The 51,348-nt window shown below is 34.8% G+C and overlaps 2 protein-coding genes across 5 annotated transcripts; one reads left to right on the forward strand and one right to left on the reverse strand.

Moving 5' to 3' along the window:
* Positions 1–11,209: 11,209 nt before the first annotated feature.
* KLRK1 (killer cell lectin like receptor K1) lies at positions 11,210–22,440 on the forward strand. 4 transcript variants are annotated; one of them, XM_045187248.2, is made up of 8 exons: positions 11,210–11,302; positions 12,230–12,335; positions 13,777–13,884; positions 16,952–17,044; positions 17,271–17,306; positions 18,174–18,325; positions 18,642–18,745; positions 22,030–22,433. In XM_045187248.2, exons 2-8 carry the CDS (start codon positions 12,275–12,277, stop codon positions 22,145–22,147), a joined length of 672 nt encoding a protein of 223 aa, XP_045043183.2. In that variant the 5' UTR covers positions 11,210–11,302; positions 12,230–12,274; the 3' UTR covers positions 22,148–22,433. The 4 variants fall into 4 exon arrangements, with proteins under 4 accessions (XP_045043183.2, XP_024435455.2, XP_045043185.2 ...); XM_024579687.3 differs by lacking the exon at positions 12,230–12,335 and having other exon boundaries at positions 11,231–11,302; positions 22,030–22,434; XM_045187250.3 differs by lacking the exons at positions 11,210–11,302; positions 12,230–12,335 and adding an exon at positions 13,143–13,313 and having other exon boundaries at positions 22,030–22,440.
* Positions 22,168–27,156, reverse strand: LOC123478604 (uncharacterized). The gene is made up of 5 exons (XM_071221116.1): positions 26,858–27,156; positions 26,528–26,564; positions 25,640–25,788; positions 24,706–24,922; positions 22,168–23,449 (listed from the first exon to the last, which is right to left on the reverse strand). Exons 1-5 carry the CDS (start codon positions 26,991–26,993, stop codon positions 23,242–23,244), a joined length of 747 nt encoding a protein of 248 aa, XP_071077217.1. The 5' UTR covers positions 26,994–27,156; the 3' UTR covers positions 22,168–23,241.
* Positions 27,157–51,348: the final 24,192 nt, after the last annotated feature.

Raw genomic sequence — 51,348 nt, forward strand, 5'->3', positions numbered from 1 at the left:
GAACTATATATAATTAAAAGAGGCTAGAAAGATAGAAAGGGGGTCAAGAGGGAAAAATATTGTTATTGAGTATTTTACCCTTTGAGAATATTGAAAAAAACAGAATATATGTACAGATTTTGAAAGGTGTTTTCAGATGGTTTGCATTGCTTGACTGCGTCACCTTCTGACTACAAATGTGAGTCACTGCTGTGGAAAGTACAAACATATGTCCTTAATAATCTAAAACTACATCTAGTTACAAGGAAATATTTTGACTTCTGCTGTTTAAATCACATTTGGGGACCACCACTTAAACACTAGTTAATGTTAACTTTAGGAACACTTTTAAAGTTTCTTTTTAACTCATCTTCTGGACATTTCTTACTAAGAAAAAATTTTGCAAACAGAGTGTTCTTTAAATAATATATCTAAAATTAAAGATATTTAGAAACTGAACTTTCATTTTTTAAATCACAAAACTAAAGTCCATAGAGTCCATTTGAATTTTAAAATAAAAATCTATTAAAAATACCCACTGGACTTTCACCTTTTTACATACACATAATGTCTTTAAGCTGGTTACACTAACAGCCTCTGTGTTAGTGGTGCCACCAGCACTTCATTCAGCAAAACTGGAAACACATATTCACTCTTATCCTTTCCCACACCCATTCTTTCCTTCACCTAATATCAGATTTGATTCTACCAACTATGTCAGTTTACTTTCCTAATTAATGTCAACTTCACTATTCCTAACATCACAGTTCTGAGTAAAAACACCACTTCTACTATCCGTAAGTATTGCTCTTGTTTGTTCTTTTTTGGTTTTTTAATTGTATTTTTTCAATTACCATGTAGTCCCCTTACACTCTCCTCACCCCAGCAATCACACTGTCATCCATGTCCATGAGCCCTTTTTCCTTTTTGCTCAGTCCCTCCTTCCCCTAACCTCACCCCCACCCCGAGCTGTCATCTGCTCTCCATCTATGAGTCTGTCTCTGTTTCACTCGTTAGTTCAATTTGTTCACTAGATTCCACATGTGAGTGAAATCTTATGGCATTTGTCTTTCTCTGACTGGCTTATTTCACTTAGCATAATATTCTCCAGGTCCATCCATACTGCTGCAAGAGATAAAACTTTCTTCTTTTTTTCTTTTTTACAGCCGAGTAGTATTCCATTGTGTAAATATCCTGTAGTTGTTTTATCCACCCGTCTACTGATGGAAACTTGGGCTGCTTCCATTTCTTGGTAATTGTAAATAATGCTATAATGAACAGACAGGTGCTTGTATTATTTCAAATGAGCGTTTTGGGTTCCTTCACATATATTCCCAGAAGTGGGATCACAGCAACAAAAAGAGGATCCATCTTTAATTTTTTGAGGTATCTCCCTACTACTTTCCACAGTGGCTGCCCCAATCTGCATTCCCACCAACAGGACAAATGGGTCCCCTTCCTTCACATCCTCACCAACACTTGCTGTTTGTTGATTTGTTTCTGGTGGCCATTCTGACAGGTGTGAGGTGATATGTCATTGTGGTTTTAATTTGCATCTCTCTGATGGCGAGTGATGTTGAGCATCTATGTTTATTGGCCATTTGTATGCCCTCCTTGGATAAACATCTATTCAGGTCCTTTGCCCATTTTTTAATTGGGTTATTTGTTTTTTGGTGTTGAGTTTTGTAAGTTCTTTATAAATTTTGGAAATTAACCCATTATCGGATAAATCTGTTGTCCTTTGAGCAGGTCAAAATGCCTACCCAAAACACAGAAATCTGACATTGTTGACCCTTACTTAACACTTCTCAAAGGGTTTCTCCTGAACATATGCACTATTCAAGCAACATAGCTTAGTTTGTTAATCTTTCTTCTCACTCACACCCATTTCTTGTCATCCTAGACTGTTCTAGGTTCCATCCTCATTACCCCACTTAACAAACTGACACTACTAGACTGCATATAACTGTCTTTATTCACGTTCTTGTCTCTTTCTTCTATGTCTTTGGTGTTTCTTAGTTCTTGTTCTGTTTTAACTCCACTCACCTTGACATCTAACATACTTTCTAAAACACTCCTTCAATCACCTAATCAAGGATACCTTCCCCAACCCCATTTTCTAATCATTGACATTGGCAATCCATTGTGAAATTGTCATCTATGACCTTATCTTCCATGATAACCAGTAATTGTGTCTACCACTGCAAATTACATATTTATTTACAATCATAAGCTCATATCTATCCCTTAAATTGACTGTGAACAATTAGATGATAGACATTGTGTTTTATCCTTTATCCAGCTGTGTATGTCCATTGCAAAACAATACACTTGCCACAAGACATTCTACATAGCTGCTAACTCAAAGATTAGATAGGAAACAGTCTTCACAAAAATATCAATAATTTTATATTTATTTATTTACATATTTTCTTGTGCTATGGTGTTGTTTTATCTCTGTACAAAAATAGAAAAATATAACACAGTATAGAAAGGATCCAGGAAATTGGCTAAAACCACAGAAGAAACATTGTAAACTTTTAGTGGTTATTCTCTTGCTCTCCAAGAGGGTAATTTAAGAATTGCAGAGTTTAAAGAACAGTAATTTTAGTTCCTGTGTATACAAATGAATGGAATAGGGATAAAGTAAGAAATAATAAGTCACTAGAATTATACCAACTTCTATTAGGTGATTTTTTAAAGGAAGTTGTGACAGGAGATCTGAGTTCTACCCAGATCAGCAACTAATGAGTCCCTTTCCTTTGGGAAAGTGCTATCTGGTATCTCCATAGCCACTCGGGATAAGCAGTGTTCAAACACTGTGACATCTACAGCATTCTGTGATTCTTTGATATTTAAAGTACTGAAATGAGCACAAAATCCAACTGCATGCAAGATGTAGAAATGTAAATGGCAATTTCCTTTCATGAATGTGCACATTAGCCCTATGGTAGGAAAGAGAAGGTTAAGTGCACGAAATTAAGCAAAGAAAAATAACCATGATGCTAATGGAAATTTGAAGTCATCTGATTAGTAATTCATGTATGTGGTTTACTTCAAAGCACTTTTGAAAAAATTTACTATTTATATGACTGATTCTTTACCAGTTTTAATTAAACACCATAGGGAAAAACTTTTCTGTTCCATTATATAATAGATTGGTATTTACAGGCTTCCAGCAAGGGCTATGTTAACATAATGAAAACATTTCTTTGTGAGAGAAATGACTCCTCAGTGGAATTGCTTATTTTTAGAATTACTGAAAGATCATCTGAGATGGGACCAAGAAATTATTTCTCCATTAGCAGTTCATGAAATTGTGCCAGGCAATATCAGTTAGCAGCCAAGATGGTGGCCTGTCCTTCCTCCTGTCCCAACAAGGTACACATTCAAGATTAACGGGATCTCTGTCACGTGTTCACCCTGTTACCTTGTTGGACTTGGCACTGTATGTGCCTCGCCCGGTACATCACACTTAGCTGGATGTTCTGAATCAGTATTTTAGGTTCTGACTAAATAGGTCCTAAATACATATTTCCTATAGTATGTGTGCAGATTTTTTTCCTGTTATATTGCTCAGCATGTCACTGCAGCTTCAGTGTGCCCGTGCCCATCCAGACCCAGCTCTCTTTCTTTCAGAGCCTTTCATTTACTTAATTGCTCATATGACTTTTAGAATTTGTCTTTTGACACGTCTTTTACTAATCCAAACACATTTACAGAGAGGGCTAGGCTACAACAGTTTAATTTTGTCATAACAACACATCTTATGATTTTATTTCCACACAACTCTCTGGTAAACACTTCTAACCACATGATTTCATACCAGAACTTGAAGTGAGCATCCTGCCGAGAAGACTGTTTCTCACCACAAGTTGCAGTGTGGTCTCACCATCTTACCCCGTGTGGTGGGTACACAGGAAGGACTTAACACATGCTCAGCCATGCAAGTTAACCCATATCTTATTTGTTAGAAGGTCAGTTGATTAGGTCTTGGTGGAATTCTCACTTAGGAAATGTAATATCTAAATATTTCTCTGAGGTGTTGGTGGTTGTTCTCAAATGACTTGAACCAGGCAGTTTGCAAAATATCATAACGTTCTTTCTCCAGTGGCATAACAGCTCAGAAAATACATATTAGGCCCATACATACATTTCTGTAGTCACATTATTTTTTCTACATAAATTAATTTTGTTGGTTTTATTGTTTTTATTAGAAAGTATGTTTTCAGAGAGGAATGTCATGCCATTTTTTGCAATTTCAAATATCACCAAAGCATCACTAATGTTCAGCAAATCCTCAATAGGTATTACATTGTGACAGATGCAGAGTGAGTATATGCTCACCAATGAGAATGAAATTAAATTTCTTTATACAAGTATTGATTTGTACAAGGAACATTTATTTTGAATACTACCCCTCCTTTTTAACTTTTTAACTCAACATCCTGGACTCATAACATGCCTCTCTCAAAATCCTTAAAGCTGGGTATTAATTAGAATTATTGTGATGATCATTTCTCAATATATACAAATATAGATTCATTTTTTATAAAGCTAAAACTAATATGATGTTATATGTCAATTATGCCTCAATAAAATAAAAGTAACTTTTGATTTTAATACATTTATTTTAATTATCTGTAACTGAAGAAAGTAAGAAAGAGTACATACACTTCCCAAGTAATAAGCATTCCTTGCTTTCAGATATTCTATTCAACCACTCAAGAAAAATGAAATTTATCTTGTTGTATAATATTTTCAGAAACTTTCTTGAGATTCAAACTTCAAGAATTCCTCATTTCTTGAATAATAGTTGTTAGAAACACAAATACACAATGAGATACACTTCTGATCAGAAAGAGAATATCCTACTTCTTGTAAAAAATTTAGGCATGTCTTGAGTTCCCAATTTAAAACTGGAACAAAAGATGTTCCATCAATTTTGACCCCCAACAGAAATATGAGAAACATAAATCTAATCTCATTTCCTCTGGAAAAAACAGCACAAATCACAGGACTTCCTTCTGCCCTTCAGTATACAGAACTTTTTGCTAATTGATGAAATAAATGTTAGGTCCTACCATCATCTCATGACTTTAAGATGATGAATTCAGGATGAAAATCATCCCAGGGTTTTGAGAAATAAGTGTTAAAATTACATAATCTCTTTCTGAATAAAAAGTTTTATATATTTTTGGTTGGTTGTAAGTACTGTGTAAAGAAATCAAAGAAGAAAATTAAATTTTTAAATCATCCTCTGCACATGCTATTATAAATTTGATGGAATCAGATATGCTGTGTATTATGTAAGTTAAAAGTATAGAGAGATATTTTCCTGTATATGAACATACATATATATGCACACAAACACAAAGACATATATGTGTGTCTACATATGTGTCAATGCATGATCTTTTGTCTGGATTGTTTACTCTGACATTCTCAAGGCCTAGAAAAGTACCTAGCAATTGGTAGTCACTAAAAATATTTGTTGAATAAACTTATTTATTGTCCAAGTTGAAACAAACTACCACACAAAACTGTCTTTATTTCCTTTCTTAGTATGTATTTTAAAATTCTGAGTTTAACTTTATTTTTCTTTAAACTGTATAGCGTTTTATTATCTTTTCTTACTTTATGTTCTACCTCAATGTTTAAGTAAATGAACATCAATAAGATGTCTACTGAACCAGTCTTTTTAAGTGGCACTGACTCTCATTTATTGACTTACTTTTTGTGTACACCAGCAGTGTGTATTGAGGTTTCCAATATTTCTACATATGATGTGTGTATGGTATAGGTCTATTTTTATTTTTTATGTTGGTACAAAAAATTTCCCAGCTTAAGTATTTAATAATGTCTTATTTTCTACTTTATCTGCAGTGCTACCTCCTATATTATTTTCATGCATGCCTGTGACTTTCTCATGTCTGTATATTTTCTCTTTTTCAATTTGTTAATTTGTCTGTGTTCTCATATCACTCTATCTTAATGAACAAAGTTTTAGCAAGTTCTTAATATCTAGCTGGACAAGGCCTCCACCTTTTCTTTTTCTTCAATAGTTACAGGCTACTCTTGGCTCCTTGCAGTTTAATGAACATTTAGGATTATGCTTTGTAAGGTTCATAACAAAGCTTGATATATTATGTGGAATTGATTTGACTCCCTAAAATATTTTAAGGTCATTGAACCATTATTAGCTTCAGTAGTCTTAGCAAAATTTAATTATTTTTAAAAATACTTTTATAAAATTGCACGAGTTCCACATAGATATTAGCAAAGTGAGAAAAATGATCTTTATGTGTGGAAATTAAAAATAGAAATTCAAGTAGAATTTTCACCCTATGAGTTTGTGCTCTTATGCAAGGCACTTCCCTTATGTGATCCACAACTTTACTTTCAAAATAGAACAAATTACATCTGTTGCTCATAATTACTTTACAGTGTTTCTATTGTGGTTGTTAATGATATAAAATTTGTTTGTGTTTATTATTGACCTTCAATATAATAGTGTTTGAAAATTAATGCTATATTAATTATACTATTATTTCTATTAAGTGACCATTAAATTGTTTTTTATTATTTATGTAGAGAAACATATCAACAGCAAAATAATTTAAGTTCCTATACCTTTAATTTTCTGTGGTTGTCTTAAATGTGCTAAAGAATCTCCACAATGATGTTGAAAAGAAGTGCTGTTACTGATCACTTCACCTTCAGGATTTGGTCATCTGTAGTAGTTTTATATGCATTGATTTGGTTTGGCATATTTTGAGACTTTGCAACAATTTTCATAAATGAGATTGACTTTTCTTTTTCCTTTCTGAACACATTCTCATCTAAAATGGATATCAAATCTCTTCCAGTCCCTGCATCACTTCTCTTCTGAGATCTTCTGGTCTGTTCCATGTATCCACGCTGCTGGTTTCTATTTTGTTTGTCAGTTTATTTTGTTCATTAGATTCCACTTACGAGTGAGATCATATGGAATTGTCAAAGCCAAGCAGGTCAGGGCCTGGGTGGATGGTGGGCAAAATGGTGAGGAAATTGGGGATATCAGTAATAGCATCAGTTACACATTATGTTTGGGGAAAACAGTGTTTGAGAGTAGCTAGAGCATGAGAAACAAATAAAAATGTCTGGCGCCAATTCCTTAAAACCTCACCAGAATTGGGAACAATTTTATTATCCTGGGTCTTTTTTTCAAGATAATAAAAGGGATAAGTCAAGGTTGACAAAAAAGCTAATTTGGCTGCCTGCCACCATACAATCTAAACCTATGAGGCATTTCAGCTTGAAACACTAATCCAAGAGAACCTATGCACCCCAATGTTCATAGCAGCACAATTTACAATAGCCAAGTGCTAGAAGCAACCTAAGTGCCCACCAGCAAATGAATGGATCAAAAAACTATGGTACATTTACATACTGGAATACTACGCAGCAGAAAGAAAGAAGAAGCTCCTACCCTTCACGACAGCATGGATGGAACTGGAGAGCATTATGCTAAGCGAAATAAGCCAGGCAGTGAAAGACAAATACCATATGATCTCACCTATAAGTGGAACCTAATCAACAAAACAAACAAGCAAGCAAAGTATAACCAGAGACATTGAAATTAAGAACAAATGGACAGTAACCAGAGGGGAGGCAAGAGGGGATAATGGGGGGAAAATAGGGAAGGGTTTTCAGAAACAACTATAAAGGACACATGGACAAAACCAAGGTGGGGGGTGGAATCAGGGGAGGGGGGGATGGCTGGAGTGTGGGGAATGGTGGGGGGTAAATGGGGACAACTGTAATTGAACAATAATAAAATAAAATAATGAAGAAAAAAACCCTGTGAGGCAGACGCTGTTGAAAAAGGAAAGAGATTTTATTCGGGTGCTATGCAGTCTGGGAGAATGGAGGACTCCCAGTCTCAAAGCTCATCTCCTATGCAAACCCAAGAAAAAGGCGGTATTTAGAGTTCCTGCTCCAATTTAGAGCAGAGTGTTTTGAAAACTAAAGGCAGCTACTCAGCAGTCATAGGGCCCATCCATGCAGCATAGCTTGTTCCCCTCTGCTGTTCATTTCCGGCTCCCTTCTGGAGCTTCCTGTGGTGCCCGCACAGCCGTGGGTGTGGGCCATGCCGCGGCTAGGACTACAACATCGTGTGCTCCCAGGAAAGAGCGTGTGCACGCACGGGTGAACGCATCACAAGGTCAGCCAGAGACAGGGAGAGAGATTCCTTCCTGGGGGCCATGGGCCACATGGAGAGAGCAGCCTGCACCGCATGAGTCCAGGTCATGAGTAGAGAAAAACGGGGCATCTCTTTGTTCCCCTGGGACTATATTACCTTGTATGTGTGATGGCCATGTGCTTTTTCAAGATGACCAGTCAACTTCCCAAACTTTTGCATGCTGCTGGTGGGTCCACCTCCCCTTCAATCCTTTGTCTCCCCAGGCTGGACTGACAAACCTCTTTGGTCCATCACCTCCCCCTGCCACCATTTCACCTCTATGGCACATGTGCCTGCTTCCCCCAGTGCCCACCCACAATCTGGGACCCAACGCCAGATGGGGACTTTCCTCTATCTTGCTGGCCTTGAAGGCTCTCAGTGCAAGAACTTCCCGTCACAATCTCAGCTGATAGGGCAAACTCAGCTGGCTCCCCAACGGACCTTCCACCAGTAACACTAACGCTATTTATTACTCATCTACTTAAATTCTCTGTCGATATATGTACTAAATCTTGATATTTTTTCTCATTAAGTTTGAGAGAACTCTTCAGGTATTACAGTTATTAACCCTTAGATAAACTTGATGCAAGCTTCCCCCCCAGCTATCATATTGTTTTTTCATTATGAATAAAGCTAAAATTTTATATATTCAAAAAATTTAAAATAAAATGGGTATTGAGGTAATTCTAGGTGTAGTGAAAGAAACAGGAACTATTCTGTTTCCCCCCTTACTTTTTAGAAGAGTTTGTATAAGTTATAATGATCTTTTTTTTTGAAAATTCATTATATATCTCCTGTGAATATGATTTGGCTTTCATGTTATTCATACGATAAAATTTTGAATAACCGAATGATCTCATAAAATTTATTCTAGCTTTATCAAACATTGCCAAAGCAACTTGTGCCTGTGTAAATTTCATCTCGCTCATATCATACATAGTAAACATAGTGTCTATTTGTTTTATTGGCTGAAGATTATTGCCTAAAATATCTGATAGATTAAATGAGGTGTGGATTTACTGATTTAAGTTCTGTTTTCATGCACACGTGTTTAGTGAGAGTTAGTGTGAATGACGGCTTTGTCAGCTGCTTCCCTCTAGCAGGGGGTGTTCAACCTTTTGGCATCTCGGGGCCACATGGAGGAAGAGTGGTTGTGGGCAACACATTAAATACACAGACACTTTAGCAAAAACAGATGAGCAAAAAAAGGTTTTAAGTTAAATTTATGATTTTGTTTTGAGCCACATCCATAGCCATCCTGGGCTGCATGCGCGGCCGTGGGCTGGACGCTGCCGCTCTAGAGTTTTCTTTGTTTCCTTCTACCGAGTGACTTACGTGTATTTATTATCATTATTTTTATAGTAACATACAAAAGAAGCTCCAGCCACTTATTTTGTAAATAAGCTATTTCTGAATAGTTTTAAAGTTACAAAAAAGTGTAAAGGTAGCACAGAGAGCTTGCACACACCCTGTATATCCAGTTTCCCTTAGTGCTAACAGTTATGTAACGACAGTTATGTAAGTGGTACATTTGTCAGAGAGCGAACTGATATTGATACACTATTGTTAAAGAAAAATGCATTATATTCAGATCTTCTTAATTTTTACCTAATGCCCTATTTTTATCCATTATCCTAGCCATCACATTTAGTCCTTATACACCTTAAGGCTCCTTTGGCTGTAACAGATACCTTGTCATTTTTTAATATAACAAAAATTGTGAGTAGCTAGAAATCAGAACACTAAGACATTAGTTGATTATGTTGTTATTCTGACAAAATTTGGTGGTATGGTTTTGATAACAAAGGGGGAGTAATATATTAAGTGATGTCCACAAGAAAAAAGGAGAAAAGGACCCTATTTAAGATTAGAGATTGATCTGAGACACCCACATATCTAAAAAAATGGAATAATATTGGCCATAATTTTATCATTTTTTAAGTTAAGCACATCATGGCTTAGCATGCAATTTTTATTTAGTACTTTATTTTTTGTAATTAAAAGATTATATATGACTACATTATAGACATGCATATGTCTTTATGTTTGTGTGCATATATATTCATGTTCATAAATATAAAATATTTCTCTATGTTTCAACCTACGTGATACACCATACTTGATGCCACTTGACATTATAATAGCATGTAAACAGGATGATTTAAAAGTTTGATTTTTCTCCTCTTTTTTCACACAGTACTTACAACCATTCTTTTTTGTTTTGTTTTGTTGCTCATTTATTGCTAATCATGTTGTTCACCTAACACCTCTATAAGAAACAATCCCTTTGAACTGTTATACTGACCTGTATAGTGCCATTCAAAACCATTGGCCTACAGGTTCTTTTCCCAGGATGCTCCTGAAGCACACATAGAAGAACTTTTATATAATAAGAGTATTGAATGTCTCCAGGTCTTAATACTATTAGCATCCACCCTAGTAAATGACAAAGACAACCACCAATCACCAGGCAGGATCTCCATGTCAGTCAATAAGAATATGGGGATGGGGTTATGCTAAACTTTTTTATTTTTGATTCAGAAAGAGATTATGGATTTCACTATTGTTTCTTTTTTTAAATTAATTAATTTATTTTTATTCAGTTACAATTTTCTGCATTTTCTCCCCTGCCCTCCACCCCACCCCAGCCAGTCCCACCTCCCTCCCCCACCTCTACCCTCCCCCTTGATTTTGTCCTTGTGTCCTTTATAGTAGCTCCTATAGAACCCTCTCCCCACTATCCCCTCCCCACTCTCCTGTGGCTATTGTTACAATGTTCTTAATTTCAATGTCACTATTTGTTTCTTGAAACTCTGGTACACATTTTAACACTGAATTCATCATTTTTAAGTCATAAGATGATGTTAGGACCTAACATTTATTTTGCCACTTAGCAAAATGTTCCGTGTAGTGAAAGGGCAGAAGGAAGTACTGTGGCTTATGCTGTTTCTTTCAACAGGTAAATGAGATTAGAATAACATTTCTCATATTTTCCTCAGAGGTCAAAATTGATTGGACGTTTCTTGTCTCAGTTTTAATTGGGAGCTCGAGACATGCCTAAATTTTTCACACGAAGCAGGACAGTCCTTCTCTGATCAGGTGTGTCTCTTTGTGTTTATGTCTTTCTAAAAACTGTTACTCAAGAAATGAGGAATTCTTGAGGTTTGACTTCAAGAGAGTTTCTAAAAATATTTATGTAACAAGTTAATTCTCATTGTTTCTGGAGCGTTTGAATAGAATTGCCTTAAGTAATTCTTAAGTAATTTACCTTAAGTAATTCTATTCACTGCTTATTACTTCTGAAGTGTACTTTTCTCACTTTATTCAATGATAAATAATTAGGATAAACTTATTAAACAATCTGAAGTTATGATGTTGCTGTAAGATTAAGTCTTGTCTCTAAACAAAACTACAAGAATGAATCTTTACATTTGGGAATAAAAAATTGAATTTCAGTTTAAATTCTCACTTTTATGAATTTTGTGCTCTTATTACAAGGCATTTACTTTATGTAATACACAACTTTGTTACCACAATAAAACAAATTATATCTGTTGCTTTCAACCATCATGTTTAAATCTGAAACAGATTTTATTTTAAAACCTAAGCATATGCAGGTTTATTAAATAACTATTTTGCTGAGAGCTCTGCTACACACTGTATGATGTTGCTACACAAATAGAAGATTATTTTTGCTAATGATATGCTGAAACTAATGATCACTAAAGTAAATAAACAAGTATAAATAGAAAACTGTGTGTTACTCAATATCAGTGATGAAAACTTTTTTACATTAAGTATCTTGATGTAGGCAAATTTAAAAACTCATTATACATATCTAGTTTTTTAACTAAGATAAATTTAAGAAATTAATTTACCTGAATTTATATAAATTATTATTTTCATTCATTCCTTTTTAAATATATTCCTGGAGGAAATTTTTCTGTACTTTCATTTTCCAATCAAAGCATATCATTTCACCACAAATAAAGAAAAGAAAAAGATGAGTGATTTTATTTTATTCAGGAACCTCTTTATAAATTGAAGACTTCAGATTCATTTCTGTGGTAGATGAAAAATCATAATTTTATGATGGGCTTGTTCCGAGATCGGTGGGCTCATCACAGCATGGGTAAGTACTTTCCACATGAATGTCTAGTGTGGCCTATGTATAACTTCAATATACTCAGAATTTGATACGAGCATAAAAAAGTGATTTAATTTGATTGACTTCTGTTCACTTTATGTTCATATCATGTCATGTTAATGTTGTATTTAAATCAAGTCTTTAAAAACTTGAAAGCTTGCTCCTCCTTTACTTTCTTAACTACCTAACGTAAACTCTCCCAATCGAGACAGCCTGAAGTCGTGACAGAATCAGAATTGGGAGTTGGAAGAACTGAATTTTAATCAAACTTTTATCAATCTCTAGTTTTGAGATCTGAAGGAATCCACAGCATTTCTGTACCTAACTTTTTATTTTTATGTGAACTAGAGATATAAAACAGGTGACATTTATCTTAGTGGATTTCTATGATATTCATATAAAATCACATATACTTGAAAGTTTTAGTTTCTTAACTAAAAATTATAAATAACTTAGTGGCAGCATTATTTTAAATAAGGAATACTATATTAGCCACTTCTATAATTCAATTTCTTCATTCACAACCTAATATCTACCCTCTTCAAATATTTTATAATTAAATTACATATTGTATATACAATGTTTAATTTTAGGTATAACAGGTAATTGACATTAGCACTTCAATTATAAAAGGCTTTTACATATTTAATATTTTTACCATTTCACAGAGAAAGCAAAATGATTTTTACTTGTTTTGTTCAGAAGATTCTTTGTCTTTTTCTTAAAGCTATAGACTGTGCTATTTTTTTAAAAATTTTTATTGTTATTCAATTACAGTTGTATGCCTGTTCTCCCCATCCCTCCACCCCACCCCAGCTGAACCCACCCGGGTGGAGGTGGGGGAGGGAGGTGGGTTCAGCTAGACTGTGCTATTTTATTCTTTGAATGTCCTTAACTGTGAAGAAAATTAGACACTCCGGCCTCTACTAAGTGTTTACTATGTGACTGATGTTGTTATACTAAGTGCGTATTATTCTACTTCACTTTTAAGAATAGCCATACTGCAGAGTATTGATATCTTTTGTTCATTTTTCTGACTCTTTCTTTCTTTTTTTATTTTTGTGAAATTTCTGAAGTTATTAAGTTAGTAAGTGTGGCTCTGTAACTTAAACACATCTAATTCCCTAATTATCTTTTCATTATACAGTGTCTTTATTTTATTGTTAGTTTTAATTATGTGGTTAGAATTATCTCATGTTAACAGTTCATAAAATTTTGCTAAGATATTTTGCTATAGAATACATATAATTTTATTTACACTACAAAGTGTTAAAATTATAGTAATGAAATAATATAAAACAAAATTAACTTGATGATATACTTTTAAAGGAAAAGGGTAGAAATGGCAAGTTAAAGTGTAAAATGGAATGATTGCAGAAACAGAAAGGTCATATGACTCATATTGGCCTGATTTGTTTTTCTCCAGAGATGAGTGAATCACACAATTACGAATTTGAACTCGGAAATCGTGCTACTTCTACACCAGGGCAAAAGAAAAGACCTCCACTGATAACAAACCCACCTGGGGAAAACCGTAAGTACTGCGTTCCATTCGTCATCTTCAGGTGAAAGTCAGAAACTATGAGATCTTTAGGGATAAATATTCAGTCTAATTTTGCCGTCACAAGAGAAGCAGAAATGAGATTAAGTTTGATGTCAGTTGGAATGTGTGCAAAGTGAGACGAGATTGTTGAATTGATGAACTTTTCAGCTCTAAAAGAGGTACGATTATCATAGCAATGACCAGTGAGACGGCGGTTTCAAGGGCTCACTGAACAGCCAGCAGTCAGGAGGGGCGAGTAAGCAGAAGAGAAACACACAGCACCCGTCAGAGCTCCGTTTGCAAACCGCAGGGAGCGGTGACTTGACTGCTGTTCCCAGAGGCTACTGCGCAGTGAAGAAGACACACTGTCTACTTATCAACAAAAATATGATCGAAGGTGAAGCCCGAAAAAGATTCCACAAACAGGAAAACAACAGCTACTCTCACCTATAAATATTGATTGTATGTTAAAAATAAATGATTATCAAATAGCCTCACTTTCAAAAGTTTATTATAGAAATGCAAATGTATTCAATATAATAATCAAAGATTGTATATCATATGCATAATGTAGAAAAGGTTTTGGATAACAATCAATAAGAATTCTCAATTTAAAAGAACTTAATTTTCAAAGCCTCTGAGATATAAAAACTGACTTTAAAATATATGTTCCAAAGCTGTCATTATGCCTATTGATAAATGCTTGCACTACATTCATTGTAGTTAGAAAAAGGCAAGAAGCTTTATTCTCATTATTATTAATTAATTTGGCTGTTTTGCTGGTACTAGCCAATGTGCACAGCCAAGGAAAGAAAAAAAACAAATGATCGGAAACTAGAATAAAATGGTGAAATTAATATGACTAGCAAAAATATATGACTTAAAATATTTTATACCCTCAAAAGCCTCACCCCATAAACTGACAAACAATATGGAAATCTGAAGTGTGAACCTGATTGAAAATAAGATGTAAAAATCAACTGCTTACAATTGAATTTAAGGACAAAGTGACAGTAACCAGAGGGGAGGTGGGAGGGGATAATGGGGGGAACAGGGAGGAAAGGCTTTCAGGAACATGTATAAAGGACACATGGACAAAACCAAAAGAGGGCAGGATCAAGGGTGGGAAGTAGGGGTGACTGGGGAGGGTGGAGTGGTGGGGGGAAATGGAGACAATCGTACTTGAACAACACTCAAAAGTTAAAAAAAAATCAACTGTCTACAAAACCACAAAATGAGAAAAATGTAATAAAAGGAAAATGACATATTTATAAGACCAAAAACCAGAAATGGACTTTTTACTTAAAAATAATGGAAATTAATTTATTATTTTAAAGTTGTACCAATGAACGTAAGACATACATAATGGCAAACAAAACTAATGAAGGATAAAAGACAACATTTTAAAGATGTAAATTATTGCTATATTGATACATTTAATGGGATTCTGTTGAAAGACCAATGTATTATATTTTAAATATACTAGGTTCTGGAAAAGCTGATTTTAAAGTTTTTTAGGCACCATGAAGTGTAATGAAAGCTGAAATATTTTGGAATAGAAATGTAATAATATAATATTGTAATATTATATTGTAATATTAAACATAATAAATATTGTGGGCACTGTAAGTACTCAAGCATATTATAAAAGTAAGGATATTTTACATATTGTTTGAATAGAAAACAGATTAAAGAATAAATGCAAACACATGCAAGAATGCCCTATATGATAAAGGTAGTATTTTATATAAATGAGAACACTGATTTATTTGGCAAATAATATTAGAAAAATTCAGTGACCATTTGGAAAAAAAATTTATAAATTTGAGTGTCTTCTACCTCACTTATTTCACACACACAAACACATGCACACACACAAACACTATATAGACCAAAATAAAAAGGGAAACCATGTAAGTTATGATGGAACATGGGTAATTTATTTTATAAACTCAGAGTAGTGAAAGCAGTATTATTCATATCAAAGAAAGCACAATGGTTTGAACAAGTCAACCATTATCCATTTTAACACGCCCAAACTATCATAAATAAAGTTAAACAAAAGTAATATCTGAGATGAGTATTTGGAAAACATGTGGCAAGAAAACTAATATTCTCTACCTAAGAAGTGGGAATAAAACCAACTACTTCATAAAAATAAGAAAAGTCTGAAAGAAAGAAATAAAAATGTGATTTACCCACAGCAAAAGATGTTTAATCTTCTGTTTTTTATTTATTTATAACAAGAAAAATAAAGTTAAAATTTTAAAAATAATATTTGTCATCAGATTTGTATGCTTAAAATGTGAATAATATTTAATGAGGAGGAAAGTGTAAGGAAGAAGGCTTTTTTGTATTTGGTAGTACATAAATAGGTATAGCCTTTTTGGACTGAAATTTTCAATCATTACAAAAATTTAAAAAGCAAATGCTCTTTGACTCAGTATTTACCCTTTTGGGAATTTCTCCTAGAAAGATACTCAGAAATATGCACAGGTGTGTGTAAAATGTTATCTATATCATTATATTAATAGCAAAAACAAAAAAACAATTTAAATATGCATTGGGAAAAAAATGAAAAGTCTGGTGATAATGAGATTTTGTCCATATAGTGATGAAGCACAATTCAAGCAGCTATTTATGAAAACTTGACAACTTTACAAGACATGAAGAGAAAATTCACTAGTGTATTCCTTAGGTAAAAATATGATAGAATATTTTATAGTTTCTTAAACATGTTTTCAAGAGGGGATTAATTAAGAGGAACTGTTTATATTTATTATTTTATCTCCATGGACATTTAACAAAATGATAACTATGATTTATTCTATGGGTGAACTGGGGGACTTGTAGAATAGGAGGTAATATTACATTTTTAAAGTCTTATTTAAAATCATTGTTACAAAGGACTTATTTTACCTGTTCTGAGAAAAGTAACTGAGGAAAAAGCATTGTTATCACCCCCACATAAAAATTGCTCTAACGGTTACATTAAACATAAGGATACAAGAACCCTTTAATCTTTCTCTCATTTCCTTCACTCATTTTTCATTGACAGCATCTCCATGTGTTCTTGCCCGGTCCGTTGCCCTAGCTATGGGAGTCCGTTTCGTTGTGATGGTGACGATATGCAGCGCCTTAGTCATAAACTGTAAGTGGTAACAGAGTGGGTCGCATTGTTGATCTAACACCTGTAATGTATTATTTTGATTACTTTGCTTCAGATGCACAGAAGCAGAAACTAGCAATATCAAGGAAAATATAATGTTTTCTTATATTTTAGCTATTAGTGTAGAAACTTGTCAACTATTTTTATTTCTGCTTGGACTAAGTTACAGCTACACAAAACCTTCTAATGACTATGATTATTTTAATAGCATTATTCAATCAAGCAACTCCAGTTTTTTTGAACGGTAAGAGTTTTCTAACATCATCATTATTATTATTATTATTATTATTATTATCATCATCATTATTTCATGTTTTAAATGTTGAAACTATTACAGATATTCTGTATTTCCCCCCCTCCTTGACTCTCCTCCCCCAAGCATCACTGTGTCCATGGGCTATACATATATGCATGTATGTACTTTTTGGTTAATCTCTTCCAGTCTCCTCCACTCCCCTCTTCACGAAGCACAAATTGCATGTATCTGTGTGTATGGAGTTAAGCATGTATCAGTGTTGTTACCAAAAAAGTGTATAAGACAGATCATGTATCATAGAAATGTACAGTTGAAATTTATATAATCTTCTTAACCAATGTCACCCCAATAAATTTAATTAAAAATAAAGCATATAGGAAAATAATTCTTGTCCGCAATTCACTATAGGTTTGTAAATTTTATTTTATTTTTTACAGTGAGGGAGACTTGTAAAAAGTAAAGAACACAGTTTTGGCATATCTGTCTATCTATAAATACATAGAGTTAGGTCATTAGCTATAACCATAATGGCTTAATATTTGGCATTTTAGAGTTAGAACAAGAAAGGTATTTATCACTGGCTGATATGATTCAGTGGATTGAGTGCCAGCTTGCAAACCCAAGGGTCACCATTTTGATTCCCCACGAGGGCACACTGCCTGGGTTGCAGGCCAGTAGGGGGCATGCAAGAGGCAACCACATGTTGATGTTTCTCTCCCTCTATTTCTCTTTCTTTCCCCCCTCTCTAAAAATAAATAAATAAAAGCTTTAAAAAAAGATATTTAGCCTTTCTAGAAAAAATCTACTATAATATTCAGACATGTGGAGAATTAATAATATATTCTTCCTTTCTAGAAAATTACTGTGGCCCATGTCCTAGAAATTGGATATGTTACAGAAACAACTGCTACCAATTTTTTAGTGAGAGAAAAACCTGGCTTCAGAGCCAAGCTTCTTGTATGTCTCAAAATTCCAGTCTCCTGAAGATATACAGCAAAGAAGACCAGGTTAAGTATTGTTTTAATTCATCTTCCTATGTTTAGCCCTAACATATTTGGAAATTCTCTGGAACATGAACCTGAAATATCACATAGAGACACCAGGCTAACATATACCAACCATAAATCCTTCTGCATTAAGAATAACAAAGCAGTAAAAATAAGAAAAGACAAAATTTTCAGGTGTTATATGTGTGATGTTTAAGTTGGTATTATGCCAGAGGACAGAATGCATTTTCCCCAAGAGCTGGGAAAACGAGTAAATGATTATGGTTTTGTCTTCAGTAAAATTATGAGAACTGACTTTATTCGTGATTTCAAACAGGATTTCCTTAAACTGGTGAAGTCCTATCATTGGATGGGACTCGTACAAAATGCAGCCAATGGATCCTGGCAGTGGGAAGATGGCTCCCTTCTCTCTCCCAGTCAGTAAGTCTCGACCAACAGGTGTCTCCTTGTGGATCTGTCTCTAAGCCATTCCTACCACCACGTAACTATCACGTTTTCCTTCACACGCTGCCAGGACATTCCCACGTGCTACTAGAGTCAGCCAAACACCCTGAGGGACTAGATTCAGTACCGTGTGGAGCAGAGCAGCTCATACTCACACTGTTGAGTTCCACTAATCGATTGCTCTGTGCTAAGGACTGTGCAGGACGGGTCTTATACCATGTTCGTGGTACCGGTGCGGAGTCTAAAGCAGAAAGGTTACGTGTCACATACGTTCTTTTATGACGTTATTACCAGAGCTGCTGAGATATAATTGGCATCCAATGAAGTACCCATTTTTAAAGTGTACAATTGTGATAAATTTTGACAAATGTATACATCAAAAAACATTAATAACATCAGGACAATTAACATATTTATCTGTTGCAAAACATTCTCTTTGTACCTTTATAATCTGTCCTCCATGTCCTTCCTACCTAATTCTTTCTATCGCCAGTCAATAGGGTGCTTTCTGTCTCTATAGATTAGTTTGTAATTACAGAATAATGTAAAGGAGTTCTGCAGTATGTACTGTTTTTATGTCTGGCTTTTTTATTCAGGATATTTTGAGATTAGCCACCTCATAGCATGTATAAAGACCTTATTTTTTTTTTCGCCTGAGAGCTTTTCCATTTATAGGTGTTGCTCAGTATGTTTATTCTTTCATATATTGATGGATATTTGGGGAGTTCCCAGTTTCGGATTATTAAAAATAAAGCTACTTCAGAGGTCTCTGGTCAAGATAGTAGCATAAGTAAATGTAGTACTCTTATCCTCCAACGACCAAATCCAAATTACAACTAAACTGTAGGACAACCATTAGTCAGATCCTACCCCCCTTTGGTTTTGTCCCTGTGTCCTTTATACATGTTCCTGAAAAACCTTCCCCCTTCCCACCTCCCATTATCCTCTCCCACTTCCCCTCTGGTTACTGTCAGTTTGTTTAATTTTACTGTTTCTGGTTATATTTGGCTTGTTTATTTGTTTTGTTGATTAATTTCCCACTATAGGTGAGATCATATGGTATTTGTCTTTCAATGCCCGGCTTATTTCACTTAGCATAATGCTCTCCAGTTCCATCCATGCTGTCATGAAGGGTAGGAGCTCCTTCTTTCTTTCTGCTGCAGAGTATTCCATTGTGTAAATGTACCATAGTTTTTTATCCATTCATTTACTGATGGACACTTTGATTGCTTCCAGTACTTGGCTATTGTAAATTGTGCTGCTATGAACATTGGGGTGCATAGGTTCTTTTGGATTGGTGCTTCAGGGTTCTTACAGTATAATACCAGCAGTGGAATTGCTGGGTCAAAAAGAAGTTCTATTTTTAGTTTTCTAAGGGAATTTTCTCTAGTTTCTTATGGTAAAAAGTAATACCCTAATAAGAAACCTTTCTCTTTTTTCTGATTGAAGCACTCATGCTATTAATATGTTAGATGCTTTGGCAACATCCCCACATATTATGAGCTATATATTTTAATTCAGTTCAAAATCATTTCTTTTTTTAAGATTTCATTTATTTATTTTTAGAGAGAGTAGAAGGGAGGGAGAAAGAGAAGAAGAGAAACATCAATATGTGGTTGCTTCTGCCATGCCCCCTATTGGGGACCTGGCCCGAAACCCAAGCATGTGTCCAACTGGGAATCGAACCAGTAACCCTTTGGTTCTCAGGCCAGCACTCAGTCCACTGAGCCACACCAGCCAGGGCTCAAAGTAGTTTCTAAATTCCCTTTTGCACTGTTCTTTGATCCATGAAATTTTCAGAAGTGTTAGTTGCCAGCATTTGGAAATTTCACAGAGATCACTGTGTTATTAATGTATAATTCCATCTTGATCAAAAACATAGATTGTAACTAAAATTTAATTACATTTAATGAGTATGGCTCCATAGATCAGCCTAGAGTCTGTCTTCTGAGATACTATATATGTCCCTGTATACATTAGAATTGATTCAGATGACCCCATTTCTGTATGGCTCAAGATTTAGTTTTTGAAAAAAAAAGTTTATTCTCTAGGAATACAAATAACATTTTGTACCACGTTATCTCATTTTCCCTCTCTGGATGTGCAAAAGTTCATTTTTGAAATCAAATCAATAGCATGCTAAATTTCTATTCATGCTTGTAATAAATAATCGCTGAATGCTACTTAATTTTCAGAAAGTGTGCATAGACAACTACAGGAGTGGATAGAACACAACTCCTTCAGGAGCTTCACACTCCATCTGGAAATACAGTTAAGAACAAATAAGTAAAATTCCATGTGGTCAGTACTCTCAGGAAAACGATGAAAGTAGTATAGGAAAACAAACCTAGAAATTGAAGAAATGCATAAAAGCAATGATGTCAGAAAGAATGCAGTTGTAATGTGCATAGATAGACCAACTAGAGCTGTTTCTAAAAATCTCTTGATTTTTTCTCTTCTACTAGCTAGTTGTTTCTTTACAGACAGAATAGTTCTCAAACACACACACATGTATACATATAGGCCCAGATGATCATGGTCATTTTTGGTGTCAACTTAATATTGAAGGAGCATCATTAATCTTTCCTCAGCCTTAACTTTCCTGCCTGTTCCTGGCAGAAAACAAATCACTATTTATTACATTAATCATATAAATACAAAATACTCCAGATAATAGAGTAAATAGATATACACATATAATGAACTCTACATGAGTTGTCTAAACACACACACATATATGTGTGTATATATACTGGAGGATTTTTAAATTTAAAACATGTTCTTACCAAGTAAAACTGCATGTAATTGAAGAATATTGTATATTTTTCACAAAACAGAACAGAATTCTGAATTTATTTTAACCTAATTATTAGTTTTAAAAACTTTCTAAATTTTTCATTTCACTTGAGTATACATGTAAAAATATTCTCTTTATATGTATACATATAAAGAGACTTTATATGACTTTCTAAATTGACATTTCCAATGTGTAAGAAATATGAATTATTTCTTATGATTTATAATAGAATACATTATAATTTATATTAGGATACACATGATTTATAATAGAATGCATTTTTACTTTTATTATTGAAGTTAGCCATATTTTGCTAATCTATAAATTAAGAAAGTCCAGGCATATTCCTATGTCTTCTGAGATAATATTATTTCATTACCTATATTTCAATCAATATTATTCATTTTTTATCTTTCTGCATTAATGAAGACATAAATGTAATTTGTCCTTCTCTCTATTCTAGACTAACATTGATTGAAATGGAGAATGGAACCTGTGTGGTTTACGGCTCCAATTTTAAAGGTTACACAGAAAACTGTTTGACTCCAAACACATACATCTGCATGCAGAGGACTGTGTGAAGAGTTTATTGTTTATAAAATATAAAGGATTCAAAAGCAAAAACGTCATTCTCTGATTGTTCACCTGAAGAAAACAGCCAGAAGAAAATTCCACCAATATTGATTTATTTTTCATCTGACATGCCACGAACCATAATCAGCAGCAAACAAAGGCTAACAATTAAAGACTTTATCTTCTATAACATGTTTTGTACAATTTTTAAGTTATTGAATGATGAACAAATTTATTCTGAAGTTTAATAAATTGTTGATAATACCTACCGTTGAACTAAGTTTTGAACTATAATGTTATTATTCACAAATGTTAAACTAATAAGGCTTTTAAAACTTTTCAAAACAATGCATTTGAAAATTAAATATGCTTAAAGGTGGGTAAAATATATGAGGATTCATTACATTTGCTATTTTTGAAGTTGTTCTAAAGTTGAAAAATCACCAAAAACACCCTCAACTTTCAAAATGCCACTACTAATTTTCTATAGCACATGAGAAATTTGGCAGAAATTGAGTCATTCCTTATAATAAGAACCTGGCACTGATGGCTACAAAAAAAGGAAATAAGAATTGGGTGTAGGGAGGCCTTACAAGACTTCTGGGGGGGAAATGGCACCTGGGTTAAAACCTGTAGAATGAGTAGAAATTTGGGCAAATCATTGAGGTAACAGCATCCTTGGCGATTGGAATAACACCTGCGTACACGCAGCAGTTGGAGGAGTCTTCCACAACCACTTCAGAGTCAGGAAATTGCTTAAATTCTCTTGGTCTTTACAACCATTTCCAAGCCATTGCTTTCCAGACTTGTGAAGAAGCTCATTCTCTCCAGGTCACACATATTCTCTGCCCCCTGTGGGTCGTGTGTTATTATAATGAAACAGAGAAGAGACTCCAGAAAAATACTAACAACTTGTGTTCCATGTAAAGCCACATATAGTGACTCAACTTTATTTAAAGCTTTGAAGTAATTGGTGGACTTAAAACGTGAATCATTAGACGTTTTCTTGGTTACCGCTCCAGTTTCATTAGTTGGAATCAGTGTGTTCAGATTATCTCTTTCTTCTTGATTCAGTTTTGGGAGATTGTATGTTTACAGGAATTTATCCATTGTCTACATCTATGAGTTTTGTTTTCTTGTTTTTATGTGTTGTTTTCAGTTTTATACCCCACATATGAATTATTCCATCTCCATATACTGTCTTCTTACGTATACAATAGCCACATTCTTGGCAGTCGCCGTCAAGTAACTGCCCATCTCGTACACATTTGTGATGATTAGAGGCAGTGTCAGCTTTTTTTAATGGGAGCCTAGAAGAGAAAAGAATTTCCATTTGAAATTAAATTATTTCACATATCAATTTATTATAAAAAGTTACTATGCACTTATTAAATTATAAAGAAACATACATTTCTTTGGCAGATTTATTAGTACATAAATGAAAATACTGTTCTATCAACTGTTAAAGAAGCAAAATAGAAGAACTCCATAACACTGTTCCACTAGTCAACCATAAAGCTAACAGAAAATGCCTGACTCAAAGTTTTCAGAAATCTGGAATTTAATGAAAAAAACTTACCATAGGGACTTGTTTAATGAAGAAAAAAGCTTCTAAGTTTTGGTAGGAAAGCATTTGTTTTATTCAAAACTAAATGAAAGAAACATGCTAAAAGTGAATTTAGTCTTGATTATTATCTACGTGTGCTTGACAAAATGGAACTTTTTAAATTTATCTTAAGATAACTAGGTTGACCTGAATACCCTCTACATAATAGCATTTTACAACAAAAATCAGTGCTATATTTATTATCAGAGAATTTTTAAAAATTTGTGTCCCTACTCCTTTCAACACTTAAAAATTATTAAGAGACCCAAAGAAATGTTGTTATTTGGGTATATTTATCAAAATATGTTATATTAAAAATCAATTCTGATATGTTTAAGAAGATTCATTGGTTTATATGTAACAATAAGAAAAATACAAATATATTTTATGTTAATATAAGAATAATGTTTTCTAAATCAAAAGTAGGGCCAACATTGACATTGCTTGACAATTTAGCAAATCTTTAATTGTCCAGCATGATAGAAAAAACTTTTAAATCTGCTTCAGTGTTTAATCTGTTTTGATATGTGTCATAAAGCTTTAGGGATACTTTACCATTCACTCATAAGAAAAAGAGACTGAAAAGAGAAAATCACATTTCTATGTTACTTTAAAAATAGTTTTAAAAGTAACTTTACTTTTGATTTCACATCATATCGAAAGTGTCTTTGTACATCATGTGGTAAATGTTTGTGGTTCAGAGAAATAATAATTGAGTTTATACTTAGAAAAATATCTGGTTTATACTACAGTATAAATTGTTAACCTCTACACAAAACATTATGGTTACTCATGTCTAAGGGTCAGACACATGATGAGTCCTGAGTTGGAGTAATCAGGATCAGATTTAACAGAGGACCTAACATCACAGAATTTAATATCTACTCATGTGCACACTGGAGAATTAATTACTATTGCTATTCTGGGGCTGGTGTTTTAAAATAACAAGAAGGTACTTACCTGTGTAAGGTAGAAGCTGAGCCATCTAGCCAAGCCCATTTCAGTTGGCTGCCATTGTAATATAAACTGATCCAGAGCTTTTCAAGATGCTCAGAACATAGCATCTTTGAGAATGTTTTTACAAAATCCTGGGTAGAATGAGAACAGAAAAAATAAAAAATAAATCTGATGCTTTTGGTTAGTTGTCTATGTACATAGAGGTTAAAACTTTTATTTACTTACTCAACATTTTATTTTTATCAGGAGTTATAGCACTATAATAAAAATGTTCTTGTTGTTTTTGACAGCTCATTAATAATCAATAATTTCCTTGTTTATCAAACAACCAATATGGAGTCCTTAAAATACTCTGGGCATTGTACTGCATATTGAGTTTTGAAAGGCAATAAATAGACTTATTACCTAAGAATTTAAGAAAGATGCAAGTCAATTTAGTAAGCAATTGCTGCAGAAAGGGAAGTACAGGATAAAATGACAGTATTTGTCAGGAACTCCTATAGGACCAGGTGATCAAGATAAACTTTTTCATATTACTGCGATTTTAGGAAAAAACAGCCAAGTAAATAGGCACTTATTAGGGTAAGGATACAAAATGTTGGGAAGAAGGCAGTGAGATTGTGAGGAGAAGACTGCATTACACTGTAAGAAGTACATAAGGGGAGTATGTTACAATAAGCGGGTGAAGAAGTGGAAGTAATAAAACGCGAGTGGTAACTAAGGAGGCTGCAGAGATGGGCAAGAGGGCAGACATGAATACAACTCGCACAAGTTATGTCTTAGGGGCTCTCTACTGGGTCCTGAGGAAGAGTTTCAAGGGAGGGAATAGCAAAATATAATTTGTGTTCTATAAATTTCCCTGTGCTGAAACAGTGATTGATCTCAGGAGAGAGAAAGCCTAGAGCCCCAGAAGTAACTCCCAGAGAAACTCCCTAAAATTTAAAAATACTTGTTTTTACCATCTCTGTGTCAGCATTTAATTTAACAACATTTGACCCCCAGCTGGAACAATGAAGTTTACAGTCTGTCCAAGGGCTCTTCTGTGTAGAAACAAAACAGCCTTTTCCCCACGGTGGCCCCAGGTGTCTTCACAAGGCTGACATTTCCAACCTAAATGAAAAATTAGAGTGGGTCTAAGTGTCTCCTATCACTGCAATTATATAGAGAAATGAGTTTTCAGGTTGTGAAAAAGAAATGAAAAGCAATACAGAAATTAGATGACAAATAGGTTCACCCATTTTAAATTGCGGCCCCGTAACTAGTGCCGGCAAGGCTAAGACAGAACTTGTGACACTGAGTTTAACAGGACAATCTCGACACATCAGCATTATCAACAGCTTCCAAGTGTAAAGGGTTTTTGGGAAAAAAATGTCTCTGGGTATCGAACACTGCATATGGGTGTAATATAATTAATTAATTATCGTATATGCCTACAAATAAAGAGGCACAGCATTTTTCTAACTCTTAGAAAGTGGAACTTTGTTCCTAAATTCCCTTGAACATTTAAGATCAACCCCTTCTGGTCTGTTTCCTGCCTGGAAGTGAGATTTCCTGAATGTTGCCCTGTTACTGAAGACCGAATCACAAATATGGGTTTGGTTTGTCACCTTTACACTAAGACAAAGTTGCTATTGCACAAAACACTTCGCTTGTTATGTGACACAGATAGGAAAATTACATTACCAATGACATCTGATTGGCACAATGTACTTGGAGAGGCATACATGGACAAAACTAACAATAATACAAGTCTTACAAAAAAAACCCTAACAAAATATAGGTTAGAGCCTAGATTATAGAGAAATTGGTTCTGATTAGGAAAAACCTGAGGGAGATTTCTCTGAAGGAGTCCTCATGTAAGTCTAAGTAACAGATAAAGGTTAACGGGTAACAAAAGAAACAAGAGCTATTATTTCGGGTGAATGAGTCAGTAGGAAAGAGCCTCGGGGCAAAGTCAAAAAAGTTCAAGATAAACACTGCTTAGTAATCTGATGTGTCTTTTAAAATCATCTCTAGTAGAGAGACAATACGCACTATATAACTAAATGGTGCAGAGGAAATTACGTTAGAAAATAAAAATAAAAGATCTTGAAGAGATTCCTTTCTTTCTACAAGCAATTAACAAGGTGACTTTTTTTCTAGGATAAAGACTTACACTTTTTGGCTACGATTCCAGCAGACACAAGGAGCATCAAGCAAATGATCCACAAAACCACTGACATTAACTTCCATGAGGATGGCAGCGCAGAAGAGCCTATTGGAGAGAGATCAGCAGTAAATTGGTTCAACATCAGTTTCGATATACTTATTCACCATTTTTTAATTTTTTCAACTATAGTTCACATTCAATATTATTTTGTATTAGTTTCAGGTGTACAGCAGAGTGGTTAGACAATCACAGCCTTTACAAAATGTCCTGTTTTTCATAATCAAACTGCAGTACATACCTATAGACCTTACCTGGCTGAGTTATTCTGCACATCTGCCAATTCATTATGTTGTTCTGGAGGTAATGGTCCGGATATTAATTTTAATATTAAATGTAAGATTGAAGTATCTATACTCATTTTTAATTAAAATATTTAAAAGTTCTATACAATAATATTATACAATTTGAAAATTTAAGAAATGATTCACAATAAATTAAAATCCAGTAACTAATTGTTTCACTCAGAAGCACATCACCATCATTCTGCTTTGTCGCCTTAATTAACTGTGTCATTACATTTTTAATAAATGTGTTTAAGTGGACTGCATGGTGTGCCCTCTCATGTATGTGTCACAGTCTTTTCGCTATTCTTCTCCCTTAAACATCGGGTAATTTCCATTTTTCTATGAAAACAAATATTGCAATATAGTGTGTCGTCAAACTGTTACTGTCAAGTTCGACGTTTTATAGGCAAACATTCTTGACAGTAGTTTCTTTTCAATTTATATATTTACATTTTCTTCATCTACCTGAATTTGAACACTTTAATGAACATACTATTTAAGTTTCTTCTGTGAATAATTGGATGACATATTTTTACCCACTGGGGGTTTTACAGTTGTTGATACTTATTTTAAGGAGCCTATCATATATGCAATATATTAACTCTTCAACTGTTCTTCTTGTATTTATTCCACTTCTTGTTTTTCTTTTTAAAATTTTGTTAAAGAAATTTTAAGTATTATTTAGACCTGTCCATGACTTTATTCTTATGAAAACATTATGGAAAAATCAATACCTTAGTTTAAATTCAAACTATCCTATTTTAAAATTTTATTTTTTATTTAAAAAATATAAATGCTTTTGTGGAAAATTAGGAAAATAGGAAAAATTATAAAAATATCAATAGTAACATCACAACCTAGAAGCCACCATTTCTAAAATTTTGGAATTTACTTAAAACACTCAAATCTCCAGTATTTTCTTATTTATCTTATTGGATTACATGTATAAAGTTCTTCCAATATCCACTATGTTACCTAGTCCTCCCACTTAATCTAACCCCTTCGATTTATTTTAAAAGCCATTTTACATCTTTCTAATCTAAAAAGGATTCACACAAGAAAATGAACAAACAAACTGCCCCCCTTTTCCTTATGCAGGGGCATTCTTTTCTAGCTATCCAACTATCTCTTTCCGCCACTTCTCCTTTGAAATTTTGAATGAACAATGTAAATTCACTAATTCCTATTCCTACATATTTTTGTTTCCTTCCTCACCTCCATTTTGGACTGTGCCTCTGTGAATAGTACAGCTGCTCTCAAGAATGTCACTGAGGGTCACGTTAGCGGCATGTCTAGGTATCTTGCTGGCTTACAGATACAATTTTACATCACTGATCTTTCCCTACTTGAAATCTCTCCTTTTGTATGCCTCAAAGTCTCAGCATGAAACTGATTGAAAATCATGACAGGTGATAGGATTTTATATTCTTTATACATGCTTTCCTCTACCTATTCAACCTGGAAAAATATTTGATTATTTTTAAGTACCTCATTTATTAATGTGGAAGTTAACCCTCACCTTCCACCCAAACCCATCCCACATTTTTTCCTTAACAGGTAGAATAATTACCTTGTATTTTAAGATAATACATTTATTTGTTGGTTTATACACCATTTGTCATTTAAATTTTTAATGGAATTAAATGCATTTATCTTACCTATAAGCTGAGCTTGTAAGGGTGAATGAGTTAACTAGATAGGGGAAGCAAATAGGAAAAGCTTAGTAAGCAAAGAAAATAGTATTTGCATATTTCTTAAGCCAGGAATGAACCTTCTGTATTGGTAGAATTATTTTTTGTGTTTATTCCTAAATACTTTAATCTTATTTATCATTACATAAATAAGGTTTTTCATCCCTTTTTCTTCTAATTGCTTTCATTTGTGTAAATAAATGCCATATATTTTCACATATTACTTTCACAAACTGCTGATTTCCTGAATTTCTTATTGAGTTGGGTTTGTCATTGATTCTCTCATATTATTTAGATATGTTATCACATCATGTGGAAATACTGAGTTTTTCTTTTAATTCCACTTTTATCTTTTTATTTATTGTTTTTTTATTTTCTAACCTAGTTACATTGGCTAACACAACCAGACAGGGTCAACAAGGAGTGTAGATAATCGTCATCAATACCATTTTTCTGACTCTAATGGAATACCTCAAAGGTTTTCCTACATAGTAGAACGCTGGTTTCAGAATACACACACATAACTATATGAGAGGTCGGTCCAGAAAGTATCCGGCATGTAATATGAAAAATAGAGACATTTATTGAAGAAGATATAAGAAACAGTGTACATAGGACAATGATGCCTCAATCCCCTTCAAAATAGGCACCTTGGGACCTCACACAGTTCTCCTAATCGCCATCAGCTGCCCCATCATATTATCCTGAATCTCATCAATGGTCTGAAATCTCCTCCCTTTCAAAGGTGATTTTAGTTTTAAGAAAAGCCAGATCATGGGACACAAAATCTGGGCTATCGGGGGCTGAATCACCTGGGTGATTTGATGTTTGGCCAAAAACCTCTGCATGAGACGTGATGTAGGAGCAGGCGTGTTGTTGTGACAAAGCTGCCAATCACCAGTTGCCCATAGCTGCAGGCTTCTGAATCATCTAAATAGTTTGTATAGAAGAATGTTCAAACTTAAGGCAAAATTTGATGCAAGTTTATTGCTCTACTTGCCTGGTCATTTTGAATGCGACGACCACACAGAACACATGCTCACTCCCTGGCGTCTACCACCCCCACTGACTAGTATAGTGAAGTCATCATTGTTCACACGTGTGCATCCAGTCCTTTCTCCTCCACTGCCTGATTACATGAATGTCGCACAACCCATCCTCATTATACTAACGATGGCTGGTCATTTTACAGACTGACCTCGTATATGTACTTTATTCAGTTAAAAGAGTGTCCACAGCAATAAAAATAAATAAATACACAATAAAGAGTATCCATATATTTTCTCATGTTTTTAGTTTTATATGAATATGTACATATACATTATATGTGAATGTTTAAATATATACATGTCTATACATACATTGAGTAATGTTTGTAGATGCTTCACATGCATTTAAAAAGGTATATTGTCTATGATCAATGTGCTAGTCAACACATATCCAAAACATCAAGCATGCTGACTGTATTATTTAGGTTATCTACAACATAACGTATTTTTATCCTATTCTCTGTCTTGTATCGAGAGATGCCTGCTAAAATCACCAAATTAGTTTTGTCCAAGTACAAATCAGTTTTGTATTTGGAATATAAAACTGGAAGTTTAGCTAGTACACTGATTAAAGTACCCCTTTTTAAGATCCTTACTCTAAAATCTATTTGCTTCTCTTAATCAGAAAAATCTTGTATGGAAGACTCATAAGTACTCTGTGAATAAGCATTCCAAAATATTAGCTTGTGGTGACTGGGTTTGCCATGGATACTTTTCCTTATTGTAGCCCTTCTGTGTTATTTATGTAGTGTTTTAACAAACAACTCTAGAGACCATAATGGCTGGAAAAAAATGCAAATCTAGCAGTTTTAATTCTGCACCAAGTTAAAAACATACAAAGGGTATCACACTGTATTTTACAACATAGGTTTTATAGTAGCCAGAAGCATCCCAAAGAATATGGTTCTGAAATCCTTGGCAGATCCTTAGAAAACATTTGGAAGTGATAGTTAGTGCTATGTAGAGATGTTTTATAATATTGTTTAAAATGGCAATTGCTCCATCAGTAATGAGAGGGAAACCAGCCACAATTACTTCTATTTACACATGGTAATATTTTTGCCCAGTTAAAATGTGTTTGATTGCAATCCAAATTCAATTTAGATATAAACTAGAAATAGAGTGACTAAATATCTTTATTTTATATCACTTAAGGATGGAAATATATACATACACATTTACATAAATTACAAAATGTGTATTTATACTTCTATGAAAAATAAGTTAGCAGAATGATGTCAACAAGATGATAGATTACGAAGCTCTTGACCTTTCTTTCAAGAAAAAAACACACCTATTCAATAGTAGTTCATGGTCAAATTTGCTTTGTGAGAAATTCAGAAGCTAGTTGAGAGGCTCCTGCACTCTGTCTGAGTGTAAAACTTCCACTTCGAAGCCAGGAGGGAAAATTGAGACACACATTAGCCGTAGTCTCTACCCCTGCATAGAACCATAGAGTCAGGAAGAAACTCCCAGATCCCAGTGTTCTACTGGGAGGAAAGACATAGACCAAGAGTCCAATGGCCAAACTTTCAAAGGGCAACCCGAAAGGTGGCCTTCTGTCATCTACCCAGAAGGTCTTTAGACTAAAGGAATTGATAACACTATGTGTTGGCAAGGATATGGAGCGCGCTCACCTAACTGGTAAGATCATAAATAAATTTTATAAATATAATTTTATAATATTTTCAAGCATTATCTAGTAGAACTACTTATATGCCAGCATATATCTTAGACATTTACCTCCTGGACATGTATTCATGAGAATTGAGGGCATATTTCCAACAGTGAGATACAGAAATATGTCCATAGTAATTTTATTTGTAATAGTCAAAAAGTAGAAAAGAAAACAAATGTGGAACAACATTAGAATTGAAAGCCAAATTGTGACCTACCTTTTATGAATTCTACATAACAGTAAAAAGAATGGGCTACTTTTATACACACACAAAAACACAAGTGAATAAATCCCACAGCCATAATGCCCAGGGAAGGAAGCCACGAATATACATATTCACTAAGCTCCTACTGATGCTGAATTGAAGAACAGGCTAAACAAGTGCCTTTAGAAATTAGAATAGTGGTGTCTTGGAGAAGAGTCGGTATCAGTTAGCAAGTAGCAGGAGAGTCTTTGTTGGTGCTAGATAGTCATATGTCTTTTTCTTTTTTAATTTTTTTTAAATTTAAAAATATTTTGTTATTTTATTGTTGTTCGAGTACAGTTGTCTGCATTTTCCCCCCATCACCACCCCCCACCCCAGCCATCCCCACCTCCCTCCCCTAGTTCCAACCCTCCTTGGTTTTGTCCATGTGTCTTTTATAGTTGTTCCTGAAATCCCTTCCCTTTTTTCTCCTCATCGTCCACTCCCACCTCCCCTCTGGTTACTGTCAGATTGTTCTTAACTTCAATGTCTCTGGTTATATTTTGTTTGCTTGTTTAATTTGTCGATTAGGTTCCACTTAAAGGTAAGATCATGTCATATTTGTCTTTCACCGCCTGGCTTATTTCACTTAGCATAATGCTCTCCAGTTCCATCCATGCTGTCGCAAAGGGTAGGAGCTCCTTCTTTCTTTCTGCTGCGTAGTATTCCATCGTGTAAATGTAACATAGTTTTTTGATCCATTCATTTGCTGATGTGCACTTAGGTTGCTTCCAGCACTTGCCTATTGTAAATTGTGCTGTTATGAACATTGGGGTGCATAGGTTCTTATGGACTGGTGTTGCAGGGTTCTTAGGATATAATCTCAGCAGTGGAATTGCTCATCAAAAGGCAGTTCCATTTTTAGTTTTCTGAGGAAATTCCATACTGTTTTCCACAGTGGCTGCACCAGTCTGCATTCCCACCAACAGTGCACTAGGGTTCCCTTTTCTCCACATCCTGACCAGCACTTGTTATTTGTTGATTTGTTTATGATGGCCATCTGACAAGTGTGGGGTGGTACCTTATGGTGGTTTTATTTGCATCTCTCTGATGGCTAGTGATGTGAGCATCTTTTCATATGTCTCTGGGCCCTCTGTATGTCCTCCTTGGAGAAGTGTCTTTTTAAAATTATTTTAAAATTGCAAGTTTTATTACATCTAAAATCACATTTCTTTAGTATACAATGAGAAGAGTTGGTAATTAGGGATTATAACCCCTGCTGAAAATTTTGCAAAACCCACACTTGTTTTGCATGAAGCAATGAGAGTATATAAACAACTTTTACAGGTTTTACTAATGAAAAGCAGATTGAATCTTACAAGGAAACTGATCTGGACGTATTTTCTTTTTAGACTTCAGAAACTTTTAGATTGCAAGCCCTGTAATTCCTTGTATTTTCTTATTGTATTTTTCCCATTACCATTTAGTCTCCTTATACCCTTATCCCCCAGGCAATCACAACACTGTTGTCCATGTCCATGAGTCCTTTTCCCTTCTTGTCCATTCTCTCCTCCCCCTAACTCTACCCCATCTTAGATGTCATCCTGCTCTCTATCTGTGAGTCTGTCTCTATATTGCTTGCTAGTTCTTTTTTGTTCCCTAGAATCCACATATGAGTGAAATCATATGGTATTTGTCTTTGTTGGACCGGTTTATTTCACTTTGCATAATGTTCTCCATGTCCATCAACACTATCACAAAAGGTAAAACTTTCTTCTTTTTGTGGCCGAGTAGTATTCCATTGTGTAAGTGTTCCATAGTTGTTTTATCACTCCTACTAATGGACATTGGGGCTGCTTCCATATTTTGGCGATTGTAAATAATGCTGCAATGAACATAAGGGTGCTTATGTTCCTTGAAATGAATGTTTTGGGTTCCCCTGTATATACCCAGAAATGAGATTGCTTAGTAATTTTTTGAGGTATCTCCATTCTGCTTTCCAGAGTGGCTGCACCGGTCTGCATGCCCACCAACAGTGCAAAAGGATTCCCCTTTCTCTACATCCTCACCAGTACTTGTGGTTGTTGATTTATTGATGATAGTCATTCTGACATGTGTGAGGTGATATTTCATTGTGGTTTTTATTTGTATTTCTCAGAGGATTAGTGATGCTGAACATCTTTTCATATGTCTATTGAACATCACTACGCCCTCTTTGGAGAAGTGTCTACTCAGGTCCTTTGCCCATTTGTCAATTGGGTTGTTTCTTTTTGTTTTCCTTTTTTTTTTTGGTGTTGAATTTTGTAATTTCTTTATAAATTTTGGATATTAACCCATTATCAGATAAATCTGTTGTCCTTTGAGCAGGTCGAAATGCCTACCCAAAACACAGAAATCTGACATTGTTGACCCTTACACTTCTCAAAGGGTTTCTCCTGAACACATGCACTATTCAAGCAACATAGCTTAGTTTGTTAATCTTTCTTCTCACTCACACCCATTTCTTGTCATCCTAGACTGTTCTAGGTTCCATCCTCATTACCCTACTTAACAAACCAACACTACTAGACTGCATATAACTGTCTTTATTCGCGTTCTTGTCTCTTTCTTCTACGTCTTTGATGTTTCTTAGTTCTTGTTCTGTTTTAACCCCACTCACCTTGATATCTAACATACTTTCTAAAACACTCCCCCCAAAGTCAGCTAATCAAGGATACCTTCCCCAATCCCATTTTCTAATCATTGACATTGGCAATCCATTGTGAAATTGTCATCTATGGCCTTATCTTCCATGATAACCAGTAATTGTGTCTACCACTGCAAATTACATATTTATTTACAATCATAAGCTCATATCTATCCCTTAAACTGACTATGAACAATTAGATAGACATTGTGTTTTATCCTTTATCCAGCTGTGTATATCCATTGCAAAACAATATGCTTGCCACAAGATATTCTACATAGCTACTAACTCAAAAAGTAGATAGAAAACAGTCTTCACAAAAATATCAATAATTTTATATTTATTTATTTACATATTTTCTTGTGCTATGGTGTTGTTTTATCTCTGTACAAAAATAGAAAAATATAGCACAGTATAGAAAGGATCCAGGAGATTGGCTAAAACCATAGAAGAAACATTGTAAACTTTTAGTGGTTATTCTCTTGCTCTCCAAGAGGGTAATTTAAGAATTGCAGAGTTTAAAGAACAGTAATTTTAGTTCCTGTGTATACAAATGAATGGAATAGGGATAAAGTAAGAAATAATAAGTCACTAGAATTATACCAACTTCTATTAGGTGATTTTTTAAAGGAAGTTGTGACAGGAGATCTGAGTTCTACCCAAATCAGCAACTAATGAGCCCCTTTCCTTTGGGAAAGTGCTATCTGATACCTGGTCTATCTCCGTAGCCACTCGGGATAAGCAGTGTTCAAACACTGTGACATCTACAGCATTCTGTGATTCTTTGAGATTTAAAGTACTGAAATGAGCACAAAATCCAACTGTATGCAAGATGTAGAAATGTAAATGGCAATTTCCTTTCATGAATGTGCACATTAGCCCTATGGTAGGAAAGAGAAGGTTAAGTGCACGAAATTAAGCAAAGAAAAATAACCATGATGCTAATGGAAATTTGAAGTCATCTGATTAGTAATTCATGCGTGTGATTTACTTCAAAGCACTTTTGAAAAAATTTACTATTTATATGACTGATTCTTTACCAGTTTTAATTAAACACCATAGGGAAAAACTTTTCTGTTCCATTATATAATAGATTGGTATTTACAGGCTTCCAGCAAGGGCTATGTTAACATAATGAAAACATTTCTTTGTGAGAGAAATGACTCCTCAGTGGAATTGCTTATTTTTAGAATTACTGAAAGATCATCTGAGATGGGACCAAGAAATTATTTCTCCATTAGCAGTTCATGAAATTGTGCCAGGCAATATCAGTTAGCAGCCAAGATGGTGGCCTGTCCTTCCTCCTGTCCCAACAAGGTACACATTCAAGATTAACGGGATCTCTGTCACGTGTTCACCCTGTTACCTTGTTGGAGTTGGCACTGTATGTGCCTCGCCCGGTACATCACACTTAGCTGGATGTTCTGAATCAGTATTTTAGGTTCTGACTAAATAGGTCCTAAATACATATTTCCTATAGTATGTGTGCAGATTTTTTTCCTGTTATATTGCTCAGCATGTCACTGCAGCTTCAGTGTGCCCGTGCCCATCCAGACTCAGCTGTCTTTCTTTCAGAGCCTTTCATTTACTTAATTGCTCATATGACTTTTAGAATTTGTCTTTGACACGTCTTTTATTAATCCAAACACATTTACAGAGAGGTCTAGGCTACAATAGTTTAATTTTGTCATAACAACACATCTTGGCAACTAAATGGTATACTGTTCAGTTTCACGTCAGAACTTGAAGTGAGCATCCTGCCGAGAAGACTGTTTCTCACCACAAGTTGCAGTGTGGTCTCAGCATCTTCTCCCTTGTGGTAGGTACACAGGAAGGACTTAACACATGCTCAGCCATGAAAGTTAACCCGTATCTTATTTGTTAGAAGGTCAGTTGATAAGGCCTTGGTGGTATTCTCACTTAAGAAATGTAATTTCTTTTCCTTTTTTTTTTAGTTGTTTTTGTTGTTGTAGTTCAGTTACAGTTGTCCTGCCACTTTCCCCATTGCTCTCTCCTGCCCTTCCCCCGGCCACAGTCAACCATCACCACTGTCTGTGCCCATGAGTCCTCTATTTGTGCTCCTTGGCTTGCTCCTTCCTCTTCTTTCCCCCATTATTCCCCTCCCCTGCTCCCTCCGGTCATTGTCATTGTGAGGTGTTGGTGGCTGTTCTCAAATGACTTGAATTCAGGCTGTTTGCAAAACATCATAACTTTCTTTCTCCAGAAAGAGGAGAAAGGGGACTAAGAGGTCAGAAAATACTTACACATGAGGTCCATAGGTGTATTTTTGTAGTCACATTATGTTTTTTCTATGTAAAGTAATTTTGTTGGTTTTATTGTCTTTCTTAGGAAGTATGTTTTCAGAGAGAAATGGCCTGTCTTTTTTGAAATTTCACGTATCACTGAAGCATCACTAATGCTCTGCAAGTCCTCAATGGTACAACGTCATGACCGATGCACAGTGAGTATCTGCTCACCGATGAGAAAGAAATCCGAGTTTCTTTGTACATAGTACTTATTCATACAAGTAAAGTTTGTTTTAAATCGCACCCCTCCCTCTTAATTGTTTTAAACTCAACATGATGGGCTCAGAATATGCCTCTCTCAAATCTTTCAAGCTGGATATTAATTAGATTATTGTGGTGATCATATCTCAATATATACAAATATAGATTCATTATTTTGCAAACCTAAAACTAATATAATGTTATATATCCATTACACCTCAATAAAATATAATAATGTATGATTTTAATAAATTTATCTTAATATCTATAATGAATCAGAAACAGTACACTTCAGAAATAATAAACATTCCTTGCTTCAGGTATTCTATTCAAACAGTCAAGAAAAGGAGAATTATATTGTTCTGTAATAGTTTTAGAAAATTTCTTCAGTTCAAATCTCAAGAATTCCTCATTTCTTGAACAGTTGTTAGAAACATAAACACACAAGAGAGACCGGCATCTGATCAGGAAAGGAATGTCCTGTTTTTTATAAAAAATTTAGGCATGTCTGGAGTTCCCGATTTAGAACAGAACCAAAAGATGTTCAGTCAACTTTGATCCCTGATAAAAATGTGACAAACATTAATCTAATCTCCTTTTCCTCTAAAAAAAACAGAACAAATCACAATACTTCTTTCTGCCCCTTCACTATATGGAACATTTTGAAATTGATGAAATAATTGTTAGGTCCTAACATCACCTTATGACTTTAAAATGATGAATTCAATGATGAAAATCATCCAAGGGTTTTGAGAAATAAGTGGTAAAACTACATAATCTCTTTCTGAATCAAATATAAAAAATATTATAAAAATGGCTGTGGTACTGTTTGAAAAGACAGAAGAAAATTAAATAAACGTTTATTTCTTTATTTTTTTTAATTTTGTTCAATACAGTTGTCTCCATTTTCCCACCACCTCTTAACCCCACCCCACCTGACACAACCTCCCATCCTCAATCCTACCCTCCTTTGGCTTTCTCCATGTGTCCTTTATACGTGTTTCTAGATGGCCCTTTTCCTTCTTTCCCCCATTATACCCCTCCCCTCTGGTTACTGTCACTTTGTTCTTAATTTCCATGTCTCTGGTTATATTTTGCTCACTTGTTTGTGTTGTTAATTAGGTTCCACTTATAAATGAGATCATATGGTATTTGTCTTTCACTGCCTGGCTTATTTCACTCAGCATAATGCTTCCATTTCCATCCATGCTGTTGTGAAGGGTAGGAGCTCCTTCTTTATCTCTATTGTATAGTATTCCATTGCATAAATGTACCATGGATTTAAAAAAAAAATTATTGTTATTCAATTACAGTTGTGTGCATTTTCTCCCCATCCCTCCACCCCACCCAAACCCACCTCCTTCCCCTGCTCCCACCCTCCCTCTTGATTTTGTCCATGTGTCCTTTATAGTAGTTCCTGAAAACCCCTCTCCCCACTATCCCCTCCCTGCTCCCCCCTGGCTATTGTTAGATTGTTCTTAACTTCAATGTCTCTGGTTATATTTTGTTTGCTTTTTTCTTTTGTTGACTATGTTCCAGTTAAAGATGAGATCATATGGTATTTGTCCCTCACCGTCTGGCTTATTTCACTTAGCACAATGCTCTCCAGTTCCATCATGCTGTTGCAAAGGGTATAAGCTCCTTCTTTCTCTCTGCTCCATAGTATTCCATTGTGTAAATGTACCATAGTTTTTTGATCCACTCATTTGCTGATGGGTATTTAGGTTGCTTCCAGCACTTGGCTACTGTAAAATGTGTTGTTATGAACATTGGGGTACCTAGGTTCTTTTGGATTGATGATTCAGGATGCTTAGTATATAATCCCAACAGTGGAATTGCCAGGTCAAAGGGCAGTTCCATTTTTAGTTTTTTGAGGAAATTCCATACTGTTTTCCACAGTGGCTGCTCCTTCCTTGCATTCCCACCAACAATATCCTAGGGTTCCCTTTTCTCCACAACCTTGCCACCACTTACTGTTTGTTGATTTATGATGGCCATTCTGACTGGTGTAAAGTGGTATCTCATAGTGGTTTTAATTTGCATCTCTGATGGCTAGTGATGCATCCTTACATATGTCTCTGGGCCCTCTGTATGTCCTCTTTGGAGAAGTGTGTGTTCTGGTTCTTTGCCTATTTTTTAATTGGATTGTTTGTCTTCCTGGAGTAGAGTCATGTGAGTTCTTTATATATTTTGGAAATCAAACCCAAAATACATAAAGTTATTTTTAAAGTTATACATATGGAGTTATTTTAATTTCCAGTTGGGTTTTTTTTTTTCAAGATAATAGAAGGAGTAAATCAAGGTTAACTCAAAATGTATCTTTGATTATATACTTTTGTACTAATACTACCAAACAAAAAGTCTGACTGCCTGCCACCATAAAATCCAAAATTGTGAGGCAGATGCTGGTGGAAAAGGAAAGAGGTTTTATTTGGGTGCTATGCAGTCTGGGAGAATGGAGGACTCCCAGTCTCATAGCTCATCTCCTATGCAAATCCAAGAAAAAGGCAGTAGAGTTCCTGCACCAATACTCGGCAGTCACAGGCCCCATCCATGTAGCATATCTTGTTCCTGATTGCTGTTCATTTCCAGCTTCTTCTTGCGATGTGGGTGTGGAGCCAGCATGCACATGGGCCAGGCAGCTGCTAGGACTGCGAGGCTGTGTACTCACAGGAAAGAGCATGAGAGTGCACAGGTGTATGCATCACAAGGTCAGCCAGAGAAGGGGGAGAGAGATTCCTTCCTGGAGGCCATGGGCCATCTGGAGAGAACCGCCTGCACCACGTGAGTCCAGGTCCTTTATTTCATTTCCTCTTTTTTTCACACAGTACTTTCAACCATTTTTTTCTTACTCATTTATTGCTAATCACATTGTTCATGCAACACCTCTGTAAGTAACAATCCCTTTGAATTGTTCTGTTATGTCGTCCTGTATAGTGCCATTCAAAACCATTGTCTTAGAGGTTCTTGCCAGGATGTGCCTGAAGGACACATAGAAAAACTTTTACATAATAAAAGTATTGAGTGTCTCTGGCCCTTAATACACTAAGCACCCACCCTAGTAAATAACAAAGACAACCACCAATCACCAGGCAGGATCTCAATGTCAGCCAATAAGAATATGAGGATGGAGTTATGCTAAACTTTTTTACTTTTGATTCAGAAAGAGATTACGTAATTTTACCATTTGTTTCTCAAAACTCAGGTACACTTTTTACCAATCAACTCATCATTTTTAAGTCATTGGATTTATTTCTCCACTTAGTAAAATGTCTGTGTAGTGAAGGGGCAGAAGGAAGTACCGTGGCTTGTGCTGTTTTTTTAACAGGAAAATGAGATTGGGATGTTTGTCATATGTATCTCGGGCATCAAAATTGATTGGGCATCTCTTGGCTCAGTTCTAAACTGGGAGCTCAATTTTGCCTAAATTTTGCACAGGAGCAGGACATTTCTGCTCTGATCAGGTGTGTGTCTCTGGGTTTAAATGTTTCTAGGAACTATTATTCAAGAAATGAAGGATTCTTGAGATTTGAACCTCAAGAAAATTTCTGAAATATTTATGTAACAAAGTAATTCTAATTGTTTCTTGAGTATTTAAATAGAATTACTGAAGGCAAGGGATGCTTATTACTTCTAAAGTGTACTCTTTCTCACTTTATTCAATGAAAGATAATTAGGATAAACTTATTAAGGAATCAGAAGTTATGGTGTTGCTATAATATGAAGTCTTGTCTCTAAACAAAACTACAAGAATGAAACTTTACATTTTGGAATAAAAAATTGAATTTCAATTTGAATTCTCATTTTTATGGATTTTGTGCTCTTATGCAAGGTACTTTATGTAATACGCAGCTTGACTTACAAAATAAAATAAATTATATCTGTTGCTTTCAACTATTACATTTTAATATGAAACATTTTATTTTACAATCTAAGCACTATACATATTTATTAAAGAGCTATATTTTCTGAGAGCTCTGCTTGACAGTGTAAAATGTTACTATACAAATTTAAGATTACCATTGTAAATGACATGCTGAAAGCAATTGTCACTAAATTAAATAAACAAGTATAAATAGAAACCCATGTGTGTTGTCACTCAATATCAGTGATGAGAAACATGTTTCTATTAAGTATCTTAATGTAGGCAAATTTTAAAACTCATTATATATTTTTAACCATTTTGTAACCAAGATAAATTTAAGAAATTATTTACCTGACCTTATATTTTCTCATTTTCATTCATTCCTTTTTAAATATATTCATTGAGGAAATTTCTCTGTATCCTCATTTTCCAATCAAAGTATTTTATTGTACCACAAAGAAAGAAAACAAAAATATACTAAGTGATTTATTTTATTCAGTAACAAATACTTTGGATTCATTTCTGTGGTAGATGAAAAGTCATGATTATATGATCGGGTTGGTCCAAGATCAGTGGGCTCATCACAACATGTTTATGTACTTTCCACATAAATGTGTAGTTTGGCCTATGTATCATTTCAATATGCCCAGAATTTGATACAAGCATATCAAAAAAATGATTTATTCAGATTGACTTCTGTTCATTTTATGTTCATATCATGTCATGTTAATGTTATATTTAAATCAAGGCTTTAAAACTTGAAAGCTTGTTCCTCCTTTACTTTCTTAACCACCTAAAGTAAACTCCCCAGTTTACTGAGGCAGTCTGAAGTCGTGACAGAATCACAATTGGGAGTCAGACAAACTGAATTAATGAAACTTTTACCAGACTCTAGTTTTGAGATCTGGGGTAATGCACAGCATCTACGTACCTAAGTTTTTATTTTTATGTGAACTGGAGATGTAAAACATGTGATATTTATCTTAGTGGATTTCTATGATACTCAGATGAAATGACATATATTTTAAAGGGTTTCTTAAAGCGCAATACTAAAAGCATTATAAATTAGTGGCAGCATTATTTTAAATAAGTAATACCTTATTGGCTGCTTCTAAAATTCAATTTCTTTATTCATAACATAATATTTACATCATACATAAATTATATATTGTATAACATTATATAATATATGCACAGCTTTAGTTTAATTTTACATCTCAAAGGTAATTAAGATGAACATTTCAGTTATAAAAGGCTTTTATATATTTAATACTTTTTACTGTTTCAAGAAGAGAGCAGAATGATTTTTTGCTTGTTTTGTTCAGGTGCAAGATTCTTTGTCTTTACCCTCAAGTTTTAGACTACACTATTTTATTCTTTGTGTGTCCTTCCCTATGAAGAAAATTAGACACACTAGCCATTACTGTTTACTATGTGACTGATGTTGTTATACTAAGTGCATATTATTTCACTTTTCAGAGTAGCCATACCATATAGTATTTTGTTCCTTCCTTTGTCTCTTTTTTTCTTTTTAAAAAAATCAACTGTCTACAAAACCACAAAATAAGAAAAATCTGATAAAAGGAAAATGACATATTTATAAGACCAAAACCCAGAAATGGACTTTTTACTTAAAAATAATGGAAATTAATTTATTATTTTAACGTTGTACCAATGAATGTAAGACATACATAATGGCAAACAAAACTAATGAAGGATAAAAGACAACATTTTAAAGATGTAAATTATTGCTATATTTATACATTTAATGGGATTCTGTTGAAAGACTAATGTATTATATTTTAAATATAGCAGATTCTGGAAAAGCTGATTTTAAAGTTTTTTAGGCATCATGAAGTGTAATAAAAGCTAAAATATTTTGGAATAGAGATATAATATAATATTGTGGGCACTGTAAGTACTCAAGCATATTATGAAGGTAAGGATATTTTACATATCGTTTGAATAGAAAACAGATTAAAGAATAAATGCAAACACGTATAAGAATGCCCTATATGCTAAAGGTAGTATTTCATATCAATGAGAACACTGATTTATTTGGCAAATAATATTAGAAAAATTCAGTGACCATTTGGAAAAAAATTTATAAATTTGAGTTTCTTCTACCTCACTTATTTCACACACACAAACACATGCACACACACAAATACTATATAGACCAAAATAAAAAGGGAAACCATGTAAGTTATGATGGAACATGGGTAATTTATTTTATAAACTCAGAGTAGTGAAAGCAGTATTATTCATATCAAAGAAAGCACAATGGTTTGAACAAGTCAACCATTATCCATTTTAACACGCCCAAACTATCATAAATAAAGTTAAACAAAAGTAATATCTGAGATGAGTATTTGGAAAACATATGGCAAGAAAACTAATATTCTTTACCTAAGAAGTGGGAATAAAACCAACTACTTAATAAAAATAAGAAAAGCCTGAAAGAAAGAAATAAAAATGTGATTTACCCACAACAAAAGATGTTTAGTCTTCTGGTGTTTATTTATTTATAACAAGAAAAATAAAGTTAAAATTTTAAAAATAATATTTGTCATCAGATTTGTATGCTTAAAATGTGAATAATATTTAATGAGGAGGAAAGTGTAAGGAAGAAGGCTTTTTTGTATTTGGTAGTACATAAACAGGTATAGCCTTTTTGGACTGAAACATTTTTAAAGTGTAGAATTGTGATAAATTTTGACACATGGATTAATCAAAAAAACCATTAATACCATCAGGGTAATTAACATATTTATCACCCACAAAATGTTCTGTTTGTACCTTATAAGATCTCCTTCATGTCCTTTCTACCTACCTCTTTCTGACTCCAGGAAACTAAACTGCTTTCTGTCACCATAGATTAGTTTGTAACTACAGAATAACATAAAGGAGTTCTGCAGTATGTACTGTTTTTATGTCTGGCTTTTTTATTCAGGATATTTTGAGATTAGCCACCTCATAGCATGTATAAAGACCTTATTTTTTTTTTTACACCTGAGAGCTTTTCCATTTATAGGTGTTGCTCAGTATGTTTATTCTTTCATATATTGATGGATATTTGGGGAGTTCCCAGTTTCGGATTATTAAAAATAAAGCTACTTCAGAGGTCTCTGGTCAAGATAGTAGCATAAGTAAACGTAGTACTCATATCCTCCAATGACCAAATCCAAGTTACAACTAAACTATAGGACAACCATTAGTCAGAACCACTAAAATCTGTCTGAATGGAAGTTTTAGGACTAGAGATTTAAAAAGGAAGCCACATGCAGGCTGGAAGAGGGGCAGAACACAGAATGGGCTGCTCCCACACTTGTGAGTATCAGACAAACACTGGAGGGATATCTCAGGTCCCCCCTGAGGAGCTAGGGGTCCCAGCCCCACCGGGACTCTCTGACCCAAGTTTCCTGTGCCAGGAAGAGAAGTCCACAAAATTTTTGGCTGTAAAAACTAGTGGAGTTTGTGACTGAGACAGAGGGCTGCATGATTACCAGGCTTTCCTCTTAAAGGGCCCATCCACAGAATTATTCTGACTCACTCCCTCTGAGTACCAGTGCTAGGGCAAAAGCTTGAGTCACCAGAGATATACAAGGAGGAAAATGTCTGGTATTGGGAGAGCTTGAGGGGCCAGCTTTCTCCCAGACAGAAGTGCTGGCAGAGGTCTTTGTTTCCATGCTGAGCCGTTCCCTGAACAGAGCCAGCAGCCAGGCACGGTGGCTGAGTCTCCATCAACCTGGCTCACTCTCTTTGCCCTGCCCTGGTGATTCCCTGAGACTCCTCCCCAACAACCTTGCGAGCCCACCAAAGCTGTTTCCAGTGGCTTTTCCACGTGAATGGCCTGTCTTGGCTCATGCTTCTGACTTTCCTAAAATCTCTCAGGGACTTTGTAAAAATTGTAAAACAAACAGCATCTGGCCTCAGCATAACCTGTAACTCTTGCTAAGAGGCTCCAGGATGGGCATTAGTGGCAACTGGCCTTGGTTCACAGCATGGGATTTCCTGTTCACCTCCAAGTCCAGCACAAGTAGCACATGATTTATAATACAATGTATTTTTACTTTTATTATCAGAGTTAGCTTCATGTTGCTAATCTGTAAATTAAGAAAGTCCAGGCATACTCCTTAAATCTCCTGAGGTAATATTATTTCAGTGTCTAACTTAAATAAATATTATTCATTTTTTATCCTTCTGCATTAATGAAGTCATAAATATAATTTGTCCTTCTCTCTAATCTAGACTGACATTGGTTGAAATGGAGAATGGAACCTGTTCAGTTTACAGCTCAAGTTTTAAAGGTTACATAGAAAACTGTTTGACTCCAAACACATACATCTGCATGCAGAGGACTGTGTGAAGAGTTTATTGTTTATAAAATATAAAGGATTCAAAAACAAAAATGCCATTCTCTGAGTGTTCACCATAAAGAAAACATCTAGAAGAAAATTCCACCAATATTTATAACTTTTTTCATCTGACATGCCACAAACCATAATCAGCAGCAAACAAAGTTAGCAATTAAAGACTTTATTTCTATAACATATTTTGTATAATTTTTAAATTATTGAGTGATGAACAAATTCATTCTTAAGTTTAATAAACTGTTGATAATATGCATGGTTGAACGATAATTTTATTAAATATTCACAAATATTAAACCAACAAGGCTTTTAAAACTTTTCAAACAAATGCATTTGAAAATTAAATATGCTTAAAGGTAGGTACAATATATGAGGATTCATTACATTTGCTATTTTTGAAATTTTTTTCAAAGTTGAAAAATCACCAAAAACACCCTCAACTTTCAAAACACCAGTAATTTTCTATAGATGTTATTAATTTTCTATAGCACATGAGAAATTTGGTAGAAATTAAGTTATTCCTTATAATAAGAACCTGGCATTGACTGCTACAAAAAAGGAAATAAGAATTGAGTTTAGAGAGGCCTTATAAGACTTCGAGGGGGAAAATGGCACCTGAGTTAAAACCTGTAGAATGAGTAGAAATTTGGGCAACTCATCGAGGTAACAGCATCCTTGGCACTTGGAATAACACCTGCATATGCGCAGCAGTTGGAGGAGTCTTCCATGACCACTTCAGAGTCAGGAAAGTGCTTAAATTCTCCTGATCTTTACAACCATTTCCAAGCCATTGCTTTCCAGACTTGTGAAGAAGCTCATTCTCTCCAGGTCACACATATTCTCTGCCCCCTGTGGGTTGTGTGTTATTATAATGAAACAGAGAAAAGACTCCAGAGAAATACCAAGAACTTGTGTTCCATGTAAAGCCACATATAGTGACTCAACTTTATTTAAAGCTTTGAAGTATTTGGTGGACTTAAAACATGAATCATTATATATTTTCTTGGTTACCGCTCCAGTTTCATTAGTTATAATCAGTCTGTTCAGATTATCTGTTTCTTGATTCAGTTTTGGGAGATTGTATGTTTACAGGAATTTATCCATTTTTTCCATCAATTAAATTTAAACTTCAATCATTAGAGATTTATGAAATAATTTACTTGTTATGTTTTCTTAATTTTTCTTCTCATCTTTACCCTCTTTTTATATCATGTCATTAACTACTAGTCATTTATTTGAGTCCTGCTTATTTATTATGTTTAAATTTAATTGATGGTTTATTTACTACAAAATCTTATATGAGATTTAGTATTTTAAAGATACATATTTTTAGGTACATAAATTTTTTCTTAAATAAAGTGAAAAAATTATCCTGCAAACGTTTCAATATTTTCTTTTTCCTTCTTCTTCAACTAAATTTATTGGGGTGAAATTGGTTAATTAAATTATATAGTTTTGAAGTGCACAGTTCTATAATGCATTATCTGACATTGCATTCCAGTTCATCAGTGTCAACATAGGCAAAAAAATTAAATGTAAATTCAAGATAGATACATTTTATGTATGTTTACTCTCAATTAAAAATATAAAAATAAGTAATCTGTACTCAGTAAAATATTTGGTACTGAATAGGAGATCAGTAAAAAAGTTCTGTGACCACAATCTATGAAGCAGGTGTATTGAGGATCTAGTCCAATAATAGAAGGTAGATAGGGGCCATTGGAAGGATATTGTCCCAGAGAAGAAAGTGATACTCATGGATTATGTAATATTAGTAAGAATCTTGAAAGAGTTTCAGATTTAACAGAGAATTTGCTTTTAATTTCAAAAGCGTTATGCCAACAGAACCTCAAGGAAGGAGATATAATTTCAGCTTACTGTGGAGGGTCTGAGCTATTCTTTGTTCCTAGGATCGTTGCGATAAAACAGATTGTATTAGCCAATTACTGCACACAACAACTTAACTTGCATTTATCAACTTAAACAAAAAATCATTTATCATATTACACAGTTTCTTAATTATGAATTTAGGAGCAGCTGAGTGAGGTCCTTCTGGCTCACGGTCTTTTGTGAGGTTGCTGGGAAAATGCAGCCTGGGTTTTATTTATCCAAAGGCTTGACCCTGGCTGGGAAAGCTGCTTCTGGGATGGCTCACTTACATGGTCGTCAGCAAGAGGCTTCAGTTTCTTGCTGGCTGTTCATAGGAGTCCTCAGTTCCTCACCATATGGCCCTCTCCAGAGGGTTGCTTATGACATGGTAGCTGGCTTCTCCCAACTCAAGTTATGGGAGAAAGTGCAAGGTGTAATCCACACTGTCTTTTCTGACCTAGCCTCAAAAGTGATATATATGACTTCTGCCATATTCCGTTGGTAACACTAACCAACCTGAACACAATGCATTTCCTTTTTTCGTAAGGGTTGAATTGCATGAAGCAAGGATCATCAGGAACATGTAAGAACCAAACTATGAGGGTCTAAACTTTAGCCCCACCTGATTTAGGTCTTTCCCACATGCAAAAAATATACACCCCTAAAATCTCATCCCATTACTGCATCAGTTCAAAGTCTACAAGTTCGTCAGGACCACATGTGGATGTGAATGAGACTCATCGCATGTAGTTCCTTAACTCTGGCTCCTTAGGTTCCCTTCTTTCCAGCGGTAGACCTGTGAAACTAGCAAAGGAGGATAGACTCTGTAGACATTGCAACCCAAATGTTTTGTGAAGGATGGGGGAAGAGAAGTACAAAAGTGTCACTAACTTATAAAATTCTGAAATCCCGTGAAACAAATGATGGGACTGACTTGGTTACAACTCAGTCTCACTTTGGTCCTAAAGGAATTCTCCATAATTCCTGGGTCCACCCTTTAGGGTCTTGGTTCTGTCCTCTGAATTACTCTTCCCTTTTCATAAAAGGTAGCATTTGTTTGTAACTTCTTGGATTTTATAGTGTATTTCCTGCTTACAAATATTTTGGGGATCAAAATTCTCATTAATGTGTGTTTTATGTACGTATACATTTGTATGGATGTGTATGTATATGTATGTATTATTTTTACTGTCTGGTTTGGGTATCTTTTCAGATCAAGCTTGTTGTGCTTTTGCTGACATATTTTTTTTTAGTTTATAGTCTCCAAAAATCTTACTGGGCTCCCTCCATTCACAAAAGCCACAACACATTAATCTGCGTGAGCTCCTCTTATGAAGCTTCTGCTAAGAAGCCTGCGGGAAAATGCACACAAGCTTGCTAGCAACCGTGTGGTTTAGCCATGATAATCTATAAAGTACAGCCTTTATAGATCCTTCGAACTGAGGCACCAGCTTTGTTCTTCCTGTAATCTTAACAGAGAATTTTACAGCACGCCCACAGCTTTTTCTCTGGACCATGCTTTCCTGACAGCACCCTGGAATTGATCTTTGCTCAGAATTCATTTCTTAATTTTAGCATTTTTTGACATTTCAAACAGCTGGGAATCTTCAAAACCAGTAATCTTTGGCTCTATTTTGCTCTAAAGTCCTCCCATTAGCTACTGTCTCCTACGGCACTGCATTATAAGCAACAGAAGGAAAACAAGCAGCATCTTCAACACTCTGGCTGGAAATAACGTTAACCAGTTTACCTAATTCATTAGGTGCATTTTCTACTTCCCACATTACTCCAGAAAATAGAGTTGCTAAATTTTCTGTTGCTGACTAGAAAGAATTCCCTTTACTCCAGTTTCCAACAGCGTGTTTCTCAACCCCTGTCTCCCTCACTGGAAGTCTTCAGTCTTCGCAGGATTCCCACAGTTCATTCATGGCATGATCAATGGACTCACACATTTTAGTGGGGTTTTTCTTTATGGCACTTCTTCCCTGCTGGGTACAAAAATCTGTATATTTTTATTTTCTAGTTTTGGAGGGGTTCTTTATTTTTTTAAGTTATTGAATTTATTGGGTTGATATTGGTTAATAACATTATACAGGTTTCAGGGGTACAATTCTATAATACATCATCTGTATATTGTATTGTGCATTCACCACCCCAAGTTTGCTTCCATCATCATTTGTTCCCCTTTACCCTCCTCTAGCTTCACCCACACCCCTTTCTTCTGGCAATCACCCTATGTTGTCTGTCTGTGAGAGGGGTTTTTGTTTGTTTTTTGTATTGTTGTTATGTTTTGGTTTTTTGCTTAATTCCTTCACTTTTTTCACCCAAGTCCCTCCCTCCAACAGCTGTCAGTCTGTTCTCTGTATCTATAAGCCTATTTCTATTTTATTTGTTAGTTTATTTTGGTCGTTAGATTCTACATGTAAGTGAAATCATGTAGTATTTGCATTTCTCTGACTGGTTTATTCCACTTAGCATAATATTTTGTTATTATGTTATTGTTATGCAATGCATTATTCCAACACTTAGCAACTTGAAAGAATTAACAGTTATTATATCATACAGTTTTTGAGGGTTAGGAATTCTTAAACAATATAGCAGGCTGGATCTGGCTCAGGGTCTCTCATGAGGTTTCTGGCAAGTTGTCAACTAGGGCTATGTAGTCATCTGAGGGCCAGAATAATTTTAGGACTGTATACATGTAAGTACTCCTGTCAAGGAGTTGAAATTACATTTGGCCCTTTGAAGGCAACTGTGAGGCTGATGTGGCCCCCGGTTAAAATGAGTTGGACACCCCTGCCTGATAGATTTTCACCTTTTATACTAAGAAAGAGTATAGTATAAAACATACCTCTTTTTAAACAACAAAATTTAGATGTACATTTACAACTAGTAAGATATAACCTAGAAAAGAATAAGGCAATGTGGAGAGGAGGGTTGATGCCTACATTTGCATTTCATACACTTTGACAGGGGTTGGCACACCGCCACCTGTGAACCAAATGTGTCCCACCATCTCTCTGTTCTTGTAAATAAAGCTCTACTGTAACACGCCATTCTGTTTATTTTTCTACTGTCTGTGTCTCCTTTCAGACTACTGTGGCAGAGTTGAGTTGTTCCAACAGAGTGGCCCACAACATTGAAAATATTTACTGCTCAGTTATTTAGAGAAAGCTTTCCAACACTGTACTATGATCTAAAGAGAAAACATTTTAGAGGTCAAAAATTACAGAAATAAAAATGAGGGTTTAAATACTCCAAGGATTTCCAGGTTTAGATAATTTAAAAAAATAAGTGTCCAATGAACACATTTATGTAAAGCTTTAATAAAATCAAATAACATGAAGAGGCAGGAGAAAGAGAATTCAAATGAGCTGTTATTTGGGGACCGAAAAACACCCAGTAACAAGCTCCCAATATATTTTTATGTGCGTAAAGACAGGATTCACCTCTGGATGAAGCTGCTGATATTTGGTTTCAGGAGAACTCATGCAGACGTTTCCCACAGATCTGGTCACACAGAAACGGGGCTTATAACCCCGTTTAACTCATTATTTCAAGTGTAAGATATCAATTAAAAATTGGCCCTAGGTTCTACTCAATAATTTTGAAGTTTAAAGAACTTACCACAAATAGGTAGTTACTGCCTTTATCATGGCCAAGAGTAAAAACCTGACTCCCAAACCCTGCCAGAAGGCTGGGTATCCTCCCGCAGAGCAAAAGTCGCCTGTTTGATTCTGGTTAGGGTTCACAGCTGGGTTGTGGCCCGGTCTGCAGCTGGGGTGTGTGTGAGAGGCACTCATCAATGTGTCTCTGCCATATTGATTCTTCTTTCCCTCTCTTTTTCCCACCCTTCTCCTCTCTGTAAATAAATAAAATCTTTAAAGAAACTGACTCACAAGCCTATCCCGAAATAAGCAAAGGGCTGTCTCAGTGCAACTGTAAAATAAATCTATTTTTTAAGCAAACTTAGAAGTCACTAATGGAAGAACTAAAAATTAATATGCAGCACTTAAATTTAATAAACTATGAAGTAGCAGTGACAACATAGTTTAGGGGTATGTTGGTGTGGTAAGCAAATCTCTAAGATGACCACCCAAATTCCCATGCCCTAGTACATACCTGTACAGTCTTCTCTCCTTAAATTGGAGTAGGGTTTGTGAATACAGTGTGATATTACATCCTGAAAGTGGCAAAGACTAGGCTGTTTTTTAGAGGTAATTAAAACCCCAAGGGAATTCCAGTCAAGAT

The sequence above is a fragment of the Desmodus rotundus genome, chromosome 3 (assembly GCF_022682495.2).
Source record: "Desmodus rotundus isolate HL8 chromosome 3, HLdesRot8A.1, whole genome shotgun sequence".
Taxonomy (NCBI): domain Eukaryota; kingdom Metazoa; phylum Chordata; class Mammalia; order Chiroptera; family Phyllostomidae; genus Desmodus; species Desmodus rotundus.

What these genes read in the sequence shown, in the direction of transcription:
- KLRK1 (XM_045187248.2), top strand. Translation starts at nt 12,275, where the DNA reads ATGAAAAATCATAATTTTATGATGGGCTTGTTCCGAGATCGGTGGGCT. An exon ending in GTGGGCTCATCACAGCATGG is followed by an intron (nt 12,336 to 13,776) that starts GTAAGTACTTTC and finishes GTTTTTCTCCAG; the next exon opens with AGATGAGTGAATCACACAAT. An exon ending in CAGCGCCTTAGTCATAAACT is followed by an intron (nt 17,045 to 17,270) that starts GTAAGTGGTAAC and finishes TTATTTTAATAG; the next exon opens with CATTATTCAATCAAGCAACT.
- LOC123478604 (XM_071221116.1), bottom strand. Translation starts at nt 26,993, where the DNA reads ATGTTGAACCAATTTACTGCTGATCTCTCTCCAATAGGCTCTTCTGCG. An exon ending in TGGAATCGTAGCCAAAAAGT is followed by an intron (nt 26,565 to 26,857) that starts GTAAGTCTTTAT and finishes TCTGTTACTTAG; the next exon opens with ACTTACATGAGGACTCCTTC. An exon ending in TTCAGAGAAATCTCCCTCAG is followed by an intron (nt 25,789 to 26,527) that starts GTTTTTCCTAAT and finishes AGCCTTGTGAAG; the next exon opens with ACACCTGGGGCCACCGTGGG.